This window comes from Prosopis cineraria, unplaced genomic scaffold (genome assembly GCF_029017545.1).
Source record: "Prosopis cineraria cultivar Desert tree isolate PC_DT_omini unplaced genomic scaffold, ASM2901754v1 PC4, whole genome shotgun sequence".
Classification (NCBI taxonomy): Eukaryota; Viridiplantae; Streptophyta; class Magnoliopsida; order Fabales; family Fabaceae; genus Prosopis; species Prosopis cineraria.
This window is the reverse complement of record NW_026555335.1, coordinates 18,155,072-18,217,682: the sequence shown is the minus strand read 5'-3', so window position 1 is coordinate 18,217,682 and position 62,611 is coordinate 18,155,072. Positions and strand designations below refer to the sequence as shown.

The following is a 62,611-nucleotide window of genomic DNA, read 5'->3' as shown; positions in this document are numbered from 1 at the left end:
TATTGGAGACAAAAGCAACTCGTGTAAATGGAACATCAATAACTGAAGTTATGCAATATGTTGATGCAATTGATGAAATCAGAAATGACTATGAGCTATACGCATGTGTATTCACTCCTCATGGACCATATTGCAAGGGAAATGTTTATCGAGATGAGGAAAACTAATATGAGGGCATGCATTGCTGGTTAAGATATCAATCTTTTTAAAATGGATGCTTATAAAGTGTATTAAAACCTGTTATTAACTTATTAACTTAGGTAGTATTAGCTTGACTTCATGGTAGTTGTACCTTAGTTATATTAGCTTGACTTTATGGTACTGTAACTTAGTTATATTGGCTTAACTTCATGATATTGTAATGCTTTTTCCTATTTGTATGGTACTGTAAAGCTTTTTGTTGACTTTATGGTATTTGACTTCATGGATAATTATGATGCTTTTATGGATGATTATGCATTTACATTTGTCTATCACTTATTCGACTTCATGAGTATCATTATTAATAAAGTATACATGTTAACTATGTATTTGACTAAGGTTAAAGAACTATGGCAGTTATACAAACAGTGATTAAAAAGAGCTCAAAAATTAGTGCTATAGTTCGTTTATATACAATGAAGCATTTTTGCAAAGAGCCTCGAAGAAATAGTAAGTATACAGGTCATTTTTTGGTTAAATGAGATTTAGAAGGGCATCTAATTCGTTGCTATAAATATTTAGAATGGAAAAAAAGGTGTTTGATCAATTATGTATTTAATTGGCAAGGTGGTGGATTGAAAGAAAATAGGTAAATGGGAGTCTAAGAAATGGTTGCAATTTTTCAAATAATTTGCTCATGGATTAGGAAAATGGATGGTGCAAGAAAGGTTTTCAACACTCAGAGAAACTATAACACACTTTCATGATGTTTAATCAACTTGCAATATGCTTGCAATGAAATGTATCGAGCCACAAGATCAAACACAGTTTCGTCATATATCAACAAAATACAAAATGATATACAATCGTGGCTTTTTTTTAAAAAAAAAATGCAATTAGATGGTACACATATTCCATGTGTGGTTAATGCCAGTAAACAATAAAAATTACATAAACTATATGTTTAATATTTAAAATTTTTATTTGTCTCTTTTATTAAATTTATTTTAAGTTAGATACATAGATTTATATTTTTGCATGGATTCATTTGATCAATATTACATTAAAAATTGATAAAAAATTATTACATTATAAAAAAGAATGTACTTTATTATAATTTTTGGTTAATGAGATTTTAGAAGGGCATCTAATTCGTTGCTATAAAATATTTAGAATGGAAAAACAGGTGTTTGATCAATTATGTATTTAATTGGCAAGGTGTGGATTGAAAGAAACTAGGCGAATGGGAGTCTAAGAATGGTTGCAATATTTTCAAATATGTTTGCTCATGGATTAGGAAATAGGATGGTGCAAGAAAGGTTTCAACACTCAAGAGAAACTATTAACAAGCACTTTCATGATGTTTTATCAACTTGCAATATACTTGCAATGAAATGTATCGAGCCACAAGATCAAACATTTCGTCATATATCAACAAAATTACAAAATGATATACAATCGTGGCTTTTTTTAAAAAAAAATGCAATTAGATGGTACACATATTCCATGTGTGGTTAATGCCAGTAAACAATAAAAATTACATTAAACTATATGTTTAATATTTAAAATTTTTATTTGTCTCTTTTATTAAATTTATTTTAAGTTAGATACATAGATTTATATTTTTGCATGGATTCATTTGATCAATATTACATTAAAAATTGATAAAAAAATTATTACATTATAAAAAAGAATGTACTTTATTATAATTTTTGGTTAATGAGATTTTAGAAGGGCATCTAATTCGTTGCTATAAAATATTTAGAATGGAAAAACAGGTGTTTGATCAATTATGTATTTAATTGGCAAGGTGTGGATTGAAAGAAACTAGGCGAATGGGAGTCTAAGAAATGGTTGCAATATTTTTAAATATGTTTGCACATGGATTAGGAAATAGGATGGTGCAAGAAAGGTTTCAACACTCAAGAGAAACTATTAACAAGCACTTTCATGATGTTTTATCAACTTGCAATATGCTTGCAATGAAATGTATCGAGCCACAAGATCAAACATTTCGTCATATATCAACAAAATTACAAAATGATATACAATCGTGGCTTTTTTTTTTTAAAAAAAAAATGCAATTAGATGGTACACATATTCCATGTGTGGTTAATGCCAGTAAACAATAAAAATTACATTAAACTATATGTTTAATATTTAAAATTTGTATTTATCTCTTTTATTAAATTTATTTTAAGTTAGATACATAGATTTATATTTTTGCATGGATTCATTTGATCAATATTACATTAAAAATTGATAAAAAAATTATTACATTATAAAAAAGAATGTACTTTATTATAATTTACCCATTTAAAATTAATTTTAAAAAATTTATCTGAACACTTTTAATTTTATCAAAATTAATTTTTAAAAATTTATTCAAACACCATCATATTTTAATAATTAATTTTTTTATAATCAATTGTTTTCAATTAATATTCAAACGGACCTTTCATGTCATTGATCAATTAACTTTATTTAAATTTAAACTATCTTCCGTCATTGATTCATTTTATTTATTATGCATTTTATTTTTTAATTTTAAATGTCAAATTCAAATTTCATGGGAGCGCTCTATCCGCAACTTTTCCATTCATCTCCGCTTCTCTTCCCAATGCAACTTTGCGTCTCTCAATACTCTCCGGTCTCCATCTTGAAGAAATAATGGATGGGTCTCTCTCGACTGTTCGGTGCAAAGTGAGAAACGGAGCGACAGAGAGACACAGAATATATCTTTCTTCTTCTTAGCACAGCAGAACCCTAGCAAGAGCCAACCCTCTCCTAAACATCTATTTATTTTCGTCTCGATTTCAACTTTTTCAAGACAGTCTTCATTCCCTTCGCATTTCTCCCTCAAGATGGTTGATACCTCATAACAGCCGATTTTGCTCAACACTATGCCCTAGAAGCATAGAAGCTGTGAAAATCATACACCCCTAGGCATGTAAAATTTAATCATGGTGCATTACCAGATCCTTTTATCTCAAATGAGCTTTCATGTCAAATTCATCGCTCCGATTCTTGATTGTGATGGCTTCTCTCGAATGAGGTTTTTAGTTTCTTCTTCTGTTCTTCTCTTCTTCTTCCTAATCAGATTAAATTCCTTTCATCTTGAAGAAAATGGTGCCGAAGTCTGGGAGAGGGAAATCGAATAAAGCCAAGGTAAAGAGGGAGAAGAAGCAAGAGGAAGGTTAAAAAAAGAAAAGAAAAGAAAAGAAAGGTTAGTGGGAATCTCTTCACCTGCAAACATTAATGATGCTAATGCTATCATGCTTCTTTTTCACTTTTTTGAAATTTGTTTTTTGGCTCATTAAGCAATTAAGGTTAACCTAATTTGTTTTCTTGTGCTATTTTAGCATCCATGCCTTCTTTGGTCAATATTGATGTCGTCACTCCTTATGATTGTCAAGTTGTTCTCAAGGTTCATATCTATCATCATTTTCCTAAAACCAAATAAAATTTAGCCTTTGAGAATAAAAAATTTAGCATTATTAATGGAATGATGGAAGAGTTTTTAATGGAATCGGAATTGGAATCGGAATTGGAATTGGAATCGGAATCGGAATAGAATTGAGTTTTAAAAGTGTGTTTGGTATGAAGATGAAATTTGAATATAATATTAATAAATATATGTATTTAAAATAGATAAAGACCAAATGCTCTTATAAAAAAAATAAAAAACTCAGCCATCATGATGGAGTGTGTATGTGGGGCACTTATGACAATTTCATGGAATTGTGGCAATTCCATCATGATGGAGATGGAATTGAATTCTAGGTATTTTGGTAGAATTGGAATCCATAAGGAATTGGATTCATGCATACCAAACAATTGAAAGTATGATTCCAATTTCAATTTCATTTCTCTTGGATCCAATTCTAATGTACCAAACATGACTTAAGATCTCTTGGACTACTAGCAAGAATTGGGTTCCTGGGAAATGGTACAGAATCAACGGTTCATGGACAGTTGCAAGAGTGAAGGTCTCATGGAATTATCCTGGGAATGATGCAGTTATTGCAGGATCATTGGACAACTGGGAAACCACATAATTAATTCATTGTTATCAACACTTTTTGTTCTTCCAGTTCCTTGATTTTAAAATCATAATTTTGATATTTGAAATTGTTCTGTCTTTTCTCTGCCAGTAACGCTTTATAGAGACTTGGGCCGTTTTCTGTTGCTGTAAAAACACTCCCAGTTGGTATATGTCATTATCATTTCATTATCAACGGATTTTTCACTGATGCTCCAGAATTGCATTGGGCTTGTGATGATTTTTGGTATGCCTATAATATTTTGAATTTGCAGGTAATTCCATGTTTGATAAATCCCATCTTTACAACTGTTCTGTCTGTTTCTGGGTATGCTTATTTAGTCTAGCTTCTTCTTCTTCTTCTTCTTCGTCTTCTTCTCCTTCTTGCTTCTTGATGCAATAGAGAGATAACATTTTAAAACATACTACAAGTTGCAATAGTTTTTTCTCTTATGATTTTTGGTTACTATTGTGTAGTTGTTTTTGTAATGTTTTTTCATTCCTGCATTTTTCATGGCTTGGAAAGATGGTATATCTGGTTAGTGATTGTTATTTTCTAATGTCTCATTTGGTATTTGCTAATTAAGTGATGAGTGCTTGCTGATTATTTTAGTTTGCTCATCAAAAGTGCATTCAGCATTGGTGTAATGAGAAAGGAGATACAATTTGTGAGATATGCAACAAGGAGTTGCTTTAGTTGTTACTTATTTTCCGGGGATGAAAGTAGAAGGAAAAAAATGTGGAGTTTAGTATTGGCGCCTCAATAATATTCTTCTATTTACTTTTGCTAGATGTAGTCACAGTTTTAATTTTTTTTATATGTATTGATATGTTTTATCAAGCTTAAGCTTTATTACCAATGAAGAACTCATACACGTTTATTACCTTTTTTTTTTTTTAACAAAAAGAAGCCATAGGTCCATACCTTGGTTTCATTGGTGAGTTTGCTTCTGTTATGCGCTACACTTGTAAGTTCTTGCTTATGTTCAGTTGTTCCCTTAATATATATCAGTATCATTTAAATGCAATCACTTCTTTGCTGGTCCAAAAAAAAAAAACAATTACTTGACTACTTTGAAATGTTTTTACAGGATATAAAAAGGAGAGCAGAAGTTCTTTCTCAAGGTTACTAATAAGATTATGATATAATCTTTTCAATTAATTGACTTATTACTTTTTTTGAAATTGTGCTGATCGCTGAATCAATTTCTTCCAAAACATGCTTATCAACCGGTGTTCCTATTGACGAGAACAATTGGCTTCCATTTTTCCCAATCATTCATCATAATATTGCCAATGAGTTACCGGCTCATGCTTAGAGGATGCAATATTTGGCCTTTAAGTTGCGGTTTGGTATGGGGACTTAATGAATTAGTTTTTTCATTGCCAATGAGATGCAAGTTCATGAGACAGTTACTAGCAATTATGTTGTGTTGGTGCAAATTCTTAATTGTAAGTTTTAATTTTTTAAATTGCTGGGTAATAGAAGCAGAATTGTTTTTTTGGTGATTACATTCTTACTCTATATACCGTTCTCTTTGTATTTGCTTGACTCCTTTCTTTACTTTGCTTTCTTATGTTTAGCCTCAGGTTGTTTATCCAGGATTAGCATTTTGGTACTAGAATGTTCTTATTTGAAGAATATTATACAATGTTATGTTCTTCTGATCCCAAAAAACAATCCACATGTACATCAACATGATTTTTCCTCAGTCTCAATTTGATTTTTTTTATTTCATCAATTTCATGAATACTACGAACTATATGTCATCAATTTTTTTTTAATGTTTATTTATGAAATTGATTTAATTTAATTTGAATATTTGAATTTTTTTGGTTACAGCATGTTAATACCCTTTCCTAACTTGATGGTACAATGTGCACCCAATGGAAATTCCCACATTACTTTAGTATATTATAATTCTTTCCTTCTTTCTACATAATTATTTTATTCTTATTTATTGACTTGATATCATTTTATATTTGTGTGGTTTTAAAGTTATATCATTTTTTTTAAGAATTTTTATCAATTTGTGAAAGTCATCTATTGATTTGTCATATGATAACAATTTGAACAATCTCCATAATGCTACAAGGATTTTTTTTTTTTCCAACGTGTATGGTAATTCTTAATAATCAAATATACTAAATTGATTGTAACTTTATTCCATGGATGGCAATTTTTTTTAACATTATTATGTTTAACTTTTATGCATCAATTTAGTCCTATGTATTTCATTTGAACTAAATTGAAATTAAATTTTTGAGGAAAATAATAGAAATAATCTCAATTCTCTCAAATAAAAATAATTGATATGGGAAAAATCAAATGAAAAATATTGAAACTTGATAATTCAAGTATGTTTATAATTAGACTTTATTTAAACATCAGTTTATAGATATATTTATACTTTAACAAATTATTTGACACTGCTAATTAGACTGAATATTGTAATCTAATTGTTTATTATCCGTGCAATGTGTGGAAGGCTAGTTGAATTTAAGTTTTGTTTGGTTAGAAGGGAGCAAAAAGGGGAGGGAGTGGAAGGGAGAGGGGGAAAGGAAGGGGGAGGTTTTGCAGGGGATTCTCCTCCCCTACACCTTGAAGGCTCCAAAAATAACCACAGCGCCGATTTGTTTTTCTATTGCGGGGGCGGGTCCTTGAAGGGGCAAAATTGGTATTTGGAAAATTGGAAGCCCTTCTTCCTTTCTCGCAGGCGCCTCTCTCGTCTTTGCAGTCGCACTTCTCTGTTCTCCCTCTCAGCCTCGGGTCTCACTCTAGCTGTCTCAGAGACGCATCACACAGCCTAAGAGACTCAGACTCAGCTCTCGGTCGGTGTCGATCGGCCTCGCCGCCTTGGCCTTCATTCCATTCCACCCTTCTTCATTCTCTAACTTCTTCAATGGTGGCAGAGTAGCAGACTGGGAATGGGAGCTCGAGCTCAAGCTCGTCTTCGCCTTCGCCTTCGTCTTCTTCACTCTTCACTGAGCTCAGAAGCGATCGAAGGTTACATTCTTCACTCTTCTCTGACCTTCGTTTTCTTCACCGTTAAAAACAGTAGCGTCGACCGTCAAGTCTTCACCCTTCTCGTTTTCATCTTATCCCCCACTGTCAGGTTAGGTTCTTCGCGATGCTTTCTTCTTTTTCTATGTTATTATACTTTTAACCTCTTCATTTTGATTACTAGCGACTTATATGCTTTGAATTGTTTTGTTGTGCAACTTTGGATTTGTTGTTTATTGGCATTATGTTTATTTATTTCTTTATATTTTCGTCTATTTAGAAAATTCTCAAGGTATTTGTGATGTATGATCTGGTCAATGACTTACTCGAGTTGTGTCTAACAATTTAGAAGCTTGAATTTAATTTGTCATTCTTCATTGCTTGGAGGAGTTGCCTGAATCAATTGCCTTACTAAGGCGTCTTTGTTAAAGTATCTGGAACAAAAATTAAATGAGCTCATAAAAAAACGTGTAAAATAGGGAGAAAAAAGAATCACGGTTTTAAATAGTGGATCAATTCACTAGTTTTTTTTTTTCTCCTTTCAATAAAAACCAGATTTAGACAAATTCATGTTTATTTGGTTTGGATTTTGGAAAACCTAAGTCATGTAACCTGGAATTTTAGGCTCTACAGATGTTTTTGTTTTTGGGGTCTGGAGGTGCTCAATTTTTGATTGTTTAAACATTTATTTTGGACTTTTGATGTCATTGAGTTTTCAAAATTTAACCATGTTTTTATTCCATTCTTAGTTTCTTTTTCAATAACCAAATAAAAAAAAAAAATTCTTTATGCCTATTCTTTTCCATCTTACCGAACATTCTTTGAGTTACAATGTTACCTCGTGTCATTCTTTTTTTGTTCCCTTTCACTTCCCTTTCCATTAGACTTCTTTCTTACAACCTAAGGGGCCCAAATGGTTGCAGAGCATCCTAGAAGCATTTGTACCAGACAAACAGTGATATTGCTTTTACGGTGGAGATATGTTACTTCTATATCCAATTTGTTTCTGAATCCCATCAAATATCCAAAATTTATGTGAATATTTGGTAATGTTTGGAAGAATATTAGCAGACATTAGCTACGTTTTGCTTGTGGAATTAATGTAGATAGTCTTGAATTTAACTTTTGTTATTAAATGCTGAATTGAAGCTGGTTGAAGTGCTTTAGAGGAGACTTTACTTGTTACGCTAGTGCTGCATTGGGTTATCATGAGCATTATGCTAAAATGGATGAGAGCACTGGTTGGAAAAATACCTGCATAAATGGTATTCTCTCATTAGGCTCAAGAGTGGAACGAGAATAATTTCCGTTGGCATCCATCTGTCATGTCTATTTCACAGAGCAGACCCTTTATTTTGCTTTTTGTTTTTTGGTTTCTCTTGTTTTCTGTCATCAGTTAAATTTAACTTGGTTCAATGGTTTTTATGACAGTCATTATTATTCATTTTGGAAAGGACAGCCAATCGCCTATGTTTAATATTGTCAAATTTTGTGGGATCTTTGTTGCTGTGCAAGCCAATTTTCCACCATCATTAATCCCATATGCTGCATTGAGAATTTGTCATTATGAGACAACAGTGGGTCAAAATGCTTTGGGTAAAAATTTGAAATTGTCACCGACCACCATGCAAAATTTTTTGGGATTTAGACAACAAACCACCCAAGTCATTGCCACCTTATGAAGCTGCCACTAAGCTGAAAGCTGCTGCATCTCACTTTGGTGTTGTTAAGCATATGGTGGCTTATGCAAATCATCATACTTTTAGCCATGTCCCTCAAAATGTTAGGAAACAAAGAAAAGAAAGGAAATTATTGAGTCATTTAGAGAACAAAGGTATTATCAGGCTAGATGAACCTTATCTTTGTCGGGTCTGTGGGGGAAGATTTTATACAAATGTGAAGCTTATTAATCATTTTAAGCAAATTCATGATCGTGAGCATGTAAAAAGATTGAACACGATAGAGTCAGCAAAGGGGAATAGGAGGGTGAAGTTGGTTGCCAAGTATTCAATGAAAATGGAGAAGTATAAGAATGCAGCAAGGAGCATTTTGACTCCTAAAGTGGGTTATGGTTTGGCAGATGAGATAAAACATGCAGGGTTTTGGGTTCGGACTGTCTTAGATAGGCCACAAGCTGCAGATATTGCATTGAAAGGTCACATGGTTGAGTGTGACCAAGTGCCAATTCTAGTGAAATTGCCCCTTTTTGGTGAATGATATAGGGTGGGTTTATATATTTAAATTGTGTTTGGATTGTGTTATTACATATATGATTATTCTATTATGTCATTGTTCGGCCCCTTTGACTTCATTCAAGCTTCAATGGAGGCTAATGGCTTTTGGTTTCTAATTGGGGCACTTGGATGTGTGTAAGTTTGTTAAAAATGACCATTTTGTATTTGAGTGTTCAATTTTCATATGGACTATCATTTTGGAATTAGATTGATGCCATTAACTTGATATTTGAGTAATTTTTATTTAGGTGCTTGAATCATTTTAATCGGATGTTAAACAAAGAAATTAGTTTTGGTGCACTGCCATAATAGCATGGTGTGCCGTAACGCATGGCATAAGAAGGGAGTAATCTTTATGTGTCATGCACCATAGGAAATGACATGCTGGCAGCAGTGCATGGCCCTTTTTTGGGTAAAATTACAATTTTTCCCCATTTCTTTATTTTTGATTTAATTCCTACGCTTTCCAAGTGTGTTAGACTTTGATTTTTAACCATGTGTTGAGCTCAACTAATGTTTTAAAAAAAGGTTTATTAGGATCTCAACTTTAAATGATTTTAAATATATTTTATTTAAACTTTTTTCTATCATGGTGAGTTATAACTTAGGAGAATTAATTAACTTCTAATTGCCATGATGGTGTGTTATGTATGCAATGTCTAGGTAATGTCAAGATAGATATTATAGGCTAACTTGTTCCTCTTGTTGCATAGCCTTATTGGTGAGTTCTTAGGGCCTAACTCACATAAGCTTATTTTTTACAAAAAAAAATTAGAAACTTGTTAAATTTTTAGATAGAATTAATAAAGTTTAAGGTCATGTACTTGTGGCACTTTCATATGGGGTATGAAAAAGTTGCCATGTTGGTATATGCGTATTGTAACATCCCAAATTTCTATTCCTGCATTAATGCTAATTAGGGATTGAATTAGTGATTTAATATGAGATTAGGGTTTTGCATTGTGAAGTGTTGTATTTGGCTTTTTAAGGTGTTATATGAATGTATATGAGAAGAAGAATGAGGTCTCGGAGCAGAGCATGTGAGCATAATTAGGATTTCTCTCACCATGCCACAAGCTGTGGTGGAGAGTGGATGCACTGTGGTGTATGGTGTATAATTTTGATAAGTGACTTTGTGGAACAACTCCTAAAATAGAAGGAGAAATAAAGTTAGAGGGGTCAGACATGGAAAAAGTGCCAACATTTGCTAGGGCAAGTGAAATTAAGAGCAAGGATGATATTTTTAACCTGTTACTTATTGGGTAAGTCTCGTATTGTCTTGACCTCCGATTCTGCCCCGTTTTTTCTTAGTTTTAACTATTGAGAAATTGAGTTCGAAAGTTTTAAGAGATTGATTTCTTACCCTATAGTAATAGAAAGGTTCTTTAAAACTAAACTAGTACTTTGTGACTGGTTTGAGTCAGAACGATAGAGCTTTGAAGCTATAGGCACGATTTGCCCTAATCTAGAGAAAGAGTAGTGAGAGAAAATATGTTTGTGAGGAAGATGATGGTTGTGGTGAGTGATAATTAAGCATGGTATGTGTGAGCGAAAGTGAATTGTGGAAGTGATAGCGAATAGGTGTTAGATTATTGTAATTGGCACTTTTTATTAATAGAGTTATTGACTCTAGGTGCCTAAATTGTGTAGACTCTAGCGTGTGACATGGAAATTTTAAAAGGAGCTAGAATAGGGCTGTTGGAATACGGGTAACCCTTTCTAATAAATAAAAGGGTTGAGGTAATCATACAATTTATTATGTTTATTAATTATTATAACTATGTAAAAGTAATTGTATAACTGTGGTTTAGTTAGTTTTTTTATGCATGACTTGGTATTGAAAACAAATTTAGTATGAAATGGATTTATGAAAAGAAGGTTTAAGGATTTCTAGCTTTGAAAATATATATATATATATATATATGTTATGAATAAAAGTATATAGTGTGCAAATGTGAAAGAGCAGAGAATTGTGACAAAAAAGTATAATCATAAGGGGTGAGAGTTTACTTAAGATATGTGGGGATGTGAGTGTATGGAAATATGTAAGTGAAAAATTCATATGGTCGGGCTAACACTATGTGACATCTAATGCATCATTATATGGGTTGTTACCATAGGTAATCAGGTATAGCATATTATATGACTGTTACCATAGGACATCTAGGTAGTCTAGCAACTCCATAGTACCCGTTAGGATGCGGTTAGGAATCAATAATACCTCTATCACAAGTGTGTGAAGAGGGAAATTATAGTCTATAGGTGGGTTAGATTACCTTTGGCTGGGTGTTTGTGTTTAGGTCAATGAGTGATTGATTCAGCAAAGCTTATGATTTCGTGTTAAAGAGCATGGGAGGTTCGATGGCTAGATGATCATGCTAGTGTGTCATTATGTGGAATAACTTGGAAAAGATGAAATTTTTTCATGCTTTGATATATATATATATATATATATGATATTACCCTACTTTTGTTACTTTAGTATAGTTATTTGTGATAATAGATATTTAACAAACTATATTGGTTATTAAAATTTTTATTTCACTCGTAGTTATATATATTTTTCAAGTTTTGGCATTAGTGGTTCAAAGGGAAAAGACATTGGCAGAGTTGAGATCCTTCATTAAATCCTTTGTAAGGATTTGATATAATGAACTTGTTTGTTGTTAGTTGTAAACTTGTGTATAAGTTGTCATAGGATCCAGTGAATATGCATAAAGTGGTGATTGTGGTATCTATGGTGATCTGTATGTGTGTGAATGATTGAGTGAGAATGGGCTAGTGTTTGAATTGTGGATATGAGGTGTACTTGAAGTATATGTGAAAAATATATGGCCTTGTATGAGATTAGGAAGAAGAAATGTGAATTTTCCCATCTGTGTTTTAGGCAATTTATTGGCCAATTGTGCATGTGTGTTATATTGTTTATATGATTGGTCAATCAGGTATATATTGTTTATTTAGATGTGGTCAAGACCTAAAAAGTAGCTAATGATGTATAGTTTTGAATTGAGATGCTTGAGTGGCAAATTTTGACTTAAAACGATCAAAATACACTTGAGTGTTCAACTTTTAAATAGGATATCAAATTGAAATGAAACTAATTTCATTAGTTAGATTTTGAAACAAGTTTTGTATGGGCACTTGAACTATTCCAATTGGACATCAGATGCAGAAACGGAACACATCTAAAATTCACACCAAAATCTGCAAAATGACAGCCAATTTAGGTGTGTTCGCCACGCACATATATTCACATGTCGTGGCGCATGGCAAAGAGCGGGTAGCTGTGGTCTTTATGCCACATGCTATGGCGCATGTGGCACGAGCCACAACGCACTGTTTTAATTTTGACCTAATTTTATTGACATATATATGTTCTCTTAGTCTTGGATGCACCTTTGTAAATTGCTTCTGCTGTGTAATATTATAATTTTGAGTAATTTATGCAATGATTTTGATAATTTTTTGTTTTGGGATCCCAAATTTTTCAAATTAAATGATTTGATTGATTAGTAGATTGTTAGGAGGATTGTATAGTAATATCAGTGAAAGCATTACACATATAGTGAAATTGGCTATATAGTTGAAGGCTTGATTTATTTGTTTTTTTTTTAATACAAACTACGAAGAAACTTGAATGTTATTTGACTATACTATCCCAAATTTAATCTCTTATTTTTTATTTGAAAAATAATTAATTCATTAAAAATATAATTATTATTTCAATAATAATAATTAGGCATCACGTTTTTAGCATTTTAAATTAAATAATTAATCATATTAATTTTTAGCATTAATGTATAATAAAAATTACAAATCTTTATCACATTTTTTAAAATTAAAAATTTAAAAAATACAAATAACTAAAGATCAAATTTTTAGCATTATAGATTAAAATTTATGTTATTTAAAATTTTTATCACATTTTTTTAAATATTTCAAATATATTACATTTGTATAATAAAAATTATAAATTATTATAAATTAATGCTCTTTTTGGTAATTGTATATTCAAAAGCACATTTCACTATTACAAACTAAACAACTTTCAGTGTACCAAACTAATTTTTTTTAAAAATATATTCAAATATAAATTTCGTTATAATAACTGACTTTCACTAAATTGACTTTCACCAAATGGATTTTCACCAAATGAATTTTTGGTAAATTGAAAACCAAACATGCACTAAATGGATGCCAATGCTAATGTCGAAGTCTAACCTAAATTTTATTATGCAATGCATGAGTTTTAAATTATGATTGGGGGTTTTTGTGTCAAGAAAAATGAAATGTAAACTAAAAAAAGTAATTAAGTAACAAAAAGGGATTAATTAACAAAAAAAAGTTTGATTCAAATGTGATGAAGGGAACAACTTAAAACTTCATATGGAGTTAACTTTTCTACCCAAATTTAATTAATTAGACCAAAGAGAAATGATAGAAGAGTGGAATTGATAAAAACAATCACCTAATTAATGAAAAAGGAACTCATAAGCACAAAATCTAATATTTAATCCACTAGAGAACTCATAGTGAACCAAATACTATTATTATAAAATAGGCAAATTAAATCTATTAAAACCAATGACATTTATTTCAAAAATAAATCTGGAAAAAATGTTTGAATTATCTAATTGAATAATTAGATAAATTACCAACTCAATTGAACAATCAAGAGGTAAAATGAACAACCCAAATTTGCAAAAAAACACCATAATGACAATTAAATCCACAATGAAAACTCAATCATTAATTTAATTGGCAAAGCAAGAGTATATAAACATAAATTCTAGAAATTCATTTAGCACAAATTCAATCCAAATATCAAACCAATCCAAGATTCAAAAATATTTACAACCTAAAACTAGATTGTACTCAAACATTATAACTTAAAATCATTTAAAATTAAATAATCCTAAGCTCTTGAATTAAAAAGATAAATGAAAAATCACTCTCCAATAGTCTTCAAGTGCAAATCATAAGTTCTTACTTCCCCCATGCTCATCCTAAGTTATTCCAAGCTAGCTCAATGTCACAATCCGTGACTTTTTGCAAGGTTAAAGTGGTCCGGAGTGTTCTAGAACCCTCTAAGAGGTTCTCGAGTTAACCTTAAGAGAGTATTTCAAGGCATTCAAGAGGAATCTAGAACGTTCCAAAATGTTCTAGAAGCATCTAGAACAATCTAGAAATATCTAGATCAATCTAGAAGAATTAAAAAGGTTCCAGAAGCTTATGGAAAGATGTGGAGATACTTAAAATATTTTGGGATACTCTAGGATGTTTTAAAATGTTCCAGACATGTCTTGAGATAGTTTCTAGATAATTACATGTAAATATCTAGATATTCATTGTAAATATCTAGGAGACAAATCTAGAAGATCAATGATAGCTGTAGGATTGATTTAATCTCCACCATTCATTAAGGAGGTGGAAATTTTCTAGAATCAATGGGAGGTCTATAAATACCTCATCCCTCCTCATTTGTAAACCATCATTGAATTCCTCTCATCTTTGAGTTCTCAAAGAATACAACTCTCCCAAAAAACTCTTAACTATCATTTACTCTCAAGCTTTTTTTTTTCCTCAACTTAGCAAAGTATTTTCTTCTTGAACAAATTAGGCTTACTTATCATCTTCCATTGAAGAGTATCTAAGTGCCATACGGGTCGAAAGACTAGTCTCGTGACAGTTGGTATTAGAACACAGTTTAACCTTTGTGCTTATAGGAAGTTATTGCATGATGGCAACTGAGGAAGGAAATGTTATTGGCATGGAAGTTCAAGAGCAAGCTTGTGTACAAGAGGAGCACGATCATACCAAGTCCAAGCAAACCAAGAGCAAGGTCCTAGCAGATGAGTCCCTTGAACCCTGAGTTGCTAGCTTGGAATCTCACATAGAGAATATGAGGTGCACTGTAGGGAAACTCGATGATCAACTCAGCAATCTCGTCCAAGAGAATGCTGAGGTTACACGTGCTGTCAAGTTGATGATTGAAGAGCCTGGCTGTGATCTTGGGAAAGATCTCCATTCCCTTACACATGATCTTGCTGACCTTAGCAAGTATGTTGAGGACAAGTTGTGAGGTCTATACTCTCAAATGGATGAGATTTTCCATGAGTAGGAATCTCATCGACGTGTAGGCAGTCCTATTAGTGATAGTACTTCAAACACCACTTCTTAGGGATTGAAGGTGCCTAAACTAGCAACATATAATGGGGCTCATAATGCGAAAGTTGTGGAGAACTTTCTCTTTAGCCTAGAATAGTACTTCGAGGCCATAGGGTTTACTGTGACTTGATCAAAATCAATAATGCTTCAACTTTTCTTTAAGATGTAGCCTAACTATGGTGGCACAGAAAGCATGTTGAGAGAGAGAAAGGCATTTACACTCTTAACACATGAGAGCTGTTCAACTCAAAACTCTACAAGCACTTTCTTCCCCATAATGCAGAGATAGAGGCTAGAGGTAAAATTTATAGGTTGAGACAAAATAATAGTATTCCTGACTACATCAAAGAGTTTACTACCATCAGGCTAGAGATGAGGACCTATCTGACAAGGAAGCTCTTTTCCACTTCATGGATGGGCTCAAAGATTGGGCTAGAGTAGAACTCAACAGACGCAAGGTTCAAACTCTAGATGAGACAATTGCGGCTGCTGAGTGCCTAATTGACTACTCTACCAAGACCAAGAAGTCTAATCCTGGTAAGAGTGGGGGAGACAAAGGAGGACAAAAGAAGAGTTCTGATTGTAAGGATGGTGGTAAATCCTTTCGTGGAAGTTCTAAACAGGATAAACTGTCCTTAACCAAGCGTGATCCATCAAAGCTACTAGAGCCATATTTCATATGCAATAATCCACATTGGACTCATGACTGCCCCAACCGTAAAGCAATGAATGCCTTAGCTACTAAAATAAAGGAAAGGCTAGATAAGGAGTAACAGGTTGACCATGGTTCCCTCCAATACTTGAATACACTGACTAGAATCTTTTCCTCCATCTAAAAGGAAGAGAAAGGTCTACTTTATGCTGATCTTGCCATCGAAGGAAAGTCTGCCTTTGCTGTACTCAATATAGGAGCATCCCATAACTTCATGGAGGTTAAAGAAGCAAAGAAATTAGGCATCCAATTCGACAAGGGAGAAGGCACCATCAAGGCGATAAACTCCCCAGCCAAACTGTAACCTCCTAAGAGACTAAACTACAATTGACTCTAAATTACGGCAATCTAAGATTTAACCCTCAAAGGATTACCAATTGTAAAATTTTATAAAAGGAATTTCTCAAAATTCTTTCAAAAGAATCCCAATTTCAACAATTTAAATCTCAAACATGATTTAATAAGTCTAAATCAAAGTTTTGAAAGTAAAGCGGAAGCTAGGAAATCAATTAGGACGCAAAATAATGAGTTTTAAAACTCAAAAATAGATTTTGTGAAGAAAGTGTCATGTGCACCGGGGCTTACGGCACATGCGCTACGGCGTATCTTCTCTGTGCCATGTACCGCGGCGTGAGGTGCCATGCGCCATGATGCATTGCATGAAATTTGACAACATTAGTGCTATCATTTAATAGCACAGGGAGCAAATTTCTAACACGTCCTAAATCTCCCTCCGATGTCCCATTAAGGTGGTTTTGGTGTCTACACAGAGCTTTCTCCCAACTGACCTCTGCCACAGTGCATGGCACAGAGGAGCTCGTTATTCAATTCATGTATGTGCACCGTGGTGGACTAACCACGCACTGCGGCATGCGGCACAGAGAATAATTTTTCACTTTTTCTTCCTCTTTCCTTGCCCGAGTGGCCCGCCATTGATCCGGACACAATTCTAGGGCTAAAATCATAACAATTATGTCAAGTTAAGCCCCTCTGACCACACACCTCATTAACTCACTAATTATCCTTATTAGGTTAATAAATTAGAGTTAAAATTTCTCAAATGTTACACAAACAAGTCCTTGGGATCGTCAAGGATGTGAAAGTGAAGATCGAGGACTGGTAAGGTATGCTAAACTTCACTATTATCCTTATGGATGATTTCAAAGTTGTGTTGGGACTTGTTTTCTTCTATAAAGCACATGCCTTCCATATTCCTGAAGCTAAGTCTCTGGTGGTTATCAACTCCAAATTCAAGTAATCCCTTTAAAGCGCTTGAAGAAATCCAAACTTATGATTTCTGCCTTGCAATTTAAGAGGGGTCTTAAGAATTCAAAAGGCTACATGGCCAACGTACGTTCGTTAGCTGAAGAAAAGGATAGTACAACTAACACACAAGAAGCTTTGCCACCTTGCATCCAAGAGGTGCTGCAGGAGTACAAATATGTCATGCCTGATGAGTTACCAAAGAAACTACTTCTTAGAAGAGAGGTAAATCATCAAATTGAGTTAGAGGCTGGTGCCAAACCACCTACCTTGGCACCTTACCACATGTCACCTTCAGAACTTGTTGAATTAAGGAGATAACTCTAAGATCTCCTTGATTATGGGTATATCCAACATTTAAGGCCCCATATGGTGCTCCAGTTCTCTTCGAGAAGAAGGATGGATCACTATAGATGTGTATCGACTATCGGGCCTTGAAAATCACTATCAAGAATAAGTATTTGATACCTTTGATCATCGACTTGTTCGATCAACTTGAAAATGCTAGGTACTTCTCTAAGCTTGATCTTTGATTAGAGTGTTATTAGGTATGCATTGTCACAGGTGACAAGCCGAAGACAACCTATGTGATAAGATATAGAGCATTTGAATTTTGAGTCATGCCCTTTAGACTTATGAATGCCCCAGTAACATTTTGCACACTCATGAGTAAGTTATTTTACCCTTACTTAGACCAGTTCATGGTAGTATACTTGGATGACATTGTGGTGTACAACAATACCCTTAAACATGTTCAACACTTGAAGAAAGTCTTCCAGGTACTCTCTGTTCACGAACTCTACATTAAGTTAGAAAAATGTTTTTTTGCCAAACAAGAGGTGAACTTCTTAGGGCATAAGATCAAGGATGGAAAGCTCATGATGGACCCAACTAAGGTTCGAGCCATTTAAGAATGGCAACCTCCCACTAAGGTCCTAAAGTTAGGATCATTCCTTAGTTTCGTGAACTACTATCATCGATTCATCAAGGATTATTCAACAATCGCTGCTCCATTAATAAATTTACTCAAGAAGAATAAATCTTGACAATAGTCAAAGAATTACCAGGATGCTTTTGAAAGGTTGAAGCAGATGGTCACGCAAGAGCCTGTCATTCCTTGCTTAACTACTCCAAGCCATTTGAGGTACACACTGATGCCTTAGACTTTGCAATAGGGGGTGTGTTGATGCAAGATGGACACCCAGGTACACACAGCTACCAGCTATCTATTGACATTAATTCATCTTTCTCCCAAGGATTAACTTTATTTACTCACCTTATTTTCATGCTATCTATGGCTTTTATAACATCTAGGAGAATTTAATCCTTAATTAACTGAGTAAATAAAGTTAAATAAGTAAATCAATGTGGTGTATGGTTATGGATAACTAACAGGTGTTATAGATTATGGTTTCAGCCCTAGCATTGAATTTGAAGGGAAGTCAAGCAATTCAAATGTCAAAAAGTGAGAGAAACAAAGAGGAATGGCTTTGTGCCATGTGCCACGGTGCACTGTAGCATTTCTGTAGAAATAAAGTCATAAAACTGATAAAAAAAGAGGTGAAGCAAAAGAAGAACTAAGGAGCTTGAGAAAACTTCTGCTAGGGCTTGAAGGATTGAAACATTGGGAGTGTTTTAGAGCTGTTAAACACTAGAGATAAGTTCCCCAAGCTTGAATCTCTCTTCCTCTTCCATTTTCTTAACTATAAAAGTTAGGGTTTAGATGAAATTCGATCAATAAAGACTATGGGTCTAAACCTATTGACTTAAATAGAGTTAATGAGAGTTGTTTAGGTTATTTAAACCTAGCATTTATGGCTATATGTGTTTTTTTATCATAGATGGAGTAATGTGGCTCTATTAATAGTTGTTTAGGAGTTCAATGAGGTCAATGAGAGTTAGAGGAAGTTAATAAACCTTATAGGTTCCCTTATGTAAGAGGAGATTGAATAGAGAAAGTGTTGAAGTGTAGAGATAGATATTGATAATTATCCAAAAAGGGATATTGATGATTTATATTATCATTAAATGTATAGTGAATATATTTGGCACCATTCAAGCTTTATGAAAAATTTGGATGTGATAAATTGAGGGGTATACCTTTGACCTCTTAAAGGTTTGAAGTAATCGAGGGAAATCTTTCTTATACTTTTATGTGTTAATTGATTTATTTGATTTACATGTTATAATTGAAGTGAGTAAAATTATTAAAAATGCAAATGTGGCATAACTACTTGAAAATTAAATATTATGTTTTTATGGATTTTAATGACTCAAATTATGTAAAGTTCAATGAAATTGTGTTAGTGGAGTTCAATGACATGTTTGTACATCCTAGAAAGCTAAACTCAGTTAATTGAGGTTAATGAGGGTAATTAGTGAATTAATGAGGTGTGTAGCCGAAGGGGTTTAATAATTGTATTTGACTTTAATTCCATCCCTAAACACGAGTCTGAAGTGTGATCAGGCCACCTAGGCATCAAAAGTGGAGAAAAGGTGAAGAAAAGTCCTTTGTGCCATATGCCGCTGTGCGAGGAATGTTCACCGCAGTGCATAGTGTAACATCCTGATTTTTCTAATCATGTAATTAGTTACTAATTAAGGGTGAATTCGTGATTAGTAAATGATTAAAAATTTGAAAGATTACTTAGTGATTTGACTTATTAGAGTGTTAAATGAACATATATGAGTGGGAGAACCGCGTTTCAGAACAAAGAGTGTGCACATGGTGAGGATTTTCCTCATTATGCCATGTGTTGTGGCATAAGTTGCCTATGTCGTGGCACATGGCACATAAAATGAATTCTTAAGTTGTAAATTAGTTTAGAGTTCAAGGATAAAAAGTGAGAAATCATGAGAAGGGAAGAGGGAAGAAGAAAGGGTCAGCTAGAGTAAGAGAATTTAAGAGCTTGAAAGGCTTTTCTAACTATTATATTATTGGATAAGCTTCGTATAGCCCTTAGCTTTAATTCTATTATAATTTTTCTTAGTATTAGTTATAAAGAAATTAAATCAGGGTAAATTAAGGAGTTAGTTTCTTACCCTATAGTAATAAAAAAATTCTCGGGAGTTAAATTTAGGCTTTATGACTAGTTTAGAGTTGACCAATAGAGCTTTGAAGTTATAGGCCTAAATTTAACCCTAAATGAAAGGAAAATAGGGTGAAAATTGAGTAGAAGTGAAATAGAACCACCAGAAGTGATATAAAGTGACTATCAAGTGGTAATAAACCTTGATTGATTAGGAGGAAAGGAATGGATGGCTAATCATAGCCTTAATTAATAACTAAGTGTTTTGTTCAATTGGATCAATTGACTAATAGTGTCAATTGTGTGTAGATTGGCCTATCTTGCGTGTAGAGTAAGAAAGGAAGCTTGTAGAAAATTGTTAGTAGTTATGGAAGTCCATGAGTAACCTTTCTTGTGACAGAGGGGTTAAGGTAATAGTATAACTTTCTCTATTTGAATATCTAGTGTAACTATTTGGGAGTGTGAGTATTATGGTATGAAAAAGTTTTAGAATAAGCATAATTGCCAAATGAATGTTTAATGCATGAAATTGAATTCTAACGAACTGAGTTTATGGATTGCATGCTTTGCAATTATATATATATACATATGATTTTATACACATATGAAATGTGGTTTATATGAAAGTATGATCATAAGAGCAAGAGTTTGCCCATAGAGAGAAGTAGTGAAAGACCATATGACATTATTCTCCTTGATACCTAATAGGGTGCAGTGTTAGAGAATTGTATCTCCTTAGTACTTATTGAGGTGCGATATTGGAGATTATCTCCTTACTGCCTATAAAAGTGTGGTGTTGGAGATATAGGTCCCTTAGCATCTATGATATGGTGTTGGAGCCAACGACATTCCATTGTGTGTAATGGGGGAAACCATAGTCCAAAAGTAAGATAGAATGCCTTTGGCTAGGTGATTTTACTATCGAACGTGAGCTTAGGGTTAATGAGCATGTGTGTTAGTCTAAGGTGAGTCTATGGTTTTGAGTCGAGGTGATTCGAAGGTTTGGATGGTACTGATCATGCTAAGTTAGGGGTGAATTGTTGTGAAAATGCCTATAGAAGTGGTGAAATGTGATATAGATAAAGTGAATCCTATGCCATTGCCTATGTTCTAATGTAAATTATGCATACTTGCTTAGAGTTACATGCGATAATTGGTAGTAGAGAGTTATTCTATTACTAAAATTGTTCTCTCATCTCGGGATTATATTTTTACAAGTCATAGTAGTGAGCCAGGTAGAGGAAACGAGTCAAGATTGACATAGTGTGCCATTACTGTGAAATCCTCGAGTTTTGTGTAATGAACACTTCTATTGTGTATATTTGTATATGAAAGTTGCCATAGGATTTGCATACATGTCTATGGTTGTGAAATGTTGAAATTTGTTATGAATTTTAGTAAATCTTAGCCTATATGTGTATATATATGGTAAAATGAGAACCATGGAATAAGATTTTGTTGTGAACACATTTTAATTGTGTTAATGGTGAATGTATGATGAATGAATTGACTTTAACCCAAATATCGTATTGTGGCGTTATTTTTGAAAAGTTTATATATGTAGAAATGGGCTATTGAGCGGCCAAATCTAGTTTTATATGTATATATAGTATAAATTGTGTTTAGTCAAGTGTACAAGGTCCATTTGGACTTGGTTCTAGGCCCCAAATGGTTTAATAAGACTAAGGGTTCAATTTGAATGCTTAGGTGCGATAATTTCTTTGAAAAAAATACTTTTTGCATCAAAGTGTCAAACTTTTGATCAGATTATTAGATTGTGTCCAAATCTATCTCATTAGTTAGCTTATGAAATAAGCTTCGTGTAGGCACTTGAACCACTCCAATTAGAAATCATATGTAGAAACAGTGCACTTGGAAGTTCGCCCTATGAACTGTCAAATGACAACAACAAATACTATCATGTCCACTGTGACACATTGTGTGCCACGCCATGGTGCATGGTACAGAGAGGGTTAGCTCGTGGCTCTGTGCCATATGCTACGGTGCACAGGCCAGTTTCTAACCTTATTTCTTTATTTTGATGGCATGCATTGGATGTGATGGATGTAAGCATTAGTCTTTCGTTATGCAATGATAATTTTGAATTGAATTTCAAATGATTTTGATAAGTTGCAAAACCAATCTTGGATCCCAAACTTTTTAAATGTGATTTTAATCTTATAAATTTATGGACAATATTTAAAGGGAAAATGACAAAAAAATCCCCTAGAAATTTGTAAATGATAATGAGATTATGTGAAATGCCATAATTTGTCTTAAATCCCTAGGACCTTTTTGTCATTAATGATTGTTGGGTAAATGACTAAAATATCCTCGATTTAAACTAAAGTAGTAATTACTTGTTTCATTTTAGTTTTCATAAAAAAAGGCAGTTATTACTTAAACTAAAGTAATCACAGATATTTACAACATTTGGCATGAAATGAAAAATTGGATTGGACTAGCCAGCTTAATGGTAACCTAATGTACTGGTCAAATGTTTGGTCTAGTTTAAGGGGTGATCCGTGGTAGAGTTGACCAAACTGACCTAGTCAACCTAGGGGTGACATAGGTGTAACCCATCGGGTTGGATGGGTTAGCTGAATTGGAAAAAAAAAAGTCAGAGTAATCATGAAGAAGAAAGGAAAGCCAAAAGTTAGGTGAATGATTGTAAAAAAGACATATAAGATAAAAAATTTAAAGATCTAACAAGCATTAAAAAAACCATTGTTAAACCTCTTTTTTTGTATTTTTGAGTCTTCTTTCAAGATCTGTTCACTGACTTCCCAAAATCTTAGTTGCATTTGAGTAAAGTCTCCTTGTTCACATGACATTTAGTTCCGTTGGATGTGTTAAACCATGTGTTTTGATGATAATAAAACTAGCAGAAAGGTGTTTATTACCTGTGTAGAAATATAATATGATGAACCAAGTGACAAAACCTCAAGAAGAAAGAGTGAGCATGAAGAAGCTATTATGGGAATCATTATAAGTGTACTGCACTCAAAGATAAATGAGTATGAAGAACAAGACTAAAAGTCATCATGTACATGCTACACTTAAGAATAAAGATCAAGCGAAGATTTAGTATAATAGGTTTATGTTATTTATTCTTCTCTTAGATATAATATCATTGTAACAGTTGTTAAGAGCTAACACTACTACAAAAATTTAAATATGAGATGCCAAAAAAATGATAATTAAAGAAAAACACGTCATATATGAGAAAGGCAGTGATGGTCAAGCCATAAATGACAGGTGTTTAAACACCATTCATTTATTGTCAGACCTTTAAATGATGGGTGTTTAAACACGCATCATTTATTATTGCCCACCATTTCATTTTCTAGAAGGAAAAAAATAAAAAAAAATTAAACTTTAAATGATGGGTGTTTAAAACACCCATCATTTAAAGTCATACCAATATATGATGAGTGTTTAAAATAGCTGTCATGTATTTGGGAATAAATGACAAGCAGTATGTAATAGCCCTCACTCTACCCTCCCGAGGGTCTTTTAGATTGGGCTCACCCACATCACTGCAGCGGAGGCTAGCTTTCCCTAAGTTGGTACTTGGGTTATTCCCCACCACACCAAAGAAGTCTTTTAGAGCCTTCCTAAAGTTAAAACTCTAACCTCTACCACCTTGAGTTATTTATTATTTATTTTGTTTTTCTACTTTTATAGGTAAATAGGTTCTCAAAGGAGTGCTAGTCTTAGTAGACCTAGCAATGCTGATCTTAGTATTGACATGAATGACCAGTAAATTCAGCAAGAAGCAAATCAAATAACAAGAGAATTGACATTGATGGCTGAGGTGAATAGAAGAAGGGCTATTGGACAGAAATATGAAGTTAAATCAAATTTCAAAGATCAACCTATCAAGACCAATAGAAATAAATTTACCAGCTACATAGGGGTTGTGGCAAAAGGAAATGTGTCGATTACAATTAGGCATTGGAATGATGCTAGTCTAACTATGAAAAATTATATTTGAGAGCAAGGAGAGGTAAAATACTTTACTCACATCATTGTAGTTAATTGAAATTACTTGACTGAAAATATAATTAATTGGCTTGGTTTATAGTCAGTTTTTTGTAATTGATGCTAGTTGGATAAAATTTGTCATCCAACAAGCTGGAAAGGCAATGCAAACATTTTGGTATTTCATGGGAGTGAAATACATTAAAAAATCAAGAGGAAACATTAGTGTGTGCTGAGGTCCTTGATTTAATAAGGCCATTAGTTTCATAAGAACAATGGGATGAATTTGTTGCTCAACATTTCGAGGGACAATTTTAAGTAAGAACAATGAGATGAATTAATTTTTTTATTATTGTCAATATGTTTAATTTTATTGATATGATTTTATGTGTTTTACACAGGAGTTGAGCCACAAAAAGAAAGAGTTGCATGAGAACGATCTATTCCCTTACAAGAAGGGGCACATAAGATATGCAGGACTTGAGCAACAACTGATATGTTAATATTTATACTATATAATTTTAGCTTGTTTCATGGATATATGTACCATACTGACATTCAAATTTATTTAAATTTATAGATCGAGCATGAGGGTTCAAAGGCAAGCTCAGTTTCACATCACAGACTCTTCATAGAAGGTCGAACCAATAAAGAAGGAAACATTGTTGATAAACGTGTTTAGGAGCTTGCCAACAAGTATGTAAGTACATTAACTTAATATTTTTTATACTCAATCAACTGATTTAACTTTCTTACTATATATTGCATAAGCCGAGATCAAAAAAGTGGCACACTTAATGATGATGTCTCAGGCAAGGCATTGGGTAATCCCGAAAAATTCAGAGCTCCATGAAGAAGGATAACAACATTGTAAAACTTGCCTCCTTTTTGGGTTTGGCTCGCCAACATCTCCATCTTCTTCTGTAATATTTGCATCAAGTGCTTCCTCACTCTCACTTGATCCAGGTAACTGTCTGGGAGCCTCTTGATTGGAGATCTGGTCACTCACAGGCATTGAATGGTCAGGCATGCTTTCACATAAAACTTTTGAATTTCCAACCCAACCCTGTGTATTTGACTCTGACATAACTTGAATGCTTTTATTTTCATTTGATTGCCAATTATCTTTGGCAACACATCTATTTGGCTAAGGCATTTCATGGTTGTTCTGGCCTTTGCATATAATTTCAGTGATATTGTCATCGGTGGCACGCTCAACCTTTTTCTTTACAGGGCAATTCAGATGTGTACACTTGTGGTGGCTCTAGAGAAACTCACTCCCCTTAACCTGCTTTTGCCCACACTTACGCCAGTTATAGCCATCATCTACTGGTTTATCAACACCCATAGATGAAGGTTGATTTTTGCTATCAGAGTGAGAAATTTTAGATATTTCCAGTTGGGTACCTTTAGGTTCCAAAACTAATGGTGCCACTTGCCGCTCTGATCCTTCACTTGCAGTATAGAATGGCTGCACTGCCAATGGCTCCGCAGGTGCTGTTACAATAGAAGGTTGAAAATTAGCTTGCATATGCATTTGTGATTGTGCTAGGACAGCTTGAGCAGTAACCTGTGCTAGAGCCTGTTGGTGGCAAATCCTAAAAGGGCTCTGTATATATTGAAATGGGGAGACAATAAGAGGCTCATACATATATATCCTTTAAAAATATTTCCTCAAATACTATAAATTTGGATATCAATTTCATACAAACCAAGTTCTAATTTTTTTTACCATAAAAGTACTGAACACCGTTTCAATCAAACTGAGTTTTGTATTTTTAATGTTTTTTTAAAAAAAGTTGGTGCAACTGTAGTGACACAACCTAATTATTATTATAATATTATATTTCCAATTATTTAATTGTAATATATCAAATTTGTCATTATAATTATATAAATTATAAAAGGACTGGAAACTATAAAGATTGGACTACATTAAGGATCATCTTTGAGTCCTTATCTGTTTAACTTGATCTTAAATGTTTTGACGGAATATATTCAAGGGGAATTCCCAAATGTATGCCCTTCGCGGATGATATAGTTCTTATAGCAGAAACAAAAGAAAAGGTTAATTGTAAACTTGAGTTATCGAGGAGGACATTGGAGTCGAAAGGTTTCTGTTTGAATAGGAGTAAGATGGAATATTTATATTGTAAATTTGGTAAGAGACTAGTCGACAGTAATTTGAAAGTGAAATTAAGAGATCAAATTGTACCTCAAGTAGAAAAGTTTAGATATTTGGGAGCCATTATTCAAAATGATGGCGAAATTAATGGGAATATTTCACATAGGATTTAAGTTGAGTGGTTTAATTGGAGAAAAGCTAAAGAAGTTATTTGCTACCGTAAGATGCCTAATAAGCTTAAAGAAAAGTTTTATCGTACTGCTATCAGACCGACTATGTTATATGGTAGTGAATGTCGGGCTCTAACGGGATAGCAAGAGCATAAAGTTGGAGTAGCAGAGATGAGAATGCTGTGATGGATGTGCGGACATACGTGTAAAGATAAAATTCAAAATGAGCACGTACGTGAAAAAATGAAGGTAGCAACTATTGAGGAGAAAATGATAAAAAATTGTTTGAGATGGTTTAGGCATGTACAAAAAAGATCACGGGAGGCACCAGTGAGAAGAGTGGAACATATAACTTTGAGTCCTGTTAAGAAAGGTAGAGGAAGGCCTAAGAGAACACTCTTGAAAGTTGTTACATATAATCTCTTAATTAATAATATTCCTAAAAGATTAATAAATGATAGAGCACAATGGCGTCTTACAATCTATATAGCCAACCTCACCTAGTGAGATAAAGGCTTGCTGCTATTATTGTTATATAAAAGGACTGAAAAGACCATATCTTCTTTATAATGTGTTTAAATTAATGAGAATTTGGATTTAATTAAATATTTTATTTGGATACACAAAAATTAAAGTTCCAAATCCAAATTTATCAATTTCTTATTTAATATATTTCTTTTATAATTTTAAATTTCCTTTATATCATAATTAATTAAAATTTTAGTTACTTTAAACATCTCGTTCTCGTATTTTTATTATTGATGTCTTTATGACTTTCATATATCTTCTTATCCCTCATTTTCATCTCTTATCAATTGAAAAATAGAAGTAAACTCATTACTTTTAATTTTTCATTTTTGTTGCAGGCATCAACTTATCTCTCATTTTCCTTTGAAAGTTTTTGAGCTATTTATATAAAGAATTTTAAATACATAAATTTTAAATATGAGATTTAAAATGCAATATTTTAAATATAAAATTCATATCCAAATTTGCATAGATAATGATTCCATACAACAAGAGTTTAGATTAGTCTAAGAAAGAGATGGTAACACTTTCAAATTTTTTAGGATATCAGGCGATAAAATAATAAAAAGGGAGAGGGATAATTATCCTCGCAAAAGAGGAAGAGAGGGAAGGAAAAGAGAAGTGACAAACCATGTTATACTTGTCACATTAACTTTTTCTTTTAAAAAAAATTTTTGAAGTACATAATCCGATATGATTGAAACCGAGTTCTATACTTCATATTAAAAAAAAATTGAAACTTAGTTTGTCTCAAACCGGGATCTAAATTTATAATACATGGGAAAATATTTTTTAAAGAATAACGTATGGGTAAATTTTTTTTTTGAAACATAACTTTAATTCCTACATTTTACTCGTATTTCACTATTGATCACAACACTTTTTTTTTTAATAATTTAAGTCTTTACACTTTTATTTTTTTGATATTCTAGATTCCTCCACTTTATTCATAAAGAGACCTAAAACATTAAAAAAATAAAAATGTATGAACTTAAAACACCAAAAAAAATATAAAAATCAATAACAAAACACGAGCAAAAATTTAAAGTTATGTTCTTCCTTCTTCTTCTTCTTTTTTTTTTAATGTTTGGGTAGTATCGCAGTCAATTTCATTGTCAAAATAAAGACTTTCATATCAGATGCACGTACACAGCGCAAAAAGAACACATCTGTACCGGAAAAAAATAAATAAGCATATGATCTAAACTGCAATGAATTCAGTTCCACAAACCCACAATTTTTCTGATCCAAATCCATCGAAAATGGAACGAACAGCCAAGCAACTCAAATTTGCTTCCACTGCATTAGTTCGCTCTTTTATGACATAAAACTGCTGGTATAATCCATAGACGAGTCCCAGACAATCCACACATCAACAACTAAATTATATATCCCTGTCTTTGGAAAGAAAAACAATGAACACCCTGACCTTATGTCAAATAAAGCTAAAAATATCTGGTAGTGAATATATGCATTCATCATTGTAAATAACATCTCAGAAGGGCAACAAGAACTTATGTACAATCAAATGATCTTCCAATAGAAGTGCTTAAACAAAGTAAATGTGAGAAGTAGCAATCAAGATTTAAGATCAAGGCTCTTCAATGTTAAGGTTGCTAACTGGTACAAGACTTTCCACATAATTTACGATATCACCAAAACCAACTATGCTGATAGCAAGCTTCTTAAATTCATTAGTAGTGATATTCAAAGATATTAAAGTTCTTCATCATTCTCCGCTCCAGCTTCTTCTGTTTCATCCCACTCCACCATGTGTCCAGGCATTACAATATCTTTGCAGAAGACAATTTCATTCCTCCAAATGTTTTGTGGATATAACAAGCATGGATAGAGATAGGGGCTCCCCTTATATTTTTTAGTCCAACTCCATCTACCCCCAGATGCACAAGTATCCTCCTCTATCACCCACAAATAAAAGAAAGAAGATCCAAAGGCAGAGTAAGAAAGAACAGCCAGTCTGTTCTCATATATAATAGAATTAGAAACTGAAATAGGGTCTAAAGCAGGCATTGGTGTAAATGTAAACACTTCCATTGCTATATCAAATGAGACTATGAAATGCACTCATGATGATTCAGTTTATGCCCAGCCCAAAATATGGCTCCATTAGCAGTGACTGCCTCAGAATAAATATTTACATCCTCTATAGCCCCAAACTCTACATCTTTCCATAACCCTGTGACTAATGAATACACTTTGACTCCACTCTCTGTGTCATCCCAACACAGATCCCCATTCCCATTCTCATGATAGATCATAGAACCATAAATCGTAACTATCTGGTAAAGCCATTGCTGGAACCGACGATCCTAACATGCGACATAGTCTTAACACTCGACAAGGAATCGATCAATGGTGCGTTCTGAACTTCACGGAGTCTAAGGTCGCAATCGATCAAACATAAAGCAATTGTCATTTCTGAGACGGGCTCGTTGGAGGAGGAGAAGAGGTCGGTGAATAGAGTGATGGAGGTGATCTGCGATGAACGATGGATCCTTCAAGAGATTTTTCCAGTTTTTGCACACACATCAGAATCGGATTAGGGATTTCACGGGAAGTCGTTTGAGAATGTTAACGATGACATCATGAGGAAGAAAAGAAACGTTGTTGCGTTCCCGCCCTTCCATTACCGTCGCTTCACAGTGCTCGACGTCAGTCAACTACTCCAGAGAGGCCGGCATCTCCGGCGAACGAAAGAGATTTGTTCGCTTCAGCTTCTGGTTCTCGCCTCTGGGGAGTTTCGGGTACAACTGGCTTGTATTCGATTTTGGGTGGGACTAATTTTCTTTTTTTTTTTCTTGGAAAAAAAAAAACCCAAATTTTTAGTTATTCTGATTTATTTTGTCATGTTGCTGATAGATGACGGTTTTTTTTATCAGAACTAATAATGAAAAATATTTTTAAAATGTACATGAATGATAATAAATGATCTTAAATTTAACTGTAAATCATTTATATTTTTTAATTTTAAAAGTTTTTTATTTTATTATCATTTCATTTTTTTGTTTATTTTTCTGTTAGTGAGCTCATTTTTTAATTTTTTTTAATATTTTTATTATAAAATATATAAGTGGATCCATCAATTATTTTTTTAATATATTTTCTTCTTCTCTTCCCTCTCTCCAGTGAAATCCCCTCCACCTATGAGTCATCTTCTTCATTGTTTTCTCATTTGACAATTGAGGAGTGAGAGGATTCCATTGTTTCTTGTAGATACACTACTACAGAAAGATGTATAATTGACGCCCTATAATTGACGTTTATTTAAAAAAAAACAACAAATAAAAAAGGCGGAGAATACTTGACGGTTTCTACGAAAAAAGCGTCAAATATTTAAGTAAATACTTGACGGTTATTTAAAGATAACCGTCAAGTATATATATTTGACGTTTTTTATAAATAACCGTCATATAAAGCAAAAATTTACACATCGGTCTTCAATAAACAAACGTCAAATTAATAGTAGAAAAAAAATTAAATTTTTTCACATACTTGACGCTTGTTTTGAAATAACCGTCAAGTTTGTCTGCCATATACTTGACGGTTGTTTTAAAACAAGCATCAAATATGTAATACTTGACGGTTATTATGAAATAACCGTCAAGTATTGTCATTTAAATTCCCTTCAGATTTCTTTTTTGCTCTCCATTTCTGCAAATCCTTCGTCTTCAGAAACAAACCCAGAGCCACCGAAACCCATTTTTCGTCACTCTAACTGCCAAAAAACACGTTTTCGGTCTCGATTCTTGAGGGCTTTTTGATTCTCGGCCTCCATAAGTCTCGTGGGCACTCGTTCGTTGGGATTCTCGGTCTCTATCACTCTGCATCAGACTCTCGTCTCTGTTTTTCTGCACAGTCGGTGTTCCCTCTTCTTGTTGAGGTAGGTTCTTGCTTTCCCAATCATTAATCTTCATTTTGAATGTATGGGTTGTTGATTTTCATTTTCATACATAATAAATAATTTTTGTGTTATTTATTTTGATCTGCATTGTTGTTCTTCTCAGTGAGTGTTTGAAGTTTTGAGTTTTTGGGTACTTAATTATTGAATTAAGGGATCATCCAATTTTTTTGTTGATATGAGGAGATTCATTAAGGATATGAAAATAGTATACCACCTAATTACCTTGTTTTTAATATTTTTGATATTTTAAATTGATATTTATATAGTATTTGATGTGGTTTAATATGATTTTAATTAAAATTGAGTTTCTTATTAATGTTGTTATTATTGTTGTTGGATCATATATAGTCTCATTATGGATAACTTAATTTTTTTAAAGGCATAAAGACCTGGTAATACTCATTTTAAGCCGTTATATATACTATCAATTTTTTTTAAATTATTCTTGAATATAACTTTATGTGTTTGTTGTTGTGGATGTTGTTGTTGTTGTCATTTAGATTAATAGGAAGAGGGGATAAAGCCTGAGAAACTCTCTTTTTTAAGTTGTTATGCTGTCGAAATTATTTCAATGGCTAGCATTAAAATATAATTATTAGTTTTAAACAAGATTAAAGAGGGAATGTGCAAACATGTGGTTAGTGACTTATTGACTAATTGATCTTTGTATCTAATTCTCCCACTATCTAGGAGTAGTCAAAGTCACTAATCATATTTTCCTCTTAATCTTTTTAGGAATTATGGATAAGGAATGGATGTCTGTCAATCGTCTATCCAAGGAATATTGGGATGGGGTGGCAAATTTTGTTAAGCTTGCAGTTAAGCATGCGGAGGATCCTACTAGGATTGTTTGCCTATGTTTAAAGTGTGGTCTTGTGAAGCGGGTTAGTCCAGATACTTGTGAAGAACATCTCGTGATTAATGGGATGGATCAAAGTTACAAGTGTTGGATAATGCATGGAGAGACAAGAGATGATATTGGTTGCAGCCAGAAGCATAGTGAAAGCTGTGCATCATCTCCTGATGATTTTGACACATGCACACTTGAGGAAGATTGTCTTGAACAGATGGCCAAAGCAGTTGAAGAGGACCTCGAGGATTATCCGAAATGTTTGAGAAGTTGAAAAGTGATGCGGAGACACTGTTGTATGCTGGTTGTAGTGCATCAAAGTTGTCAGCAGTGTTAAAATTGTACAACATGAAGGCAAAACATAGATGGAGTGATGCAAGCTTTACTGAGTTGCTTGGGTATTTGAAAGTAGAATTACTTCCTAAGGAAAATGAGCTTCCTTGTCGAACATATGACGCAAAACAAGTATTGCGATCAATTGGCATGAGTTATGAAAAGATACACTCGTGCCCTAATGATTGCCTTTTATTTCGGAATGAATATGCGTCGTTAACCGAGTGTCCGAAGTGTAATGCCTCACGCTACAAGCAGAACGGATCAAGTCCCGTGAAGGCACTATGGTATTTTCCAATCGTGCCTAGATTTAGACGCATGTATAGCAGTGCAGAAATTGCGAAAAACTTAACATGGCATGCGGATGAAAGGATAAAAGATGGCATGCTTCGTCATCCTGCTGATTCTCCACAATGGAGAAAGATTGATCATGAGTACCTTGAATTTGGGGAAGAGAGTAGGAATCTACGCCTTGCATTGTCTACTGATGGGATGAATCCTCATGGGATTCAAAGTAGTAGCCACAGCACTTGGCCAGTCATTTTAGTGATTTATAACCTTCCTCCATGGCTTTGCATGAAGCGCAAGTATATGATGTTGTCCATGCTAATTGCGGGACCCAAGCAACCTGGGAATGACATAGACATATATTTGGCTCCTCTAATTGATGACTTGAAGATCATGTGGGAGTCAGGTATAAGGTATATGATGGGTATAGAGAAGAAAGATTTAATTTAAGAGCTATGCTCTTCGGTACAATCAATGACTTTCCTGCTTATGGCAATCTGTTAGGGTATAGCATTAAAGGGCAACTTGGATGCCCTATTTGTGAAGAGGGAACACATTCTATAAGGCTTCAACATGGGATGAAGAATGTTTACCTCGGCCACCGTAGGTTTTTACACCAAGAACATCATTATCGACGGTTGAGAAAAGTGTTCAATGGAAATCCAGAAGAAGGTAAGACACCTTTGCCGTTAACTAGTGATGAGTTGTTTGAGAAGATTAAGGATTTGGATATTGAATTTGGCAAACCATTTGCAAGGCACCTTGGGACAACCGGATGAAAGAAGAGATCTATTTTCTTTGAACTCCTTTATTAGACCACCTTGGATGTTCGGCATTTTCTTGATGTCATGCATATTGAAAAAAATGTCTGTGAGAGTCTTATTGGGACTTTACTCCAAGTGTCAGGAAAAACAAAAGATGGCATAAAAGCAAGGTTGGACATGGTCTCTTTAGGAATAAGAGAAGAATTAGCACCCCAAGATAAGGGGAACCGTACCTTTCTCCCTCCGGCAGCTTATACGCTATCTAAGAAAGAGAAAACTACATTTTGTGAGTTCCTTAATGTAGTTAAAGTTCCTGAGGGTTACTCTTCAAATATAAAAAATATTGTATCAATGAAAGATTTGAAGTTGAAGGGCTTAAAGTCTCACGATTGCCATGTTTTAATGGAGGATTTCATTCCAGTTGCTATACGTGCAATTTTACCCCTTAAAGTACGAGGGACGATCACTAAGTTATGTTTGTTTTTTAAGTCCATTTGCATTAACCCACATAAGTTGCCAAGGTTGCAAGCTCGAATTGTATTAACACTGTGTGAGCTTGAGATGTATTTTCCACCGGCATTCTTTGATATTATGATCCACCTAACTGTTCACTTGGTTAGGGAGGTTCAAATGTGCGGGCCTGCTTATTTAAGATGGATGTATCCTATTGAGCGCTATATGAAGATTTTGAAAGGCTATGTGAAAAATCGAAGTCGACCGAAGGGTTGTATTGTTGAACGGTATATTTGTGAAGAGGCTGTTGACTTTTGTACTGAGTACCTGAGTCATATTAGCTATGTTGGGCTTCCAAAGTCTCGACATATGGGTAGAATAAGTGGAGAAGGGATCATGGGAAACAAAGTCATTACTATGTCAAGTATACAGTTGGAGCAAGCCCACTTATATGTGTTGCACAACACTGAAGAGGTTGAAGAGTATGTAGACAAGCATATGGCTGAACTTAGGAGGGACAATCTCAATAAATCAAAATTTGGTATGCTAGGGAACACAACAAAACTTTTACAAGATGGTTTAAGGAGCACATTCTTTAAAAGTTAAATTTGATTCCAATTCAGTTTCTAACAAATTGAGATGGTTAGCTAACGGTCCAAGCAGACAGGCCATTTCTTACACTGCTTACCTTGTCAACGGATACACATTTTATACAAGGGAGCAAGATGATAGGAGCACAATGCAAAATAGTGGTGTAACTCTTGTAGCTCATTCCATGCATATTTCCAACACTAAGGATAAAAATTCTATCTATGCAAACATGTCATACTTTAGTGTAATTGAGCATATATGGGATTTAGATTACATATCCTTTCGAGTTCCAGTCTTTGGGTGTAAGTGGATTGATCAAAAAAATGGCTTGAAATTTGATTACCAATTTGGCTTTGTACAAGTCAATTTAAACAAGGAAGGGTATAAGGATGAGCCTTTTATTTTAGCGCAACAAGCCAAACAAGTGTTTTATGTCCTTGACCCTGCTAATAAGGGGTGGTCTATTCTTATGTTACATGAAAAAATAAATGAAAATGTAGCAATTGAAGATGACCCATTCGAAGGGACATCAAATCAAAGTAACGACACTGTTGATGAAGCTCTATACATGAGAAATGATCACAATGAAGGCATTTGGATTTCAAAGAGGGGTAAATTATTTTAGCATAAGAAGAAAATATTTCAAGGAGGGGGAAGTAAAAAACCCAAGTCAAGGAAACGAAAAAGAGCAACTTGAACATGTAACCTTTGAATTAATTATGCCATTTTTGTTTCATGTTTGAATTAATATAGTCGATTATATTTGAATTAATCATGGTTGATTAATTTTTTGAATTAATCATGGTTGATTAATTTTGAAATTTTATTGTGTTACAGGTAAATGGCTTTAGATTCTGAGTCCACTAAAATCCCTCCATCAGATCCCACTACAACTTGTACTGATGCTCCGTTGTCACAAAAAAAATTGGAACAGGAATATTACAATATCCAGTGAGGCTAACAATAATGGAAGAAGTCACAAAAACAAGAGCAGCAGGGAAAAAAATATCAGTGCAGTGGAACAAGAAAGGCAAGCCATCAAATCTGCAAAGTTTATAAGTTATATTGGGGTTGTGACAAAGACAACTGTACCTATCACGCAGAAATCTTGGCGCAAAGTTGATCAAGCCACGAAGGACATTGTTTGGGAGACTGTATCTGTAAGTTGCATTTGACTAAGTTATATTCTATTATAATATTATAAATTGATGCACCTAACATATTTATTTTATTTTACAGTCAGGATTTGAAATAGACGAGAGCAAGAAGGATTTTGTCCTTCAAAAGGCTGGGAGGGCATTACGGTCTTTCAGACATTTTATTACACAAAAATATTTGAAAGACCCTGATGCTGAATTTGTAGCCCAAGTTCCTCCCCTATTACAGCCTTTAGTAAAGCAAGAAGATTGGGATGCTTTTGTTGTCTCTCGGCGCGAGAAGGAATTTAAGGTATTTATGTTTCTAAAATTTAAATTTTAGTGCCTTTTATTGAATATATCTATGTGTACTAATAGGATATTTTTGTTATTGATTAAAGGAACTGAGCGCCCAAAATAAGAAGAGGGTGGCCAAGAATGAATACCCTTACAGAGCAGGGAGGTTAGGGTATGCAGGCGTGGAGCAAAAAGAAGTTGAGGCCGAGGGATCAGATGTTACTATATCCCGCCAAAGACTCTGGGCATTGGCACGAACAAATAAAGATGGAGTGATTGACAACCCTTGTGTGAAAGAGGTTGCTGAAAAAATTGTAAGTGTTATTCTTATCTATCAATTAATAAATGATTATTAAAAGGCATACTAATTAGCTCTACTTTTCACAAGATTCCCTCTCTCAAGAAGTATCACAGGGCAAGCTTCCTGAGCATGAGGATATCTTAGCTAGAGCGTTGGGGACCCCTGACCACCCTGGTCGTGTTAGGGGTGTTGGCTTCGGTGTCACAAAGAAGCAATACTTTGGCAAGATTAAGAAGCGAACATCGGCTTCTTCATCTGAGGTCCAAGAGTTGAGAGAAGAGCAAGCTGTTATGAAGCAACAGCTAAAAGCCCAAGCAAAGTTAATTGACATGCTATTGAAGGGCCAGATCCCTGGGAGGCTTTTGGGTGACGTTAGCCCCAGCGAAAAAGATAGCTGCACAGTCCCTTCAGACAAAATACCCGAGGTAATGCATTTTCTCTTTTAAATTTGCTCAACTAATTTTTTATCTAAACAACTAACATTCTTCATTTATTTAAGGCGAGAATGACTGCAACTGTTTAGCAGACAATCCATCACGCAAAGTAGTTGCAACGGGACGCGTGTATAATATTGCCGGGGACACAATCCATAACCTTCCCCTCCCGCCCGATTGCATTAGGGTTTCCTTGCTTGTTGCAATCGACCCCAAGTATCCATTACCTTATCCTACCGATGAGATGCAGACGGTAGGAGATGCATTGGGGAGCTTCGTTGCATGGCCCAGCCACCTTGTTATGGTTGGTACACCAAAGCCGACAAAGGACCCAAAGCCGCCAAAGGACCCCTTGCCACCAAAGAAAAAGGTATATATGATTTATATAATTATTTAAAATCTTTAATATATATATATATATATATATGTCTAACTTTTTCATTGTATAGCCAAGGGGGAAAAGCAAATTGAAGGATAAGGTGTCGGGCCATACTAAAGAGTCAGTCACGGTTTTGCAACATGCAGTGCCTATGCCTGTTGTAGAAAACAAATTCCGTGACTCTCTTGAGACCTATGCTTCGGCTACGAGGATGATTCGTCAAGAGCTGATAGGGGATATCATTAATTTTGACGATGGGCTATTTGGTAGAGCATCATTTGAAGTCGTTCGGGATGAAATTTTGAATGAAATCCTCAAGCACGATATGGCGAGCACTAGTTTGATGACTTTCTACATGAGGTAATTCTTCAACATTTATTAGTTAATTTCTTGAATTATTTATGTGTGTGAGTATGCAAGCATATTAACTTGTATATTTTTTCACCCAAGTCACCTTTATACCTTATTCGTGGTTCCTGGTGGCCTCGAGTCAAAGATCAAGCTGGTTAATCCTCATGATGTCTCTCCCCACAATAATATTACAAAGGAAGCCCTTGAAAATCAAGCAAGAATGCTTTCGGATCAATTTCGAGAAAGGGGAGCAGCGAAGGATACTTTATTTCTCGCTCCTTACTGCCAAGGGTAAGTTGTTAATATTTGTTACGAGTAAATATTTTTTTATATTTATTTGTTTGGTAACATGTGCTGTTTCTTGTTAGGGGACACTGGATGCTTATTGTGGTTAATCCCGTTGCTCCAAAAATATGGTATCTCGATCCCCTTAATGGAGAGCCAAGCAACAGGGAAGATATGGTGGTACTTTTTAATGAGTAAGTTAGATTTTTTTACTTGTTATTTCTTTTTAATTTTAGTTTTCATTCATATATATTTCTCACATTCATTCCATAATTCCTTCTTAGAGCTGTGGTGTTGTATCACATTGCGACCACATGACTGTGTCCCCTAAGATGAGGGCATTCAAATCTTCAGAGAAATGGGTCACTGTTAAGGTATTCATTTAATTGGTCAAGTTTTTAATCAAGAAATTGTCTCATTATATTTTGCAATTTCATTGATATGTGTTTTTTTATAGTATCCATTCCAGCCAGATCAGAGCAATGACTGTGGTTATTGCTTGATGAAGTTCATGAAGGACATTATCACTCATGCCCCTACCACATTATCTAACAAGGTATATATATAAAATTTAATTACACTTCAATTATAAATTTTAAATAATTTTAATTAGCTACCTATTAACTTGAAATTGTTGTAACTATTTACTTACAGTACTTCGAGGACGTCTATTGCGTTCGTTATACGACTGCACATGTAGAAGAGGTCCTTGAAGAGGTGGCCCAATGTGTTTTCAATATGTGGGTAGCAACAGTAGTTAGGCCGGTACAATAGTTAGTTACATTTATATACACATTTTTGGGCCAATTTTTATAGGATAGGCCACTTAATTTTGAAACATTAGTTTGCAAATAAGTTTAGATTTTAAGGTTAAATGTATAGGACTTTTATGTTAATTAGATAGGAGATACTATTACAAACATTCATTATATTGCATTATTTTCGTTGCTGGCTGGCTGTTTTTTATCTTTATCTGTATCTTTATGTAGGGAACTGCTTTAAAAGCAGCTACCATATAAAAAAAATTTTGTCATTAATACTTGACGATTATTTCAAAACAACCGTCAAGTATCAAAATACTTGACGCTTGTTTCAAAACAAGCGTCAAGTATTTGTAAATACTTGACGGTTGTTTTGAAACAAGCGTCAAGTATTTATGCTGGGAAGTGCATATTTACTTCATATACTTGATGGTTGTTTTCAAATAACCGTCAAGTATAAGATTAATACTTGACGGTTTTTAACCGTCAAGTATTATTTCTTTAATATATGTCACACCCTTACTTGACGGTTAAAAACTGTCAAGTATTGGGAAAAATAAGCGTCAAGTATGGGTATTTTCTGTGGTAGTGATAGAAGTGTGAGCATCTTTGCAATAACTTGATGGTCGTATTATGTTGAGGAATGTGATGCCCACTCTAGATTTCTCAAATAGTTGTCTTATCACTCTCATTATGCTTCTCTCTGCCTCTCCTCCCCAATTGTACGTAACATCCTTCATTGGTCTTGTTTCATTATAATAGTTCCCTCCCTCACTTTATACAAGAAGTAGACATACTGGTGAAGAAGACTCTTGTCTTGTTAGGGTTCATGTTCTGCTTCACCTATTTCAGCATGCTTTTCATTACCACATATGAGGTAACTCCTTATCCTTCCCGATTCAAAGTGAAACCCGCCTCTATTTGAATAAAAACTGGTGAAGAACAGAGATGTTAGTGCTGTCGAACCTTAACCCATCTCCTTCTCGATCCTTTTCGGCACTGTCACCTTCATGTAGCAACTTCTCCTCTTTCACCTTCACTCCATCCACTACATGGGACTCAAAACCACCCTCTATTATAGCATGCATAAGTGATGCATGCATGCATGAAGGTGGAGAAAGGGATGCGACATGTCACCAAAGACGTTCTCATTATTTTCATCACCCAACCTATGAAGTTGCTCAACAAAGGGACATTCTCTTCTAATCTGTCACTCACTATTTTTGGCTTTATGAGATTGCTTTTAGTTCTTGAACCTCACAATGGCTCTTCGATCTTCACCTGACTTATGAAAATTTCTAAGAAACAATTGAACATGAACAACTGCTAGATGTTGTGTGTGATAGCTACTAGACACGAGCTTGATGAGAGAGAAAGTTGGTAGGAGAGAGAGGAGAAAAGGTTGGCACTTGGCCTTTAGGTCTAGCACCTTCCTTTTGTAACTGCACCCTTTGATCACCTCTTTCCTTCGCCATCACCACCTAACCACCTTGTTATTGTCGCTTGCTTTGTTATTCCCTTCTTCTTCATTTGTCTCCTCCCTTACGTTGTCCAAGCTAACTGTGACATTGTAATCTTCATCATCATATGTTGTGTGGTGGTTATCATGAAGGTGGAGGAAGGTGGGATGCTACCATATTCTGGTGCGATAGACCCTTCATTATGGTGCTGTTTGTGACGCTCAAGGAAGTTTTCAAGCTGTTGAAGGATTTCTAATAATAGAGCTACATGAGGGAGAGAGAAGGGAGGAAGAGAAAGAAAGTGGAGGAGAGAGAGAAGATTTTTTTATATTATTAAAACATATTGGTGGGACACACTATATAATATTTTATAATAAGAAATATTAAAAATTTAGATGTGGGCCTTACTAATGAAAAAAGTTCACTGAAAAAATGGCAAAGTAATAGGGTAAAAAAATTTTAAAGTTGAAGAATATAAATGATTCATAATTAAATTTAGAGTTATTTATGATTTTTTACGTACACTTCTAGAACATTTTAACCCTTAACCAGCTACTTTTTTTAATAATTTTTGTTAAAGGGTATGTTTAATCCTCTAATTTTATATAAAATTTTTATTTTGATTCTTTAATTTTATAAAATATATTTTTAATTCTTTATTCTTAACAATGTTAGTTTTATTAGCAAAAGTTTTTTACATTAAACATTTAAATATTAATAAAATATTTTCAAATTGCCATAATAAATTTATTTTTTAAAAAATATAACAATTATTAGTATAAAAATAATCATTTTAAACTAATAGTATTAGGGTTAGAGGATTGAAAATATATTTTATCAAATTAAATGGCTAAATTGAAATTTCATATGAAGTTAGAGGACTAAATGTATATTTTAATTTTATTTTCTTTAATCCACATATATCCTCTTATTGGAGGTCACCTTATTCGAGAAACTGTCAGGTATTGAATGTGGACTCCTCTTCAAATAAGAATTCAAATATTAATTTATTATGTTGTGAGGGATTAACTTGTTCAATTATGCACCTAGATTGGGCATAGGGAGGGCACTTGCCTCCCAACTAAAAATAAAAAATAAGTTCTTAAAAAAAAGGGAGAATGATAAGTAAAGATCTTATAAGAATATTAATATCAAATTAGAAATTTTAGTACTAAAACATAGTAGAAGAAATACTAAAATTTGAAAACATCAATATTGAAAAATCTTAATTTGACATTAATATTCTTACAAGATCCTTATTTGTTATTCTCCCTTAAAAAAATTGCACTTGCCATACTCATCTAATTGAAAAATAACTTTTTCCCTCCCCTTCTCACAGAAATTTTATTTGTGTCTTTGTATAAAATTCCATCTGTCCCTATTTAACATTTTAAAATCTAAAAAAAAAAATACAGACACAGACACACACACATTTGGTTCACTCAATCATATTTATTTACGATATATTTTTTAACACTTATGATGAAAATAAAATTTGTAAAACTTATATGATAAAATAAAGTTTCATAGCTAAAATTATGGTATATGGGAAATAAAATTGTGTCAATTCTTTAAGTTTGTAATCTCATAAAACTTCTTTTTTTTTTTGGCCAGTTTCTCATAAAACTGTTTAATTTTAATAATTTTTTACTTATAGATGTATTTACATATATATATATATATATTAATAATAAGCATAGTTTTGCCCCCACTAATTTTTTTAAAATTTTTTGGGTCTATCACTGCTTATACTAGACCCAATTCCTGTTGCTTTTTTCACCAAACTATTTAACTAAGTCAAAATCAAATATTATCGAGTCCAGTAAAAAATAACTTTTTAAAAAATATTTTCTGCATATACACAGATCTAAACACGAGTAGCCTGGTAATCCCTTCCACTAAAATTGTTCTGTGGTCTCTATGGTCATTTGGTGATTTGAGCTTATTCTTCTTTCAAAAGTGTTTTGGGCTTCAAGGTGTTAAAAAAAAAAAAAAAGTCGCAGAAATAAGTAATATAATTCCCATCATTATAAAATCAATTTAATATGTATTTATACATTTTTTTCGGATGAAATATATTTATATAATTATACATCATTAACTATAGAAATTAATTTCGTTTGGAAATAAAAAGTAAGCGACACATTTGCGGCTTCCTCACTACCAGTGACAACGTGTGAGTCTCTGGATAAATATAATCGAAGTTTCCTGTAGGTTAGTAGCACTGAGAATAATTGGAAAGTTCCTCTTGTAGCCAGGAGTGAAGTTGGGAGGCCAAAGAAAAAAAAAAAAAAAAAGGTCTTGGCCTTAGGAATTGACGCACTCTCCCAAATTTTTAATGTTATTTATAGTGTCCCAATTTTTTAATTTTATTTTTTTAAATCATTAGCTTCAACGTTAAATAAAAAATATTTTTAATTTTTCACTTGAAGTCCTGAAACCATGAAGTTTTATATTTTTTTTATGATTTTAAAAAAAATCAAAATTACACTCTTTTAAATTTAAAAAATCATAAAAAATAAAAAATTTCACCATTTTAAAATTTTAAGATATAAAAATGTTTCTTATTTTACATAGAAATTAATGATTCAAGAAAAAAGGAAAAAAAAACTAAAAAATTAAGATATTATAAAATGTATTAAAAAAAAGTCACATTAAATATCTCTAATAATGCTGTGGACTCTTTATATCAAAACGTGGAATGTGGATTGAATGCTATCCCGGGCATTCAAATCTGCAGACATGCTCCTCCCGAAATGGCAGGCGTTCTGGATAATGACTCTCATGTCAATAATTGTAATGGCTGATTAGCCTTGGTTTTTATTAAAAAAAAAAAACAAGATAGAAGGAAAGAATTATACCAATATTGCAATGCACGGGCATGTTCTTGTAAGCATTAGCAATTATCATAAAAACATTAAAATTATGCAAACATAAAAATAAAATCACATTCTCGGGTGCAAATTATTTTTCCAAATGAGAGACCAATTAAATTGAGTTGCCACTAGACATTGAACTTGAATTGAGGATAAAGAAGCCAACGAGATATTTTAAAGAGTTCCATTAAAAAACAAAAAAGATAAGTGATGTCGAAAATTTTAATATGAATTTTTTATCAATTTTCTTACATCTTATCTCTATTAAAAATTTCAAAATCAAGACTTTTCCATTAAAGAAAAAAAAAAAGAATGCATAAAATCTTCACTCCCTTCCATTCCTCTAACTAAAATAGGGAGTAAAAATTAATAAATTGATAATTTTATAACTAATAATAATGTTTACAAGATGTGAAATATAAGGGAGAGTTTCAATACATAACTACAAGTCTCAGTGCTCGTTTAGTTGTTGAAAATAAATGAATAAGATTATGAGATAAATATGAGAATAATGTAGAGATGTGAGCAATGCAAGTGATAGCGAAAAAAAAGTCACTTAGTGCTGTGAGAAAGATGCGGATCATGTGCAGTGGCAAAAGGTAAAGTAGATAAGCTTATCTTATACATTCATTTTATCTAACGGTTGGGAAGAGAAGAGTGTATAAAAAATTTTTTTATTTGCAAAACACACAAACTTTTTTTACAATAAAAAATTAATGCACAATTTAAATTCTAAAAAAATTAAAAAATTTTAATTTATTATCTTATATTTTAAATATTATGTAAAAATTGTTCCTATTCTACCCAATGGAAAATTCTTTTTTATTTTTTATTTTAACATAAAAAATCTTACTTCTCAATTTAAATATTAAAAAATTATTAAAAAATATAAAAAATAATTTAAATATTTTACAAAGATCATACCTATACTATCTAATGAATTTTTTAACAATAAAAAACTTATTTTATAATTAAATCTTAAAAAATTATGAAAAATATAAAAAAATTATTTTAAATATTTACAAAAATCGTACCTACTTAACTAATGAAAAATTAGTTTTTATTTCTAATTTTCAGAATTAAAAAAATTACTTCCCAATTTAAATCCTAAAACTATGAAAAACGTTAACAATTTATTTTAAATATCCTGGAAAAATCGTACCCCACCTGCTTTTAGCTTCTCTCTCACACCAGTTGTTCAATGAAGGGCAATTCAGCAAGTTTTTAACTTATGTAGTCTATAATATATATTATATTCTCACATTCCATCAAAATGAGTCCCACAAATTAAATTGGAGCGCAAAACAAATGGTTCACAATTCATCTAATATGAAATGAAAAAAATTACCATAGAACTAAACAAAAATAAGAAAAGAGTTGCACAATTGAACAATTGGCCTCTAATTTATTTCATCCAAATTTATTGCCGTAGATCTGCAACATGTTCATTGAAACCAAGTTCTTCAAGCGAGTCAATAGTTTAATCAAGTGAAGTCTACACTAGTACAAAATATAGAATTTGAGGAGTAGTTTTTACATCAATTGAAAAAAAAACGATATAAAAAATCAAGGCGATGACATTTTTATAATTAAAGTGAGTGGTTGTAAACTTTCTACATTAGGTGCCTACCACTTGACGTAGGAAGTTTTTTAAAATTTCCTTTCTTTTATAGAAATTTTTCTCTCCCTCTCATCTTTTTTCCTCTTGTTCTCATCTCCTCCCCCTCCATTATTTCCTACCGCCCCCTCTCCTATGACGCCCCTCTCCCTCCTCCTCCCCCTATTGTTGTTGCTATTGCCACAACCCCCTCCCCCTCCCACAACGTTCCTCCCCCTCTCCCCTCCTCACGTGACCGCCCCCCCTCCTACTCTTGCCGCCACTATTTGAAGAATTTTTTGAGGTATGTCCCTTAATTTTTTTTAAATATGAATTATGTATGTATGTATGTATGTATGTAGTTGTTTAATTTAATTTTAGTTTAATTTGATTGTATTTTTTTTTGTTAATTCTTCTAATTAGTTAGGTTATATATATATATATATATGATATATAATTATTGCTTGGAGAGTATTGTTAGTGGCTACTTAATGCCTTAGGTTGATGGATGTGATCAAGTTGTTGTTGTTGACATTGTTTAGATATAAAATTATGTATTTTTTTGCTTCTAAATTTTGTAGGAGGTCCAATTTTAGGGGAGACTACTAAAATTTTTTAAAATTCATTCATTCACCTAAATTACTTAAATTGAGTTGTTATTGATATTGATTGTTCTTAGGAGTGCTGTTAGTGGCTTTATAAAGCCTCATGTTGTTACATGTGATCATTTATTTGGTTTAAAATTATCAATTTTTTCTTGTAAAATTTTTTTAAAAGTCTTGGGAGGTCTAATTTTCAGGAAAACCTTTGTTGATATTTTTTCAACTTTATTCTTTTCCCTAAATTACTTCAAATCTTAGGTTAATTAGAAATTTAGATTTTTAAAATAGTTTGAAGATGATAACATTAGTTATATTTTTTAGGAGGTGATATATGGATTGTTGTTAGATGAATGCTAGATGAACGAGTGATGATATGATAATGGAGTGAAAGAGTTTTTGAAATTTGCTAAGAAAAACATTATTGACCATAGTGGGATGTGCAATTGTTCTTGTGTTAATTGTTTAAATGAGAGGAGACTATGTGTTGTCAAAATAAGAGAGCACTTAATTTATGATGGGATTTGCAAGAATTATATGGTATGGAATTGGCATGGTGAATGATTGAAAAATTACAATAGCACGTCTTAATATGTGAAAGTTAATAATCTTGATGATGAAGTAGATATGAATGAAGATCGGTTAGAGGACATAATTCATGATGTTGGGGAAGAGGCTTTTGAACAAGCACATATGTATGATAGCTTGTGCATTGATGTGGAGAAGCTTTTATACCCGAGGTGCACTAATTTCAATTTGTTATCTAGGAGTGTTAAAACTAGTTACCTTGAAGGCAAGAGCAAGGTGAAGTGATCAAAGTTTTACATGGTTGCTAGAGTTACTTTAAATAATGTTTTTGAAAGGCAATATGCTACTAAATCATTATTATGATGCCAAGAAGATCTTGTGCCCAATGGGTATGGAGTATCAAAAGATACATGCATGCCTTAATGATTGTATGCTATACAGAAAAGAGCTTGAAAGGGAGGAGAAGTATTCGAAATGTGAGGTATAATATCCCAATTTAAATTTTAATAGTTAATTTGGGTTAATAGAAATTTTGAAGAATATTTAGAGATAAGTAAATTAGTAGGAGATGATTATTTGATCTAACTTAGGATATAATTTTAAGTTAAGATTTTAAAAATTATTATTATTATTATTATTATTATTATTAGGAAAGAATAAAGAGAAATATAATAGAAAGCGAGATTGAGAAATGAAATGTAAGTGTGTGTGTGTGTGTGTAGGAATTAAATAAAAAAATAAAAAAAATGGGGAGGTGGAACGTTTTGCTCGCACAGGTAATGTACATATATATAAATATATATATTAATAAATTAAGAAAAAAAAAGAGGAGGAGCAGGCGTTTTCGCGTGCTGTGATTACGTACATATATATATATTAAAAAAAGGAAAGGAAAGCAAAAATGGGGTGGGACCCATATTTTATTTATCTAAACCAGCCCCCCTTTTTCCTTGTCATTTTTCAAAACACTCTCTCCTTTCCCTGCGTGCGACGCAAACAGCGAACAAAGGGAGCGTCTGTGAGCGCGAGTTCACCGGTGCTGGGGAGCTACATTTTTAAGGTGAGACTTCCGAATAAAATATTTAAGGTGTGATTTTAAGCTTTTTAAGACTATTTAAGTGTTCTAAAAAATTTTTCTTAGCCATCCTTCCTCTTTAGTTTTTGATTTTGTGGTGGTAAAAAATCTAAGGTTTAGAAGAAGGATGAATTTATGTTGAATAAATGTGATTGTTGAGGTTGTTAGTGGTATAATAAATATTCTAGAGTATAAATTTGTTGATGGGCTTAGAATTTGAGGCTTATGGATCAAACCCTAGGCTAGATTTTTATTAAATCTGAAAATATATGTTGATTTATTGAGGTTTAGTTGATTATTTGGGATAAAAAATGGATTATTATGGCTATAGGATGATGATTCTAAACTTGAGACTCAATTTTTAATTTTTGAATATTTTAGGTGCGAATTTATGAAATAAAAAAGAAAATTTTGATAATAGAAATTAGTTTAGAGGTTAATTTTAGCTTATTAATGTTTATTGATGACTAAAAAAGGAGTTAGAAATTTTACTTAATAGTACTAACTCTAGATTTGTATTAAGATTGAGATTAGAAATTATGTTATATTCTCTAATACTATTATTAGAGTTATTTTATTAGTTTGAATAATTGAAACTAATATTTATAAATAATATGTTATTTGTAAATTGTGTTGTTAGTGAAGATTGTGATGGGAGAGAAATTGTAAGGAATAATTTATTGAAAAAGTCACAAGGTAACCATGCTTTTAATTTGTGATTAGTGTTGCTTCATGTTAATTTAGTGATTATTGAGAAAATTATGAAGTGTTGTTGAGAAATTACCTTGTTATGTTTATGGAAAATTGTGAAATTGTGGATATGCATTTTGAAGTATTTTTGCCAAGTGGGATGTTATATTGTAATATTGTTGAAAATGAGAAAATTGCAATATTGTATAATTGTACAATATTATTATGAATTTGTTTGATTATTGTGAGAGGTGTTGGGAGGCTTGTTGTTGTTCTTGTATTTATGTACCATGTGGTATGCCTTTATTGGAGCCCAATAAGTGGCTTGTAAGGGCTCGGGCTAATCTATCTTTGGCCAAATAATTTATCACCAAGTGAGAGCTACGGTTCAAGGTTAATGGAGGGAGATAAAGATGATTATTTATTATGCATTGTAATATTTCTTGTATTTTTGTTAGAATTATACGACTGTTGTTTCCCCACTTAGCAAGCATACATTTAACTGTTTGTATACACTATCATAAATTGACATTGGTTACTGGGACTTTTGAGTCTCATTATGTGATTAACAATTTTCAAGAGAAGAGCCACGAGTGGCGCGTGGAGGAGTTTCTAAGGCTTAGTGGCATAGATTCACTATCTCTTTTGGGTATTTGATTTATGATTTTTAATGTGTTATATTGCTAATACTAGGGCTTTTATTTATTGACAATTATATGAATGTAATGATGTAATCATGCCCTTCAAACTATTTTTACTTTTAGTATACTTTAGATGACTGTAACTTTAATCTCTGACTTGTTTTTGATGGTTTGAAATGGCATAATTATGAGGCCAAATAATTGGCTTGTTTTGGGAATTGATTAAATTGTTTACGTTAGTTATTGATTTATCGTTTGCACTTGTTCGGAGTATAAGGATGAAAAATGTGATTTTTGCCTAATGGCATGTGGGAAGTAAAAATTTATCTGAAATGTTATATTGTGCAAGCTTAAGCTAATTATAAAATGTTTTTATATTAAATTTATTGATAAAAGATGTGTTGGGTGGCTGTAACCCAACTATGATTGTAAATGTGTATTAGTTGTATGAAATTGTTTTGTATTATTTGAAAAGAGATTTAATCTTTTCTACTATGGTAGTTAATTCAAAAGGTGAAATATTTATAAGGTTATGTTTTATCGTTTCTTACCATGATAGTGTTTTAAATTATAGAATTGTTTCAAAAAAAATATAGGATAAGTTGACTTCTATTTACCATGGTAGACACTTTTCTACCATGGTTGAGTTAAATTGTTTTGAAAAAAAAATTTGGGGTGTTGCATGAAGCACCAGGTACAAAGAGAAGGGGGCTTCTGCAAAAATCTTATAGTATCTTCTAATTATACCAAAGTTCAAGTGCTTGTTTGCAAATACTAATGATGCAAAGAACTTGATATGGGATGCAAATGAGAGAATATCTAATGGAAAACTTTGACATCCATCCGATTCTCCTCAATAGAAGAAAATTGATCAATTGTTTCCTGAATTTTGCAATGAGCCTAGGAACTTAGGGCTTGCACTTTTTAGTGATAGAATAAATCCTTACGATACTCTTAGTAGTATACATAGTTCATGATCTGTTATTTTAGTGATTTACAACCTATCATCTTAGCTGTGTATGAAATGGAAGTACATGATACTATCCATGTTAATTTTGGGACCAAAACAACCTAAAAATGACATTGATATTTACTTAAGACCTCTAATTAAAGACTTGAAAGTGTTATGGGAGATAGATGTAGAAGTGTTTGATGCAAATCAAAAGGAGAATTTTAAGTTACGTGCTATGATCCTTTGTATTGTAAATGATTTTCCTACATATAGTAATTTGTTCTACTACAGTGTGAAAGGTCATAAAGCTTGTCCAATTTGTGAAGAAAACACAAACTACCATCAACTTCAACATGGAAGGAAGATGGTTTACCTTAGCCATTGGAGGTTTATTAGATGAGATCACCCTTATCATAAATTGAAGAAATCTTTTTATAACCACTAAGAGCATAATCATGTTTTGGATGCTTTGACTAGGGATCAAGTGTATGAATGGTGAAAGACATCAATATTATCTTTAGTAAGACTTAAAAGGATACTAGTGCAAAAAACATATGGGAAAAAAGGTCGATCTTTTTTTACCTTTTATATTGGTGTATCTTGAAGTGAGGTATTGTATTGATGTTATGTACGAGGAGAAAAACATGTGTGATAATATTATTGCAACACTTCTAAACATACCAGTAAAACCAAAAATGGTGTGAGCACAAGATTGGATTTGAAAGAAATAAGAATACGGGAGGACTTACGCCCGAGATTAGAAGATAAGCAAACTTATTGTACACCAGTCTCTCATATATTGTGCAAGTCTGAGAAAACAAGTTTTTGTGAGTGCTTACATAGAATTAAAGTTCCTTCAGGGTATTCTTTAAATATTAGGAAGCTTGTATCTATAAAAGAGTTGAAGCTGGTAGGCTTAAAGTCTTATGATTGTCATGTCTTGATGTAATAGTTATTACCTTTAGCTATTCGAGGAATATTGAAAGAAGATTTAAGACTTACAATAACTAGATTTGTTTCTTTTTCAATGCTATATGTAGTAAAGTTGTTAATCCCCGTAAACCAGAAGAGTTAGAATAAGAAGCTTGTACTATCTTGTGCCAACTTAAGATGCACTTTCTTCCAACATTTTTTAACATTATGGTTTACTTAATAGTGCATCTAGTAAAAAAAGTAAAATTGTGTGGCCCTGTTTATTTATGATAGATACACCTAGTTGAGAGATACATGAAAATATTAAAACAGTACGTCAAGAATCCATATTGATCCGAAGCATTGATAGTTAAAAAATATGTTGCCAAAATAGTTATGGAGTTTTGTTCTAATTACTTGACAAGTACAAAATCAATTGGACTTCTTAAATCTCATCATGAAAAGAGGCAATTAGGACAAGGCATATATGGGGTATTAGTAAAGAGCATGAGTTATAAGAAGTACATTTATGTATCTTGAATAATATTGATAAAGTTAAAGATTAAATATCGTCTTAAAAAACTTTTAAAGGCAGAAAATTATCAAATGAAAATAACTAAACAAAGGTTGTTGAAAGAGAACAATAGGACTTTTATAGGTTAGTTCAAGTAGAAAATTTTAAATGAAAGTAGCATTTCTAATATAGTTAAATGGTTAGTAGAAGGTCCTAACTTTAATATTATATGTTGTAATGCATATGATATTAATAAATATTTCTTCTATACAAAGTCCTTGGATGAAAAAAGTATAGTGCAAAATAGTGGGGTTATGATAGTGGCTGAAGTCGTTCATTTCTCTAGCTCTAAATATAATAAACCTAAACTAGCAACTAAGATTTATTTTAGCGTTATTAAAGAGATTTGGGAGGTTGATTATACAATATTTAGAGTTCTTGTTTTCAAATACAAGTAGGTTGACATTGATAATGTTTGTGATGATAAGTTAGGATTTATAATGGTTAATCTTAAAAAACTAACTCATGAGGATGAGCCATTTATTATGGTAGATCAAGCTAAACAAGTTTTCTATGTCACAAATCTGGCTATTACAAATAAAGAAGAGCTTGATATGGTGATATACACTGTAAGGCAGCAGATTAAGGATAAGTTTAAAAATTTATTAGTAGCTTGACTATTACAAATGAAGGAGCAAATGAAGGAGGAGATGATGAGCATGATAAGCTCATGACAGGAGACAACTACTGAACTAGTTTGTATGTCTCCTGGATTTCATAGCACAAAAGGGAGTAATGTTCTTGGGCGTGTGTTAAAGGGTCCTTCTGGTGACAACATTAGTGAATAGTGCGAGATATTTCTAAAAGACCTTAATAGATGCTTGGTCACTTTTGCCAGTGTTTACAACTTGGGGTAAACCATCCAACACTAGCAAATTTAAGATGATCAAGTGAGAGTGGTAGTTGAAGATCCAAAAGTGCCAAACACATTGGTCCCATTCCTTATTGAAGAGGGTGAAGATAGCTGTTAATTTTATCTGTGGCTCAAGAGACTTGTGAATATGGTTCAAGAAAAGGTGTGAAATTTCATGAATTTTTATTACGTAGCAACTTTTCTAACATTTTTTTATTATCTATTTCTTACCTTTTTATTATGTAGTAGCTTCTCTTGTAGAATCTCCCAAAACTTATAGAACCCTCCTTGGCTTCACACCAACGAATGATCTTAATGGCACATGATTCATCATTCGAATTTAAAGATTTAGAAATGGATGCAGAGATTGTGGGCAAGAAAGATAAGATAGTGATATTGAACGAGAAGATTTTCTTCGACTTCTATCAAATAGTCAGCTTATCACATTACACATCAAACCATTTATAATGTAAGTATGCTTTTCTTTAATATAATTAACTTAATCATCAAGTTTAGTGAACTAATATGATTGCATTGTTGTAGGTACCTTAATAGTTTGTGCATCACATTGGACAAAGGTGATAAGTTTAAATTTCTTTGCCTACATCACATGATAAAGAAAGGAAATGCTCCAGAGTTGAGAGTTGAGTACCTCCAGCAAGTATATGTGAAGTCAAGAAAGACATTTTTATGGCTCCATATGTCTACTCATAAGGATCACTTTGTAATTAATAGTTTTTCAACGTGGATTTACTTTTATCATATTTTGCATGGAACATTGATAGTTGTTTGTTCTCTCAATGAAAAGTAACACTGTCATCTTCTTATGCTCCCTCCATTACAAACTTGGGAAGAAAATGAAGAAGACAATAGATTCATAAATATACTTATGCAAAACTATTCAATTTAATTTTCTCTAAATATATTAGTTACTAACTTGGTGATCTTGATCATAGAGCAATGAAAACATATCAAAATGTGGTCTTGCAAAAGCAAGGACATGAGCTCAAGGGTTCCACGTGAATTGAACCAAAGGTGATACTATACTTTATGAATATGTTCAATTACTAGAATTTCTTACTGATTTCTTATGATTTGTTCTTATACAGAGTCATAAACAACCAGTGAAGATGAACATGTCTGGCCTATATGTGATGAGACACATACTCAACATCATCACATTAGGCATGGCTGAATTTACAAAAGAGATAAATATCTTTATAAAATTTTTATTTTATTATGTTATTTGAGATTAGTTAAGAAGCCTCTTTTACAAATTATATTTCAGATGTTCGATAATTCAAATCCATTTCCTACAACTAAAATTGAAGACATCTGCATACATTGGACAACTTATTTTGGGGAGAATTTGTAAGTTTTACAGGAAGTTTCATACAATATTTGTTAGTTTTAGATAGTCGTTGACAAATTTAATAACTTTATACAATTTAGACAATTGTTAGTTTTTAATAGTTTTGTGATAAGTTTTAGAGATTTTTTGTGCCTCTTATTTAGCTAGCTTTGTGACTTTTTATCACTTGAAGATTTATTTTTCTTTTTTAGCTAACTTTTTACCCACCATTTCTCACATTTTGAGCCCTTCCCACCTTCCTTCTTTTTGAATCCTCTAACAATTTTAACACCTAAATGATTATTGTCTACATTTTCTATGGTATTAGAACTGTATCATCTTGTGATTCTTCTTTTAGAATCTCTATGATCCTTGTACTCATAGCACCAACAATTTGTTCCAAGCACAAAAATTTTTTTCACTAGAAGAAGCTTCAGTTGTAAGCCTTATAAGTTGTGGACAGATTTCTCAATATCATTGAGTGGTAGATAAATGGGCATCAAGTTTGACCACATTCCTAAATCTATCATAGAAGATACCACTTCGTGCATTCCTTGTCCATTAGTTTAATATATAATGTTCAAGCACTTCTTTTATATTCATAATACTAAATACATTCAATATATAATGATAAAGAATATTGCTGTCACACCCCAATACTAAAGGTATGACCAGCACAAAATATGAGATAACCTCATATTTCATAAGCCTTAATTAGTCATAAGTTAAGCTAAATTATCGATATATAGTTTTTATAGATTTTTATAAAGTTTGTAAAGTCTTAAATATTTTGTAAAATTTTTGACAAAATCTCCCTTATGACTTGGACCTCCCTAAATTCCTACAATAGTGAAACTAGCCAATCACAAAGGAGACTAGCTTCACACCGACAGATTATATATTAGTAAAATAAAACTATAACCTAACTACGGTATACGTGAAGCATTAAGTTACAATTTCATAATATAAAATATATTTACATCAAAAGTAACTACCACATACTTCCACTGTTCTAAAAATAATTGTGTCCTTAGCGATCAATAGGAGCTGCAGGGTTAATTTCAATATTTGAGACCAAAAAATTTTTTTTTGGTGAGTAGCATCCTAATTGATAGTTGAAAGAAATAATAGAAAGCAATCAATGAGCCAATTATAAATTTACTAAAATAATCAATTGAAAATAATATAAAACAAGAATACATAAATACAAATGAAATTATTAAAGTTTCAAATTCTAAATTTCTTAAATTTCTACACATGTTTAAACATCTTGGAATATGTATGTATATATATATATATTACTCAATATAAAATCCACATATAGTTAAAAATAATAGTTTGCTTCCTAATATCAAATTTAAAGAAAATAGTTTCAAAATCCCTTCTTTAACAGGACTTGATCAGAACGATTAATAAGCATAGACACAAAGTCCATGAGGGTAAGTAACATATCCGGCATTGCAAGAAGCCATGAAAATAGGCGCAAGCATAAAGCTCACGAATAACAGGCGTGGATTATATCCACGAAACTACATCCTCCATTTCGCATGTGTTGGCTAGCACATGGGGTTAACACCTCCAAAGCACCATGTTAGTTAGGTGTACCATGGTGTGCTAAGGGCTAACAAAACTGTCGTTATCATTTAGCGTTCTAAATTCAATCCCCCCTAATTGCCTATAGTCTTGAACTTCTTGCGTGAGCAATGAAAAGTCCTCATCTCAGTATGTAATAAACCTTTCCATTCTTTTGAATATTTTGAAATGGTGATAAATATTCTTTCAATGGAGAGGTTTTCTATAATTTCCTTGATAGTTTCACTTTCTATAAATCAACCTTAGCTTGGAAAAGGCAAAAAATTGTAAGGGGTGTAAATTTGCACCATTTGATGTAATATAAAGGAATACTTATTATATATAGGTATTTTTCACACTAATTAAATTCACACACCAACTCATTATATCTCTTCTCTTCAACCACACCATCAAATATCTTGAAAAACTTCTTGAGATTAAGGCCTACATTCATGCAACTCTTGATATCTATATTTACACTATCATTTAATTGTGTGCTTCTCATTCGTAAAGTGAAATCTTTATTCATATGATAATGTGCCCATTTTACTTTCAAGCCATACAATCTATTTAACCAAGCATTTTCTTGCACCTTATATTTTGCATGTAATCCACTTCGAGCTTCCTCAAACTGTACTTCACCATTATAACAAAACAAGATTTTTTTGAAAGTACTTTGAAAACAAGATTCTCCCTTCATTAGATTGCCTAGGTGTTTGATGGCATTTTACAACAAATGAAATGTACATAAGCCATGAAAAGCTTTAGGAATTAGCTCTTGGAATGCTTTGGCCATATGTTGATCTTAATTAGTAATGGTAGAGCTACATATGTGTGAGGGGGACAAATGCATCCCCTTACATGGAGAAAACATAGATGGTATGTAAAATTGCAATCTTACACCCCTAGTTTTTGAATTTTGAACCCTCTAGACTTAACAAAAAAATGTCTTAAATTTTTTTTAAATGAATGATATTTTAACTCATATTCCATAAATTTAGGCTAAAAAATTTATACTCACTAGACGATTTAAAAAATGGATCAAGAGTTGTTTGTTCTATAATAAAATCCAAGCATAACAAATTAAAGTGGTCCTTTTGGGTAATAGTTTTCTTTTTTCTTTTTCCAATTAAACTCTATATCAACTTTCTCAACACATTTTTTCACCCAAACGAATCCTCAATATATTTTTTTTCCAAATAAAAATATGCATAATTTTATTTATGTTATTATATTTTTTGTCTAATGTAATTATTTTTTAAAATTATTATAATGCTTTTTAAATTATTAATTTTTAAATTAAGTTATGTCACACCCCCTGGCTTTGGGTCCTGGTTCTACCACTATTGACTAGTAAACATGATTTGTCACCTTTTTTTGCTTATGTGCTTCTAAGACGGCTTTAAGCAACCACTAATATGAATTTGCATTATTGTCATACAATAATGTTGCACTAAAAAATTTTAGCTCATTTGTGATTGTTGAATCCTAAGAATACTGCAAGCAGTTTATGCATATTGTTTTTACAATATTTTACATCAAGGGAGATTGCATCACCAAAATAACCATAATCCATGACCATTCTTTTATTTTCCCAAAACATATTAGTGATTTGTTTATCTAAATCTACTTGATAAGCATGGTAAAATGATGGATTTTCCATTATTTTTTCTTGAAAGTTGTTTGCCATCAAGCATTATTGCAAGCGCATGGTGTCACAAGTATAGAGAGTTTTTCAAATATACACTACTACAAAACTTTTAATATAGGACTCTTTATATAGGACAGTTGAATACAAAACTATCCTATATAAGTAGGCAGAGGCAAGGCACGTGGCATGTTGAAAGACATAGTAGAGCCTAAGATATAGCTTAGTAGGCCAACGACTTCCTCTACTTTAAGAAGTATACTAGTGACTGGTAGGGAAGATCAGGAAATTCTCATAGATCGAGTTTGGTAGACTTTTTTTATTGTTGAATCTGCCAACCTTTAATGGTAGTATAAGAGAGGGGAATGTGGAAAACTAGATAGATAGGATGGAGATAATTTTTAAAGTTACTTTATGTTTTTCTGAATAAAAAGTGGTATTGGCCACGGTGTAATTGATTGAGGATGCCAAGCATTGGTGGCATTCAATAAGACCCTCTAGTAGTAGTTGACTCAGCTGGGAGTAGTTCAGTGAAAGATTCTTTGACTATCACTTCTTTACACCATTCAAAGATGAGAAGGAAGCTGAGTTTTATTCTTTTCAGCAGGGAGACTTGGATGAGGAGTCATTTATGAGAAGTTCAACCAGCTTTTAAATTTTGTGACTTACCTACACGAGAAGGATGATAATAAGTAGACAGTCAAGAGGTTGATAAAAAAGATGCGCCTTGAGTATAGAAGGTGGGCAGCCTTACTTGGAGAGGCTACATATGAGGAAACCTATAACTATCTTCATATAATTGCGAGATGAGGTCAAGAAGCAGATGTTGAGAGGAGAAGAGATAGCTATAGGTGGTTTTCCACTCCATGAGGCCCAACTGGAAGGGTATCAAAGAAAGGCAATTTTGGTGCCAGTGGTTTTGGATCCTCAGGCAAGAAGATATTCAGTAGAGGATCACAATCTCAAAAAGTGATTGGCTAGGGCAGAAGGTTTAGTGGGGCTAGAGATTCTAAAGTTTCACAGTAGTCAAGTCAAACCACTATTGCCCCTATGTCTTGTGTGAGTACTTCATGCTCACTTGTGTGTGCAATATGTGGGCAAAGTCATCTTAAAAGGTTTTAGGCATGCTACATCTATGGTGGCATAGGCCATTTTGTAAAAGATTACCGTAAGAATTAAGGGGGAGTACCAGGTCGAGTCTACACTATTTCCTAAGAGGAGGCTCAGATAGCACTGAATCTAATCACAGGTATAATTTCTATTTGTAAGCAAAGAGTTGAGACTTTATTTGACTTGGGAGCTACTCATTTATTTGTGTCATATGATTGTGTAAAAGTTAAATTTGCCTATGCATGAGTTACCTTATGTGGTTAAAGTGTCTACACCCTCTGGATTATTGGATAAGACTAGTGAGGTGTGTAAAAGGGTTGAGTTGTTCTTTAAAGGTAGAGTTTTAGTGATAGATTTAATCCTAATTTTTATGCAAGGATTAGATGTGATCATTGGAATGGATTGGTTAGTATGAAATAATTCTACCTTAGATTGCATTAGAAAGATGGTGTTATTACCCGTTCATGTGACGCTTACTATGATTTCTACAGTAACTGCCAATCAGCCAAAGCTATTGTTAGTTATACAAGCTGAGAGGTTAGTTTCTAAAGGTTGCCAGGTCTATGTAGTTTTCTTCATGGTGGAAGGTAGTGGTAGTGACAATGTTGATGAGATTCAAGTGGTGAATGAGTTTCCATAAGTGTTTGTAAATAAGGTATTGGGTTTGACACCGAAAAGAAAATTATAATTCTCTATTGATTTAGCATCTAGTACCAAGCGTATTTCAAAAGCACCCTATAGAATGGCTTTTTTTTGAATTGGTAGAGCTTAAGAAATAGCTCGAAGATTAATTAGAAAAGGGTTTCATATGCCCTTGTGTGTCACCATAGGGTTTACTAGTCTTGTTTGTAAAAAAAGAAGGATGGTAGCCTATAATTGTGTATTGACTATAGGCAGTTGAATAAGGTGACAATAAAGAACAAGTATCCACTCCCAAGAATAGATGATTTCTTGACCAGCTAATAGGAGATTTGGTGTTTTCCAAGATCGATTTATGATCTGGATATCATCAATGTAAGAGTGAATGCGGATGATGTGCCCAAGACAGTGTTTCACACTTGATACAGTCATTTTGAATTCTTAGTGATGCCATTTGGATTGATGAATGCACTTGCAATTTTCATGGACTACATGAATTATATATTTCATCCCTTCTTGGATTAGTTTGTTATCACGTTCCTAAATGACATACTAATATACTCTAAGGATAAGGAAGAGCACGCGAGGCATTTGAGAGTTGTGGTAAGATTTCTAAGAGATAATCACTTACATGTCAAGTTGAGAGAATCTAAATTTTAGCTATGGGAGGTGAGATTTCTTAGACATATAGTGTTAGCTGAAGGTATTTCAGTGGATCCTCATAAGGTAGATGCGGTATTACGATGGGAATGATCGAGTTTAGTAACTAAGGTTTGAATTTTTCTGGGTTTAGTAGGTTATTATGGAAGGTTTATTCAAGGATACTTACAGATTGCTATTCCTTTAACTCACTTGATGAGGAAAGATCAGCCTTTCATTTAGGGTTATTGGTGTGAAGCTACTTTTGTGAAACTTAAAGAAAAGCTAACCTCAACATTGGTGTTGATAATTCCTAATCCATAATTGCCTTACGATGTTTACACAAACATTTCTTTGAAAGGTTTAGGGTATATGTTGATGCAAGAGGATTGAGTTGTGGCTTATGCATCCAGACAATTGTGACCTCATGAGGAGAGTCTTTCGACACATAACTTAGAGTTAGCAACTGTAGTGTTTGCTCTCAAGATTTGGCAACACTATCTCTTTGGTGTAGAGTGTAATGTGTGCAGTGATCATAAGAGCTTGAAGTATTCTTGTGGATCAAAAAGAGCTCAATATGAGGCAAAGGTGATGGATAGAATTCCTAAAAGATTATAACTTTGAATTTAAGTACCATCCAGGAAAGCTAATGTTGTGGTAGATGCTTTAGGTCAAAAATCACTTCATGTGGCTAAATTGATGGTTTAAGAGAATCAATTATTGTTGTCTTTGCTAGAGGTGCAATTTAAGGCATTAGATTACACCTGAATACGATTCATTCAATAGTTATTTCTAATGAGTTTTGTAAAGAAATACGAGAAGCTCAGTTGCAAGACAACTTCTTATCAGGAGTGCGAGAGGATATAGAGGAAGGTCATACTACCTTGTTTTGGTTCAGTAATAATGGGTTCATCTTGTACAAAGATTGAATTTGTGTGCCTGTGAATGAGGAGACCAGAAAGAGGTTGTTAGAAGAAGCTCACCAGGAGCAAATATACTCTACATCCTAGTACGATCAAGATATACCATGACATGAAGAAGCATTGGTAGTGACAAGATATGAAGAGGGATGTTATGAGTTTGTGAGCTAGTGTCTCACATGTCAAAAAGTGAAGATCGAGAATTAGAGATTGGCCGAGACACTACAACCTCTAGAGATTCCCTAGTAGAAGTGGGACAGCATTTTAATAGACTTTGTGTGTGGTCTATCGAGAACTCAGGCAGGCTATGACTCTATATGGGTTATTGTGGATCGATTAACGAAGTCAGCACACTTCTTTCCAGTTAAGACCACCTATGAGGTGGAGAAATACGTAGGAGAATATGTGAGAGAGGTGGTAAAATTGCATGGTGTACCCAAGGATATGGTGTCAGATAAAGATCTTCAGTTTACTTTAAGGTTTTGGGGAGCATTGTAAAAGGCAATGGGTACTGAGTTGAGGTTTAGTACCTCTTATCATCCACAAATTGATGGACCGACTGAACACACAATACAAACTCAAGAGGATATGTTGTGATCATGATCATGTTTCCTTGCGTGGAAAGGTAGCTGGGATAACCATTTACCTTTAGTTGAGTTCACTTACAATAATAGCTTTCACTCGTGTATTCAAATGGCACCATACAAGGCATTATACGGGAGGAAGTGTAGATCACCCTTATATTGGGTTAAATTGAATAAGAGAAGTGTGATTGGTCTTGATATTATGGATCAAACCACTGAGAAGATCAGAGTTATTCGGCTGAAGCTTCATACTGCCCAGAGCTGTTAGAAGATTTATGCTAATAAGTGGCATCGACCATTAGAGTTTAAAGTGGGAGATCATGTGTTTCTCTGAGTTTCTCCTTTGACTAGTATTGGTAGGTCTATAAGGGCCAAGAAACTAACACCTTATTATATAGGATTGTACCAGATTCTGAATAAAGTAGGTCCTATAGTATATAAGATGGATTTACCTCTACTTTTATCTGGTATACATGACATGTTTCATGTGTCACAATTGAAGAAGTATCAACTAGATCCATCACACGTGATTGAGCCAGAAGAAGTAGAACTTATGGAGAATCTTACTTATCGTGCTGAACCGAAATGGATAGTGGATGTTAGAGAGAAGCGGTTGCGTAACAAAACTATTCAATTAGTTAAAGTGTTTTTGGTAAGGAATGGCTTCAGGTGGCACGATGTGGGAGACAGAAGAGAGTATGTGTAATGTCCGCCTTGACATTACCAAAACAACACTCTTACATGCCATTGTGATAATTAGGAATAGTTAAATTTCAAGAAAGAGTTATCACAACCCAAGGGTTTAAAAGATAATTAGTTTAAAACAATGGGATCTCAAGAAAACCCTTTTTAAATATTGTTACTTAAGCTCAAACCTTAGTTAAAAATCAATTAAAAACAAATATAGAAGCATGAAAATCAAATCACTTCAAAACAGGTTGAAACAAGCTATTTTACAATTATCTGGCCCGTCCGCCATGGTGGATGTCATAAAGGGACAAGTCTTTCAAAGGCCACTTGTGCCGCGGCATAACTACCATGCGCCGCAGTGCGCGCCTATTGTCATCATAACAAATTGCTGTCATAACAGCTCTCTAAACTTCTAGAGCACACCATTTTGCCATTCAATGTCTGGTTTGGGTGATTTAAGTATCCACATAAAGCTCTTTGAGCCTTCTAGCTAATGGCATTGATCTCACACTCAAACAATCATCCATTTAAAATATGGACACTTAAACCAAAATAATTCATTTTTACCTTAAAACACACACAAAGGTGTCCAACTCATAATGCCAAATGCCATTAGTCGCAGAGACACCTTGACCACCTTAAATGGACCACACACTATGATAATTTATTCATATCACAAATAAGCAATCACACTCAAAATAACCACCAAACCCCCATTAAATAATAACAAAAAGGGGTGGATTGAATTTAGCACACATATCAACTTGGTCATTTTAGGTGCATAATTCATTTCAAATTCATCACTTGTAATTATAGCTTGGCCCAACACACACAAAATTCACCACATTAACCCTGGACCAAGATATGCACACTTATCACAAGTCTATACAAGTGATATCCAAAATAATGTCATGTTCCTAAGTTGGCACTATATATTGACAATATTCATTACAATACCCAAAAAGAGGAAATGGAAGAGCTATACAAGTATGCTCTTCACTCTTCAATTGTCCCTTCCTTCCTCTTGTCCTTACCAAAGCCCTCACCTATAAAATATAACCACAGGGTGAGATAAATGTAATATCCTAAATTGCTAATCCTGTTGTAATGATTGATTAGGGATGAGTTATTAATTTAATGTAGGGATTAGAGTTCTGAGTAGTGAAATGATATATTAACTCATTAGAATGTTATATGAATAGATATGAGTAAAAGAGTGGGGTCTTGAAGTAAAGCATGTGAGCATAATAAGGATTTTTTTAACTGTGCCATGCACCGCAGCGAGTAACAGATACGCTGCAGTGCATGGAGCAAAAATCAATTTAATAGGGACGTGTCTAGCTCAAAAAATAGAAGGGAGAAATGTGAGAGGAGAGGTCTGGAGTGGAAAAGAGCCAAGGCTGTGCTAGGGCAAGCTAAATCAGGAGCAAGGATGGTATTTCCAACTCATTACTTATTGTATAAGTCATGTACTGCCTTAACCTCTAAATCTACCCTATTTTCTCTTAGTTTTAATCAATGAGAAAGTAAATTCGAGAGTTTTAAGGAGTTGATTTCTTATCCGATAGTAATAAAAAGGTTCTTTGAAGTCAAACTAGTACTTTGTAACTGGTTTAAGTCAAAACAATAAAGTTTTAAAGCTTTATGCAAGAATTTCCTTAATCTAGAGGGAGAGTAGTGAGAGAAAAATTGCTAGAAAATGTTAAAGCTTGAAATAAGGGATGATTAGTGGTAATGTACATAATCGAGTGTGAAATGTGGATTTGATAGCAAATAAGTGTTTAATTGCGATAGTTGAACACTTTTAGTTAATAGAGAAATTAACTCTGAATGTCAATTTTGTGTAGATTCTAGTATGTAACTCACGAATTATGAGAGAAGAGCTTGAATAGGTTGAAGTGACATGGGAAAGCCTTTTCAAACTAACAAAAGGGTTGAGGTAATCATATAATTTATTATGTTTATTAACTATTATAATTGTGTAAAAGTGAATGTCAAATATCAAATTGTGAATTTATGAGTTTTTAGCATGAACTTTGCATTGTGAAATGAATTTGAAAAGTTATTGATCTTTCATGAGTATATATATATTGTGGAAAGATGTGTAAATAGTGGAAGTTGTGAAAGAGCATGATCATAAGGGGTGGGAGTTC

General features: G+C 33.1%; 1 protein-coding gene and 1 pseudogene across 5 annotated transcripts; one reads left to right on the top strand and one right to left on the bottom strand.

Annotated features, from left to right (window-relative positions):
- Nucleotides 1-6,740: 6,740 nt before the first annotated feature.
- Nucleotides 6,741-22,602, top strand: LOC129308371 (uncharacterized). 5 transcript variants are annotated; one of them, XR_008592598.1, is made up of 2 exons: nucleotides 6,741-7,299; nucleotides 22,423-22,602. XR_008592598.1 is itself a non-coding variant. In XM_054949452.1 (2 exons), the coding sequence occupies exons 1-2, from the start codon at nucleotides 7,112-7,114 to the stop codon at nucleotides 8,488-8,490; spliced, it is 342 nt and encodes a 113-aa protein (XP_054805427.1). In that variant the 5' UTR covers nucleotides 6,741-7,111; the 3' UTR covers nucleotides 8,491-8,640. The 5 variants fall into 5 exon arrangements, 1 of the variants encoding a protein (XP_054805427.1); XR_008592597.1 differs by lacking the exon at nucleotides 22,423-22,602 and adding an exon at nucleotides 12,591-13,030; XR_008592595.1 differs by lacking the exon at nucleotides 22,423-22,602 and adding an exon at nucleotides 8,111-8,330.
- Nucleotides 22,603-25,388: 2,786 nt separating this feature from the next.
- On the bottom strand, nucleotides 25,389-26,366 carry LOC129308892 (probable WRKY transcription factor 4; annotated as a pseudogene).
- Nucleotides 26,367-62,611: the final 36,245 nt, after the last annotated feature.

Excerpts from the sequence above, each read along its gene's own strand:
- LOC129308371 (XM_054949452.1), top strand. The coding sequence starts at position 7,112 with ATGGGAGCTCGAGCTCAAGCTCGTCTTCGCCTTCGCCTTCGTCTTCTT. Across the intron at positions 7,300-8,336 it reads ATCTTATCCCCCACTGTCAG|CTGGTTGAAGTGCTTTAGAG; the intron begins GTTAGGTTCTTC and ends GCTGAATTGAAG.